This window comes from Saccopteryx bilineata, chromosome 4, assembly GCF_036850765.1.
Source record: "Saccopteryx bilineata isolate mSacBil1 chromosome 4, mSacBil1_pri_phased_curated, whole genome shotgun sequence".
Taxonomy (NCBI): domain Eukaryota; kingdom Metazoa; phylum Chordata; class Mammalia; order Chiroptera; family Emballonuridae; genus Saccopteryx; species Saccopteryx bilineata.
This window is the reverse complement of record NC_089493.1, coordinates 61,723,978-61,796,066: the sequence shown is the minus strand read 5'-3', so window position 1 is coordinate 61,796,066 and position 72,089 is coordinate 61,723,978. Positions and strand designations below refer to the sequence as shown.

The 72,089-nt window shown below is 40.8% G+C and overlaps 1 pseudogene; it reads left to right on the top strand.

Moving 5' to 3' along the window:
• Positions 1–49,100: 49,100 nt before the first annotated feature.
• On the top strand, positions 49,101–50,860 carry LOC136334527 (coiled-coil domain-containing protein 82 pseudogene; annotated as a pseudogene).
• Positions 50,861–72,089: the final 21,229 nt, after the last annotated feature.

Genomic DNA, 72,089 nt, shown 5'->3' with positions numbered 1-72,089 from the left:
GTCAATGGTGCTGAGATGGAGAAACCCTGGTCTATGGTGAACTCATTCCAGGAATCCATCATCCTTTAGGGAAGCTCACATCTGAGAGGCTCAGGTTATAGAGCCCTGGTTTAACTCTGCCCGGTTTAAGCAGCACACATTGGGGTCTCACTCGGAGGCAGCCAGGCTTGGAACTGCCCCACTGTGTCAGTATATGCCGGCCACTATGTATCATAGCAAATTTTATTAAAAGAAACATAGACAGTAACACATTTTGCCAGAAGCGAATGATAGGTATTGAAGCCGGTTGACTTTGTACCCTGTGACGCCCCCGTTGTGCACCCTTCCTGCCATCTCTCACTGCCCCACAGTGAAGGTTCTATGTGTCACAAGTTGTGGAACAAGCGAGCACCTTTGCGTGGCCGGCCGCTGGGATTCCGCTCACTCGGTTCCCAGCAGGCAAATAAATCTGATGTCTCTTGCAAACCAGGTGCCCCGAAGTGAGGGGAGAAAAGTGGGTCATTGCTTCTCCTCTCAGAAAAGCCAATTTACTTTCTTTCTGAGCTAGTCAGTTTGCAAATGGGCAACTGTAGCCCCACCCTGATCCGGCATATCTCTTACCTCTCAAAAGGTATGGGCAGCTATGTTGCCAAGACACTGCTCCAAGTTGTCCAGACTGCAAGACCCTACTTCCTCCCAACTATTTCATTTATTCAGTTCACGGGGGCACTCAAAACCACTCCCCCACACACAATGTCAGGGGACACGGGTCCTCCGAACTCCTCCAAGTGTACAGCCAACTCTGTTAAAAGGCACAGCGGGAGCAGGAGGGTGGAAGCTCAGAATTCTCGCTCTGTCTAAGCAGGGCGCTGCCAGATTTCTTTCCGCGCTGGAAGCAAACCTACTTGTTATTTTGAGTTGTGACTGTGATGACACTTTTGACATATAGCAAAATGGTAATTATCTTTAGAAGCAAAAAGGCAAAGACACACTGTGGGTCTGATAAGATAAAAGCAGCAGCAGATAAAAACATTTATAAAGGGAGATGATGGCTATCTGCCAAGCAGGAGCAAGGGAACTCACCCACCCAACGCAAAGAAATGAGACGAAACTATATAGAAGAGTCTGGCGGCGGATACGAGCAGCCTTTCCTGCAGGAAGGTTCAGCGACAGGAAAGAAAAGGGGAAGGATGTTGCGTGTTGGGGCTTGGGGACCCTGTGTGACCTTGGACAGCAGTTTCCTGTGTCTGAAAATAAGAAGGGGGGCCACCCACCCAGTTTCCCTCTCAGAGTCAAGGTGACGTTTTAGTGAGCGGGTGCACGTTAAAATGCTGTGTGAGCTGGGAGGCATCACATATTTAAGGCAGCAGTTCTCAAACAGTAACATACAAAAATGTCACATGGGAGAGATATTAAAATACAGATTCAAGGCCCCAACCCCAGTGACACCAATTCAGTGAATTTGAGCTGGGGCCCAGAAATTCGGATTTTGAGCCAGTGTTTCCAATAATTCTGAAGCAGCAAGTCTAAACTGTATGAGGTGGATGCTATTATTATCCCCATTTCAGGAAACAGAGGCACAATAGGTCCAATAACTTACTGAAGGTCACCCAGCTAGTTAGTGGTAGAGCTAGCTAGCTCCCAAGAGATCTTGGACTGAACCAATGAGAAGCAAGGTTGTCAGGATCTGTGCAGGGACAGAAGTCATCTCCTCTGAAACAACAAGCAGGGTGGCACCCCGTTCTCTAAGCATCCAGCAACCTCAGAAGGCTGCATCTCTGAAGCCCTTGAGCTTTGCAAACAAATATGCCTGAAGCAGAAACAGACTCACTCATGAAAGACAGAGACAGAGGAAGAGGGAGGAAGGGAAAAAGCCTCATTAAAAATGTTCATCTACAAATCAAATTTGTGCTTCTCTATATCACTCTGAAGATTCACTGAAAAATGTTCTAAAATATGTCAATGTCCAGATGATTAATATGCCATTCTGTACCATCAGTGTACAGACAGCAGAGGGAACTGCAACCAGTTTGTCAAGTTTTCAGAAAATAGAAAATGAGAAAGTAGGGTTACGAACCCCAGAGTGTTCCAATGTGAGAGCTAGATGCACCTCTGGGAGTGATCTTGATAAATCCCTTTATTTTACAGATGAGAAAAATGGATGGAGACGTCTCTGGTGCTCATTTTGCTTCACACCCTGCCTTCGTGAAACTTGAAAGGAAAGTTAGTCCTTCATGTAGCATTCCTTCCAAACTCCTTCTGTAATGAACACAGCCTTGTTTGGTACAGTGGCTGGAGAAAGAATACAAGAGAGGAGAGGAGATGAGTCAGCAGTTGATTGAGTAAATGGGGAGCGAGTCTCAAACATAATTAAAGTGTTGAGAGGTCCCAAGTCTCCAGCTCACCCACAGAATTAGAAATCGAGAGGACAAGTGACTGAGGGATAGAGACCCAAAGAAAGACTCTCCAGGAAGAGTCAGAATAGGTGAACACATTAACTCACCTTTCCTCACCTTCCTCCCTCGAGGAACCAGGGGTGTTATTAGAAAATCAATGTCTTTGAGACAGAAGCTGCCGCAGCTGGAAGTGATTTCAAGCTGGAATTCCCTTCTAGGACAAAACCCTCACAGGTGCCCTTGGCCAAGCATCCAGATCCACCACAGTCTGGCTGCACCTTGCCCATCCATCTTTACGTCCTACCTCTGCCCTGATGGCACCACCTCCCAAACCTTGGACCATTCTGACCAACCAATGCCATGGGGAAAATATGGGTGTCAGCCCAAGAAGCCATCCCATGGACTGTCCTTGGCAATGGAAGAGGAAGAATTTCTAAGGGACCAAGGAGTTGGGTGTGAGGCTATAGGGAATGATTCTGAGACTGAAGGGGAAGAAACACAGACTTCTGGACATATGCCTGGGCAAGAAGGGACATCCCAGGGCTCCTGCACCCTCTCACCCTCTTCCATTTGCCTGCTCCTCCCACACATGACACCGCCGTGGTGTCAACATCAGCAATATAGGGGGAATGGCCCAGACCCCAGCTTTCGAGTTTCCAACCCTCTTGCCACCAGATGAGTCAAGGCCATCTCTATAGCAACCACTGGGCTGGGCTGAGACAAGAGTGGCATGTGGCAGAAGAGAATAAGACAGAAGGATCCAAATTTGGAGTTTTCTCTCCACAAAGAGATGGTATGTAATTAGGATTACTATCATCGAATGAGTGAGCCCTGAGACTATCACCAGAATGGGGGATCCTGGGAGCAAAAAAGACACTATCTTAATAGTGAGAGATAAAAGAAATGGAAGCTTATTTTCCACTGAAATTGGTAAATGCAGACGTGACCCTGGTGCTGAGGTGATAACCACTCATTGGCTTTGGCTCTAACTGTGCTTAAACCAACTTGCAGTAAAGTGAAGGGAAGATGCTTAAGGTGTTTGCCATGAAAATAATTTACTGGGTGACCTATTACCCATCAGTCTTATCACATTGTCTTCATTTTCTGAACAGAACAGGATGTGTGGTGACGCCAGAAAGAATGATGGCCCTGCAAACTCTAATAAGTCCTGAAAAGCCTCTCGAAATTCCCTTTTTTTCTATTTAGCTCAGTAATGAATTCTCTGAGCCTTTGACCGGCCAGTTTGGTTATCTCTCTCTATCCCTTACAAAAGCTTAGCTGTGGGGAAAGATAATATTTTCTTAATCAAATGAGTATCAGTGAGATCTATGGAGCAGCTTCTAACATTTTTCGGTGATTTGACTTCAGCAGCTTCTATGAGGAGAAAGCCTTCGGCTATGATATGAATAAGAAGGAAGAATCTAGATTTATTCAACTCATCTTTTTTTTTTTTTTTTAACTTTAAGAGTTGGCTATACCATATGATCTTGCTTATATATGGAATCAAACCAAACACACAATAAACCAAACTGGGGGTGGGGGGAGGCAATAAGAGGTGGGTGGAATGGGTGTGAGTGGTCAAAAGGTACAAACTTCCACTTATAAAATAAGTCCTATGGTTGTAATGGACAACATAGTAACTATAGTTAACAATACTATATTGCCTACTTGAAAGGTGCTAAGAGAGTAGATCTTAAAAGTCCATCACAATAAAAAAAGTGTTTAACTATGTGAAGTGATGGATGTTAACTAGACTTATCATGGTGATCAATTCATAATATATAATAATATATTATATATATAATATATAAATATATGGAATCATTACGTTATCTCCAAAAAATAATGCAGGCCTGACCTGTGGTGGCGCAGTGGATAAAGTGTCGACCTGGAAATGCTGAGGTCGCCAGTTTGAAACCCTGGGCTTGCCTGGTCAAGGCACATATGGGAGTTGATGCTTCCTGCTCCTCCCCCCTTCTCTCTCTCTGTCTCTCTCTATCTCCTTTCTAAAATGAATAAATTAAAAAAAAATAATGCAATGCTATGCCAATTACACCCCAATTATATGATTATATGTATTACAATTATATATTATATTTATATATACATATAATATATATACACACACATATATATGTATATTGAATGAAGGAAACCTTGAGCTTTATAGCTTTTTCTATTGACAATGGCAAGGAGAAATTTGAACAATTACTTAGATTTGATAAGTTTTAGCTTCTAATCAGGATCTTCAGGCCTAAATACTTAGAAAGACCTAGGTTAGGCTCTTTTCTCTGTTGCTTAACCTCTCTTTGCTACAGTTTTCAAGCCTATAAAGAAACTATCATAGTGCCTCACTCTTAAGGATATTGTAAGGGTTATGTAAAATAATAACTGTATAACATTTAATACAGAGTCTGGTTCAATAAATGTTTTCTTTCCTAAATAAACCAAAGGAGAATCTCAAACTTCTATTGTCTTTGGCCTTCATAGACGTGACCTCTCAGTGCTCTGACTGTCAGAGGAGCAACTCTAACAGTGAACAAATAGCCTCCCTCAGTAAAATGATGATAATAGACCTGTGTGTTTATTGCTTGGAAGGTAGGATTACTGTATTTGTGTCCCAGGGCTGCCACAAAACTTTCCCACAAAATGGGTGACTTTACCAAATTTATTCTCTCACACTTGTGGAGGCCAAAATCAAGGTGCTGGCAGGGTTGGTTCCTCTGACGGCCCTGGGGAGATAATACAGCCCCCCCAAACTCCAATTTTTCTCCCCACACTAGACATCTACATATATGTAATTGATATATGGCCTGATACAAGTATATATACTTGTAAAATAAGGATTGTTGTTTTGAGTATATTATGTGTTTTTGATTAATATTATTCATGGTATACTCTAGTTCTTACTCAGCGCTATACATTTCAGGTCTTTCCACATTCTTCTGTATACATACCCGGTTTGATGTGTTCACCTGTTGCAGAAAATTCTGTAATGTGTCTCCACCAAATATCCCTTTTCCACCCTTATAGAGGTGGACTCCCAGCAATCAATTTACCACTTGAATAGAATTTAAAACTTTGCTTCATCAAGAGGCAGATAACTGCTGATAGAATCTTACAAGACCAGGTGAAAAGAACAGATATACAGTGTGTCCGTAAAGTCATGGTGCACTTTTGACCGGTCACAGGAAAGCTTAAAAGATGATAGAAATGTGAAATCTGCACCAAATAAAAGGAAAACCCTCCTAGTTTCTGTAGGATGGTGTGGCAACATGTGCACATGTGCAGATAATGATGTAACACCATGTATACAGCGGAGCAGCCCACAGCCATGCCATTCGGGATGTGGATGGTATAGAGGAAAGTTCAGTGTGTTCTGTGGCTCGCTAAATTTGAATTCGTGACCAAAGTGCAACGTGAATATCAGCGTAATTATAACGAAGCACCACCACATAGGAATAATATTACTCGGTGGAATAAGCAGTTGAAGGAAACCGGCAGTTTGGTGGAGAAACCCCGTTCTGGTAGGCCATCAGTCAGTGATGAGTCTGTAGAGGCTATACGGGACAGCTACCTAAGGAGCCTTAAAAAGTCTGTGTGTGAGCTCACATCGAACTGCACTGAATAGGTATGAAACTGGGAGAGTTTTCCTTTTATTTGGTGCAGATTTCATATTTCTATCATCTTTTTTTTTTTTTTTTGTATTTTTCTAAAGTTCTAAACAGGGAAACAGTCAGACAGACTCCTGCATGCGCCCAACCGGGATCCACCCGGCATGCCCACCAGGGGGGCGATGCTCTGCCCATCTGGGGCATCGTTCTGCTGCAACCAGAGCCACTCTAGCATCTGAGGTAGAGGCCACAGAGCCATCCTCAGCACCCGGGCCAACTTTGCTCCAATGGAGCCTTGGCTGCAGGAGGGGAAGAGAGAGACAGAGAGGAAGGAGAGGGGGAAGGGTAGAGAAGCAAATGGGCGCGTCTCCTGTGTGCCCTGGCCAGGAATCAAACCCAGGACTCCTGCATGCCAGGCCGATGCTCTACCACTGAGCCAACCGGCCAGGGCTTCTATCATCTTTTGTTGCTTTCCTGTGACCGGTCAAAAGTGCACCATGACTTTACAGACACACTGTAGTTGGACCAAAACTACAAGAAAATAAAATTGTCAGCTCTGTGTTTGAATGACAAGTATAATTCTTGGGTTCCTTTGGCCCATCCTTTCCTCACAAGTCTCTCTGCCCTGACCTTTCCTCTCCCCAGGAAATCTCAAGAATTTGAAAGGTCTAATAAGTCCAGATGCCTTACCTGACAAATTGGAATGGAAGCCAGTGGCTGTTTTCCCTCCAACATCCTCTGGGAAATCCACCCAACTATATGCTCCCAAGCCTGTCCTTGCTTTCAAAGCTGTTATGTTCAATACCAAGTAGCAAATACCCTGCACAGGATATCAGTGTTGGGAAGTAGTGCAAGGGTTGGGAGGAACATACGTAACCCTAGGAAGAAAAGATGCCAAAGCCATTATCTAGAAGAATTGTGGATATAGGGTGGGCTCAGCTAGCTCCAAGTGTGTACTCAATGATGCTAAGCAATTTCGCTTCTGCTGAGTCAAGGAACAAACACAGTAGACTTGAGCTGATTATAAAACAAACAAACAAACACCTAGCTCAGACATTCAGAAGGACTTTTTAACAAATGAGGCAACAATCACACAGCCTCAGAGCTAGACAATATTGCTCCATCAGAGTAAACACTTTGTCTGGAAGAGACAAAGACAACCTATCTTAGCTCTATTACTAATTTGTTTCAGAACCTGAATTAAATCCCCTTGCTTCACTTCCTCATCTGTCAAAAGGAGGGTCCAAAATGAAAAATTAATTCAAAATATAACAGAACTGGCCCTGGCCGGTTGGCTCAGTGGTAGAGCATTGGCCTGGCGTGCGGGGGGACCCGGGTTCGATTCCCGACCAGGGCACATAGGAGAAGCACCCATTTGCTTCTCCACCCCCCCCCCTCTTTCCTCTCTGTCTCTCTCTTCCCCTCCCGCAGCCAAGGCTCCATTGGAGCAAAGATGGCCTGGGCGCTGGGTATGGCTCCTTGGCCTCTGCCCCAGCGACGCCCCGGAGGGGCAGAGCATCGCCCCCTGGTGGGCAGAGCGTCGCCCTGGTGGGCGTGCCAGGTGGATCCAGGTCGGGTGCATGCAGGAGTCTGTCTGACTGTCTCTCCCCGTTTCCAGCTTCAGAAAAGTGCAAAAAAATATATATATATATATATATATATATACATATATATATATATATATATATGTATATATATATATATATATATATATAAAACAGAACTAAATGCAAGGGCTAAAGTTATAAAACTTCAAGTAAACATAAGTGAAAATCCTTGTGGTGTCTTAAAAATGACACCAAAAACATGATCCCTAAAATAAAAATTGATAAATTGGACTTCTTCAAAGTAAAAGAATACATTTTGCTTTTCTATTTTTAAATTTTATTTAGAAAATTAAATTTAACAGGGTGACATTGATCAATAAGAGTACATAGGTTTCAGGTGAATGTTTCTATAAGCATTTGAACTGTTGATTATGTTGTATACCCATCACCCAAAGTCAAATCATTTTCTGTCACCATATATTTGTCCCTCTTTACACCCTTCTTCCCACATCCCCCTTCTCTTGGTAACCACTTCTCTTTTATCTACATCCATGAGTCTCAGTATTATATCCCAACTGTATGTGAAATCATACAGTTCTTAGCTTTTTCTGATATACTTATTTCACTCAGTATAATGTTCTCAAGGTCTGTCCATGTTGTTGTAAATGGCAATATGTCATCATTTCTTATGGCTGAGTAGTATTCCATTGTATATATGTAGCACATCTTCTTTGTCCAATCCTCTATCAAGGGACACTTTGGTTTTTTCCATGTCTTGGCCACTGTCAATAATGCTACGATGAACATGGGGGTGCGTGCATCTTTATGTACTAATGTTTTTGAGTTTTGGGGATAGATACCCAGTAGAGGGATTACTGGGTCGTATGGTAATTCTAGTCTTAATTTTTTGAAGAACTACCATACTTTCATCTATCGATATAATGGCTATACTAATTTTCATTCCTACCAACAGTGAATGAGGGTTCCTTTTTCTCAACAGCCTCTCCAACACCTGTTATTACCTGTCTTGTTGATAATAGCCAGTCTAACAGGTGTGAGGTGGTATCTCGTTGTAGTTTTGATTTGCATTTCACAAACAGCTAGTGAAGATGAGCATTTTTTCATACATTTGTTGGCCATTTGTATGTCCTCTTGGGAAAAGTGTCTGTTCAGCTTCTCTTCCAAATTTTTAATTAGATTGTTTGCTTGTTTGTTGTTGAGCTTTGTGAGTTCTTTATATTTTTTGGATATTAACCCTTTATTTGAGCTGTTGTTTGCAAATAACATCTCCTAATTAATTGGCTGCTTATTCGTTTTGCTGTCAGTTTTTTGTTTGTTTGTTTGTTTTTTTGCTGTGCGGAAGTTTGATATAGTCCTATTTGTTTATTTTTGCCTCTATTTCCCTTGCCTTTGGGTCAAATTCATAAATTGTTCTCTACAGCCAAGGTCCATGAGCTTTAGTACCTATGTTTTCTTCTATGTAATTTGTTTCAGATCTTATATTTAGGTCTTTGATTCATTTTGAATCAATTTTTGTGCAAGGAGACAAACTATAGTCAAGTTTCATTTTTTTGCATGTGGCTTTCCAATTTTCCCAGCACCATTTATTAAAGTGGCTTTCTTTTCTCCATTGTGTGTTTTTGGCTTCTTTGTCAAAGATGATTTGTCCATATATATGTGGTTTTATTTCTGGGCTCTCAATTCTGTTCCATTGGTTTGTATGTCTTTTTTTCCTGCTAATACCATTCTGTTTTGACTATAGTGGCTCTGTAGTATAATTTGAAGTCAAGTAGTGTGATACTTCCGGCTTCATTCTTTTTCCTCAGGATTGCTTTGGCTACTCAGGGGTTTTTATGGTTCCATACGAACCTGATAACTTTCTGTTCTGTTTTTTTGCTTTTCAAAAGACACTATTACAAAATTAAAATAGGAGCTAAAGATTGAGAGAAAATATTTTAACATATAACTGATAAATGATTGTATCCAAAATGTGTAAAGAACTTTTAAAACTCAATAATGAGATAATATTTGAGTAAATATTTTACCAAAGAAGATACATGAATGGCTAATAAGCACATAAGATATTCAACATTATACATTAAGGAATACAAATTAAAGCCACAATAAGATATTATCACACATCCACTAGAATGGTTATAAACAAGAAGTCTGACAACACCAAGTGTTTGCAAAGACATGGAAAAATTGGGACATTCATACACTGTTGGTGGGAGTGTATGAACAGCCACTTTGGAAAAAAGTTTAGCAGTTTCTTAAAAAGCTAAACATACACTTACTGCACAATACAGTAATTCCACCCTAGGTATATATACTCAAAAGAAATAAAAACATATGTCAACACAAAGCCTTGTATGTGAATGTTCATAGCAGCATTCACAATATCCCCAAACTGGAAACAGTCCAAACGTCAATCAACATGTGAATGGATAAACAAAAGTGGTATGTCCATAAGTGGAATAAGAATTCAGCAATGTAAAAAAATAATACTGACATAAGCAATAATGTGATTGAATCTGAAACACATTCATAAATACAGACAGTAGATGACCTGGAGCTGGGTATGGAAAAGGGTAATGTATGACAGGGAAGTTTTGGGATAATGAAAGTGAAAATAGCTTCAAAGTTATAGAAACTTACTAACAACCATTAACTCTACTCTTACAACAGTTGGATTTAATAGGTTGTAAATTATACATTGATAAAACTGAATATATATATATGTATACATATATTTATATATATATGTATGTATGTGTGTGTGCATATATATACACATACATATGTATGTATATATGTGTGTGTATATATGTATATAAGTGTGTGTATATATATGCATACATATGTATGTATATATGTGTGTATGTATGTATGTATATATGTATGTGTATATATATGCATACATATGTGTATATATATGTGTGTGTATGTGTGTGTGTGTGTATATATATATATATTTATATATATATAAATGTAGACACACCTGCTCCTGAAGGTCTGTACAGATTTTGGGGTTTATTAAATACACACCCACTTGTTCAACAATCTGGTTAGAAAATGCCTAAGAACAATGATTCAGGATGTCTTGGGGTTTATGAAATTTTATGTAAAATCAAGGGTGGCCTGGTTACAAAGTAAGTGGCTTTGTCTCTTTTCTGTTATCCATCCTCTTTTCCAGGTTAGCACTTCTGACCATCACATTTTACTCTTTCTCTTACCCCTGTCCTCCAGTGGGTAAGAGTTAGACAGATTTGTGGTCAAGTGGACAAGTGCTTAAACAGTGTTTCACAACCACCAGTCCAAGGACCATTTCACAGACTGGTTTGCCAAAATTTTCCTGTCAGTCTATGAAAGAGTTAACCATCCTGCTGTCATATAAAAATTATAGACCCAATGATCTTAGTCAAATTAGCTTATGCTCTGGGTGATCTCTGCCTTAGCAGTCCCTGAAATAATTCTCCTATTTTCACCGGTCCAAGTGTAAAAAGATTGAAAACCACTGAGTTAGACTCTGAGAGATAGTTCCTTCTTCTGTAAAGTGGGGTTAATCAAACTAACATCATAATGTTGATGGGTGGCCTGAACCCACTTCTAAGAGCTGTTAGCTATTAGTTTCTCTCCCTATTCTCTTCCAGAAAAAGAGAGTGCTACTAGTCTTTGATACCTTACTGACAATGCATTTTATTAAATTCCTTCTCTGCAATTGAAACCATTCTTTAGTGAAAATCTTTATCTGCACCGAAGGAAAAGATGGTCCCAGTCAGCCTTGCAGCCTTTCCTAAAAAACCTCGAAATTTCACACCCTGGTCTCCTTATTTGATTACCCCACAAAAACTCTGAAGCTGGTTTGAGGCAACCTGAAACCCCTTTACTGTCCCATCTTAAAGTGCTGTGCTCTCTGTCATATGGTCCCAATAAGTATACTGCTATTTCAGATTGGATCAGTAGACACACCCAAAATGCCAAGGACACAGCCACAGTCACCAGAATTCTATGTGCTTGTATGTTATTGTTGCTGAGACTGGTGGTGTAGAGCACAGCTGGGACTAGGGTGAGGCCAGCGATGTGCTTCGTTTAGAGTGCAGTATTTAAGGAAGCATTCAATACCATGTGTCAACCCTCCACTTACATGATCCTGAGATAGAGTACTTCCTTAAGAGTAAACCCCTCTAGTGCAAGCTTTAGGGAAGCACTCACTTTCAGGGTGACAAGTATAGGGTAATGTAGGGGAGAAAACTTTGCCACCCCACAATGTGTCTCTTTGGCAGGAGTTTTAAGCTGATTATTTTTAAGAAACAAAAGACTCAGGGAGTTTTTCTTTTACGTCCCCCTTAACTGCCTAAAAGAAGCTAGATAGGCCTAATCCAGGAAGAGAGCTGTCACCAGAGATAACTACAAAGAATATGAAGGAGGAGTACTGGCCTGGGGGAATTTACAAAGCCTGCTCTGTTCACATTCCTCTCTGAGTCCCTCTGCCTCTGCATGACATGACAAACATTCGTTCTCATCTTCCTCCTTTGAAGCTCCAGACCTTTTCCTCTTCTCCTTGGCACGGGATAGCATATAAGTTTCAATTGTCTGGCTGTGGGTCTCATTTTCTTATGAAGCCTTGTAGGTATAAAATTAAATTTGATTTTTTTCCCCTTGTTAATCTGTCTCATGTCAATTTAATTCTTAGACCAGCCAGGAGAACCAAAAAGGGCAGAGAAGAAATTTTTCTTCCCCAACAGTAGGCTTAGAGAATGTGCTTCTTCAACATGCACCCTAGACAGCTCACTTGCTTCATCTTAGTCTTAGCCCTACTGTAGAAGCCTGGACCCAAGTCCATGTGGTGTAGTCATCTCACCAGCCTTAACACCATTTAAACGTGTGATCTTGGGCAGGTCTACATCTCATTTTTTTTGCCTGTACTGGACCTATGATTCTAGGACTACTTTGCTCCCCTCAGCAATAAAGCAAACAATTATGGAAATATGCATTACCTTCATCTATTAGATCACAGCTTAGATTTCATATCTTTTCAGAAGCATTCTCTGACCATTAGACTACTCTCTGTCATGTTCTATTAACAACTTGTTTGTCTTACTCACAGAAATTATCATAATTTATAATATTTTATTTTATAGTTTTTCTATCAGTCAGGATAGTCTAGAAGATTATGAGAGTCTGGGAGCAAAGTGGCAGTTTAAAATGAAATATCTTTGGCCCTGGCTGGGTAGTTCAGTTGGTTAGAGACTGGTTCCGATACACCAAGGTTATGGCTTTGATTCCCGGTCAGGGCACATACAAGAATCAACCAATGAATGCAGAAATAAAAAGAACAACAAAACAATGTTTCTCTCCATTTCTCTCTCTCTCTCTCTAAAATCACTACATTAAAAAAATATTTTTTGGCCCTGGCCGGTTGGCTCAGCGGTAGAGCGTCGGCCTGGCGTGCGGGGTTCCCGGGTTCGATTCCCGGCCAGGGCACACAGGAGAAGCGCCCATCTGCTTCTCCACCTCTCCCTCTCTCCTTCCTCTCTGTCTCTCTCTTCCCCTCCCGCAGCCAAGGCTCCATTGGAGCAAAGATGGCCCGGGCGCTGGGGATGGCTCCTTGGCCTCTGCCCCAGGCGCTAGAGCGGCTCTGGTCGAGGCAGAGCCATGCCCGGAGGAGCAGAGCATCGCCCCCTGGTGGGCAGAGCCTCGCCCCTGGTGGACGTGCCGGGTGAATCCCGGTCAGGCGCATGCGGGAGTCTGTCCGACTGTCTCTCCCAGTTTCCAGCTTCAGAAAAATACAAAAATACAAAATATATATATATTTTTTAATAAAATAAAATCTTTTTGTAATTTTATTCTCTATCTTAAAAGCTAACGTGAATTTTATATTTTGTTCCATATTATATCCGTGGTCATTAAAAAAGTTTTAAAATAGCCTGACCAGGCAGTGGCACAGTGGATAGAGCGTTGACCTGGTACACTGAGGACCTAAAGTTCCAAACCTGAGGTTGCCAGCTTGAGTGCAGGATCATAGACATGACCCATGGTTGCTGATGTAAGCCCAAGGCTGCTGGCTTGATCAAGAGGTCATTGGCTCAGCTGGAGCCCCTCAGTTGATGCAGGTAGGAGAAGCAATCAATGGACAACTGAAAGTACCACAACTATGACTTGATGCTTCTCATCTCTCTCCCTTCTTGTCTGTCTCTCTGTCTCTGTCTCTTTCTCTCTTAAAAAAAGTTTTAAAATATTTAACTGAACTTAAATTAATTAATGCTTCACAAACATGTCTCGTACTTATCGCATGGTTTCAAGGCTCCCCAACAGCTGGCCCACCCCCACCCTTTGAGGGTGGTATGCCCCAAGTTAGGAAACAGCCCACCCCTCACACAGCTGCAGAGTGGTATGCCCCACACCAGGAAACACTGCTCTAAGTCTCCTAAGAGGGCTCCTTAGATGGGCCTTAAGGTTTAAGTTCAAAGCATTAAGAACATCCTCTGCATTTCTTTTGTGGTGACTTTTCTTCTTTGGTGCGGATAAAATTCCTATATCGTATGAGGGAATTTGCCTTTGTCTAATGAAATGAAGAAAAACTGATGATAAGGCCTTCTTTTCTTTCCTACAGTTTTTTTTTTTTTCACCATTACGCACACTAAGTGCATTCTGTGTCACTTCCTGTAACTGACCTGCTGGTAACCCCGGCAGGTGCGCCCATCCTCCAGCTGCTGAGTGTTGGCTGCTGCCTGTCGCAGCTGCCCCTCCTCTAGAGATTTCCCTTGGCTGAGCAGGAGTTGCCTTTCCAGAAAGCTATGCACCCCTCTTCCTCAGAGCAGCCCACGGCCAATGATGTTGTTGACATGGGGTGGGAGGAGGTCAAAAGGTGCCCCTTTGTCTCAGCACCATCTGTGGAACAATTCAAGCTTCAGACGTCCCATGGATCAGGCTTGAGAGCACTCCCTCCCCAGCTCAGCTCCTCCCCTTCCCCTTCCAGTTCCCCTCACTCCTTTTTTTTGCTGAGAGCACTCCCTAGTAGGGGTCCCCAAACTTTTTACACAGGGGGTCAGTTCACTGTCCCTCAGACCATTGAATGGCCGCCACATACAGTGCTCCTCTCACTGACCACCAATGAAAGAGGTGCCCCTTCTGGAAGTGTGTGTGTGTGGGGGGGGCGAGATAAATGGCCTCAGGGGGCCGTAGTTTGGGAACGCCTGCAAAAGAGATCACATCTACCAAATTCTCTCCTTGAGCTCTGCATCTGGGGAACCTGACTTAAATTAATAGTCATTGCACACACCACACACACATCCCTCATGTAAAATTTCAAAAACAATATTTATACTTACTTTGCACTTTGTGTGCTGCACACTACTACTTATATTACTATATTTCCCCATGTATAAGATGCTCCCATGTATGAGGAGCACCTTAATTTTGGAGGCTGAAATTTGAAAAAAAAAAAAAGTATTACATAAAGTTATTGAACTCAAGTTTTAGTCATCACAAAAGTCATACAACTCCTCATCACTGTCAAACTCCCATCCATCAGCTTGTCCTCATCTGTGTCTGATGACAAATCACTGTCTTCATATATCATCTCGTCCTCAGTTCCATCTATGGCATTTGAAATGCCACATTTCTGCAACCACTATATAAGACACACCCAGTTTTTAGATCCCAAGTTTTTCAGGAAAAAAAAAATGCGTCTTTACATGGGGAAATATGGTACTCTGTTTAATATTCATTTGTGACCCTCTAATTTGATTTCATAATCCACTAATAGGTCACAGCCCCACAGTTTGTAAAGCACAGTACTAGCCCTTTCCACACTAGCCTTCCGGAGGCTGGTGGTCAGCACCTGGGCAGGTTAGGGAGAGGCAGAGTGGAAGGGCTGTGTCTCAGTAAGCACAGCATCAAGAGTTTAGAGTCACATGAAAGCGATTCTAACAGGGCCGAGTCTTTTAAGGGACCATCAAGTGTCCACTGCTTTCCTGCAGTGTGGGCTGCCGCCAGCCTCCTCCACGCTCCCCAGCTGTTCTTCCTTCCTGGCAGCAATTCAGAAGGAAATGGGGTTCCAAGGAGATAAAGTGGGTTTTCACTTCTCACAAATGCACAAAGATGGGTGTGTGAAAACGTTTATTTCAGCATTGTCTGTGATGTCCAAAACAGAAACATCCCAAATGGCCATCACTCGTGCAACCAAACAAAGAGAAACCATGTGCCCATTCAAAGTAATGAAGTAGAGATCCAAGCACAATTTCCCACGATACACTAAGTATAAAAATTATTTGGTCTCCTACTAACCACTAATATAATTCCATTTTTATTTTTTTTTAATTAAAAGGTACAAATTGCCAGTTATAAAAATAGTCATGGAATATAAAGCACAGTACAGGGAATATAGTCAATAATATTGCAATAACTGTGTGTGGTGTCAGATGGGTGCTAGATTTACTGGGGCGATCACTTTATAAGGCATAGAAATGTCTAAGTATTAGGTTGTACACCTGAAACTAATATTGTATGTCAACTGTAATTGAAAAACAAACTTACAAATTAGAAAATAAAATAAGAATTATATGTGTATAGTACAAATAAGGAAAAACACACTCAAAACTCTTTGCAACAACCTGCAAGGGAGTGATGAGGGCAGACTTTTACTTCCTACAGCACGGCTTTCCACAACATTTGGACTCTTTATCACCAGCATGACTTACTTTTGAAATGAGAAAAAGCAATAGTTTCTGCTTTAAGAAAGTAAAACAGAAAAAGAGTCTCCAAGCGGCAGCACATGTGTCCTTGAAGTCACAAGCAGCTCCTCAACAGGTAAAGCGTGCTTTCAAATGTCTGAGATAGATACAGGTTCTCGGAGTTCGGGCTAGGAGGCAACATCTTTGCTCCAACATGCTGACACGTTAGATAAAACACAAATCAAGGAAATTTGTAAACCCAGCAAGGTTCAGAAACTAGATAAACGTCTCTGTGCACCAGAAACAGAAAAGAAATCTCATCAGGGAGTGGGGCTCAGGCCAGGGCCTTCAGGCCCAGGTTCTGGAAACTGTCAAAGGGACCACGTGGGCGCCGGCACTGTAGACAGAGACTAAAGGGGTGGGAGAGGACCGAGTATTGCTCAGGGCTGGGAAACGGGGCCTGGGAACTGGAGGCAGCACCCCGGCTGGTGAAAGGAACTGCAGAAAGCTCTCTGGAGTTTGTTTTGTTGTCGTTGTTTAAATTGAGAGTTATTTACCCTGGTTGTATCTGAAAATCACCTGGGGACTCCTTTTAAAAATTATCATTGCCCAGAAATTCGGACTTAATTTTAAAATTTTCTCTCTGTCTCCCTCTCCCTTCTAAAAGTCTCTCTCGGAGAGTCTAAAGCACCCAAGATTGAGCTCTCACAGGAGCTCTGAGCTTAGGTAAGAGTAGGAAGACACAGACGCAGTCCAGGCATGCCAACCAAGCCACTGGCTTGGGGATGAGACCTGGGATTCCCCCGTTATAATCTCAGAGTGGGCGTTTCCAGCCTCTGTAAGGCCTGCTTTGGCCCTGGAGGCCCTGGGGTTAGTGATTTCATTTATGACGTGTGTGGAAAGACAAAACTATAGTGATGACAACAACTTACTGGTTACCAGGGGTCAGGTGATTAAACCTTCTGAATCCGAATTATGGTGACAGTAGTATCAATCGACCATGTATTAACATTCATTCGCAGGACTGAAATTCACAAGGATAGTAGGTTGGTGGTTACCAGGGACTAGGGAGAGAGAAAAATGAGAATTTCAGTTTGGGAAGATGAAAAATGTTCTGGAGCTAGATGGTGGTGATGGTTGCAGAATGATGTAAAAGTTTTTAATGCTACCGACTATGTACTTAAAAATGGTTAGCACAGTAAATTTTGTTATGTATCTTTTATGGCAATAAAAAAAAACTGAAAAGGAATTGCAGAACTGTATACCAAAAAGAAGGAAAAAAATCAATTTTGTATTTTATTGCATGGTAATTAAAATAAAATTAAAAGAAAAAACCTGAAGCAAATACTGCAAAATGCTAAGCTATATTAAATCTACATGACAGATATACATTTACGTCTGTTACTTAGTTTTGTTCATTTTTCTGCATGTTTAAAATGTCCTAGTAAGTTTATAACTGTTTTTAGATAGAATGAAAATTTTAGGGCTACAGGAAGCTTTTGAGACTACTCGCTTCATATTCCTCACTTGAACAGAGAGAAACTGAGTCTTCTCAGCTAAAACTCCTGATACCCAAGCAACTGTTTTGTGCACGCTAACATTTTGGAACTGAAATTTCTAATTGATAATAAAATTAAGTTCTTCAATTTAAGAGAACTTTTGGAAAACACACACACACACACACACATACACACACACACAGAGCATGCTCAATTCCCCTAGTACTAGTCCATAGGACACAATTTCTGCATAATCAGAACACCCAACTAAGTATTCTCAAGAACAGAATTAAAAATTAATTAGCAGCTGTCTTCAAAAGATCTGTTAAAACCATTTTAAAAGAAAAAAGTCACAAAGAGTGTCAATTTTACTCTGAGATATTCAAATTGGTCTCATAAAGCGTTTTTGTTCGTTTCATCTCATCTTTGCATCTGCCTGTCTTTGCTCTTCCCTGCTCTCCTCCTTTCTAGATACAACTTCACAACGAATAGCTTCTGTGACCTCTTCTCACCCAGTGTCTAGATTGAGGGTTGCTCCAATTAGAACAAACTTTCTTTAGAAAGCAGTACTTTGTACAAGTCTCAGGTGAAAAAAAAAATCTTCTGCTAATGCACTGTCAGGGTTCTTGGTTGTAAGCAACAGAGCTGATTTCCAAGGCCAAGAAAACTAGGCCTGCACAGGACAAAAGGTGAGGAAAGGGGTCCAGCCAAGGACCCTTCCCCCGCAAACACAATCTTGTTATTAGTCTGTTTAAGATACTGTGTCTGCTCGCATTACCACCAGCAGGATTCTCACCTTGCTGCAGCCATCATGAAGAATTTCTCAGCTGATGAAACGTCTTCTATGTGTTATTCCACCGAGATTGAAGGTTCTGGGTGTGGGCATCCAGTTAGCAGAGATTAGGTCCCCAGTCCATTGTCTAGCTAGCTGTCTGGGGCTTCTTTTTTTTTTTTTTTTTTTTTGTATTTTTCTGAAGCTGGAAACAGGGAGAGACAGTCAGACAGACTCCCGCATGCGCCCGATCGGGATCCACCCGGCACACCCACCAGGGGCGACGCTCTGCCCACCAGGGGGTGATGCTCTGCCCCTCCGGGGCATCGCTCTGCCGCGACCAGAGCCACTCTAGCGCCTGAGGCAGAGGCCAAGGAGCCATCCTCAGCGCCCGGGCCATCTTTGCTCCAATGGAACCTTGGCTGCGGGAGGGGAAGAGAGAGACAGAGAGGAAGGAAGGGGGTGGGGGGTGGAGAAGCAAATGGGCGCTTCTCCTATGTGCCCTGGCCGGGAATCGAACCCGGGTCCCCCGCATGCCAGGCCGACGCTCTACCGCTGAGCCAACCTGCCAGGGCCTGGGGCTTCTTTAAAGAGAGTCTGAGCCCTACATTTCAACAATACATATGCAGTGAAGGACTGTCCTCTCCCACCAGGGAGAGAATTCAACACTGGGTAGCAAAACAAGCAAGAATTATCTACCCTAATGGATTTCCATAAGCTTCTTGATACCCACCCGGGCCCTTCTTTGCCTTCACCTCCCCTCATCAATCCACCCCCACCCCCTGTGCTTCCACCTTAAGTCATGCAACTCTCCTTTGTGCAACCAAAAATATACTCATCCTCCCCCCCCCCCCCCCACAAGAGGACAGCACAATTCTGGCACCTTTGAAAGTCCTGCTTCTACTCTCGCCTCAGTCACTTCCCCACCAGTAACCAGGATGATCCTTTTAAAACCTATACTGGATCTTGTCACTCTACTTCCCAGGCCCTCCAATAGCTTCCATGTCATGCAGAGAAAAAGCCAGATCTTCATAGTGACTGTCCAGACCCTACACTATCACTCCCTTCCCACCTGCTCCATCTGTCTCTCACCACTCTCCCTCTCCTTCTGCTCCAGCACCTGCCCCTCCCTGCTCCCACACACACCTGCTTGTTTTCTGCTCCTTGCCTTGGATTAACACAGAACTGTTCCCTGTCCAATCGTCTTCCCTGACTCCCCCTAAATAAAATAGCGCCCCATCACGTTTCTCTTACCCCATATCTCACTTAGTTTTTTCTATACATATCACAGTCAGTGGATGTGGTCATTTGCTTATTGTCTATCTTCTTCTACTAGAACACAAACCCTATGTGTCCATCACGGTATCCCCAGAGCCTGGGCCAGGGGCAGGTGGAGAGTAGATACTCGGTGAGCAGTAGTTGTTGCTGAAGTAGGAGGTGAAGGCTGTGCTAAGAATAAAGGGCAGGGAAACAGGTGTCTTTGATTGAGGAGGAGTGTGAATGGGGTTTGTGAAATGGGAGAGAGCTGTCCAAGAAAGGAGAGGTTTGTCCTAACCATGATGAAGACATGGATGAGGCTGGAGATCATGTAACAGGGACAAGGGTCAGTAGGAGAGTTGTTGTTTTTCTTTCAGCCCCACTCAGACACCTACAGGTAGGTGCCGATGAAGTAATGTTGCATTGATCCAGCAATAGGGGTTGACTGTCTGCATAGGGCACAGGGGGAAAAGGCAAGGAGGCTGAGGTTTACCAGCAAGAAAGTATTGAGGGAAGGGGCTTTGGGTCGTATCTGCATTAATAAAGGAGTAAAAAAGAAGTAGGTGAGCGATGGTGTGCTGCCCAAAGGAGGCTAATGGGTAAAACCATCAGCAGGATTGCTCCCAAGGAGTGGAGAACCAGGACAGTGGGCTGTGAAGAATGGACTAGACAGAGAGCACATCGAGTCTGAGATCTTTGAGCGAATTGATATAGGGTGATGTGTATGGTAAGGCTAACAAGAGGCAGATGGACAGTAGGATGTGATTTTTGTGAATTTTTAGGAATTATAAGCCCTTCAATTGCAAGAATAGCTTTTTATTTTTTATTATTATTACATATAATATAAGCTAAAATGATTAAATTTCCAATGATACTTAAATTTCTTTTTTATTATTGAATTACTCAGGTATATGAGAGGATCAAATGTAAAGTGTGACTATAGTCAATAACACTGTATTGTATAATTGAAATTTGCTAAGAGAGTAGAACTTAAATGTTCCCACAAAAAAAGAAGTTATACATGAGTTTCCAAGATGGCAATGGAGTAGGCAGACATTCTAACCGCCACCTCCCAGGACCAAATTGGGTTACAAATTTATTTAAAAACAATTATCTTGAAAAACAAACTTTGGACTATATGAAGAGGACTCTATAACCAATGATCACAGAAGAAGCCACACCAAGACTGGTAGGAAGGGTGGAGATGCAGAAAGGGCTGCCCACTCCCAGGAGTGAGGGCATTCCTTCCGGGCCCTCACGGTGGCAAGGTCTCCCTAAGAGATGTGGGTGCTCAACCCCAGGCCCAGAGCCCCATCCTAGAGCCCCAAAGCCTAGAAGAGGAGCCCAGACAGAATTTGGCAGTGAAAAGAGCTGGGTTTATATCTGTGAGAAAGAGACAGCTTTCTGAGACTCAGACTCCATCTTAAAGGGCCTGCACAGAAAATCTTATTCACAGCCACTTACCCGGGGCTCCAGGGGAGGGAGAGCTGAAAAGACTGGAATTACATGAGGAGAGTGTAAAGTTGGAGGCCCAGGAAGAGACAGGGTGGGGGACGGCCACCCTAAACCCTGTGCTGAGTGACTCTCCAGAATGGCAGATGCCATCTTTCTTGGGCAGAGCATCCCCTCAGAGTGGCATCAGCCTGGGGAAAAGCAACTAATCTGCCCTCAGGAGTCTCTCCTGCTTTAGTCAGGGAGAAGGGTCATTCTGAGAGGCCAGGAAGAAGGGGACACGTCAGTGATTCAGTTGTCTGGTGCTGAGGCCGGAGCTACACCTCCACACTATCCTGAGTCTATGACTGGAGACTCAGTTGAAACTGTGAGTGGGCAGACCACACCTCTGGGTCACAGAGCCCACACCCACCAGACTCCTGGGGCCAGACCCTACAGAGGTCTGTGAAAAAACTCTAGACAGACCGAAACCTGGAGCCCAGGGGCAGAGCCACACCCACCATCATTACTAATCCCTGAATTGCTGCAGGCTCTAGACTCTTGAGACCAACAAGCAGCCAGCACACAGAGGTTGCAGAAGGAAGAACTCAGGGAACCTTGGACTTTTAAGCAGACTTTCCAGCCCCAGTGTGGGTAAAAGACAGCCCCAATGTGGGTAAAAGACAGCCTAAGTGTGTGACTGGTATTTCTATGTGCACCTGGGCTCAGCAGAAGCAGCCACAAACTCTGGATTTGTAGCTCCAAGAAGGTTGCTGAGGGCCAGTCACAGGTAGTATCTCCCACTGATTTTTGCCAGTTTTCTGCCAGGGAGGTACAGGGCTGGCACATCCAGTGGCCAGCTGCAGAGAGCATTGGTTCAGGACCTAACAACCCTTGCTAGAGTGATATCCTAATGAAGGGCTGCTCACACCTGTCCCAGCTGAGGTGAGTTCCGCTCTCTGATCAACACCTACCCAGCGGCTCAGGTGCATTGAATAGGGTGGAGCTACACAGTCAGCTGGCCTGGGTGCTGGATATCCTACCCTGCTGGGACAGACTCCAAAGGGAGAAAGAAGAGAGGCTTGGAACATGGACATTCAAAGTGTGGGTCCCTGTGAGCCAATTGTTGGGTCTGGTCGAGGTACGTAGCCACTTTCTGGGGGGCACAGTCAGACCCAAGGGAGGACTCTCTCAGTCTTCCTCCCTGAGACCAGGGTCTCATCAGCTGTAAGAATTTCTGCAGAGGGGGCTGTCGGCCCCACTTGATCTAAACCTGCAGTTCACCTTGGGAAGAAATAAAATTTGAGTATCCAGCTTTGGCTGAGGGAATAGGCTCTGGAGTAAGGGCCACAATCCCTGTACTGAGCTACTGCCCAAGAGACCTCTGAAGTAGGGGGTCCCACTAACGTTGTATTCCCATTCTCAGCTGTTCTAACCCAACAAGCTTGGAACCTGTAGAGGGATTGGTTGGGTGAAGCCAGTCTGGGCCCACACTACCGTCATTCTACAGAAGACTCTGCAAAGAGCTGCAAGAGAAAGTGGAGCAGCTGAAAAGTGAAGGCAAAGCTTACAGAGATTGAAGCTTTCACAGAGCTGCTGTCAGCTCTAAGCAGGAGTAAGCTGATCCTTATAGACAGTTTGGCCCCTCCCACACTACCCAGAAATAGAAAACGCAGACACAAACAACAAAAAGAGCAGTAGCTGCAGACAAGTAGCCCACAGCAGGTTACAAACAACAGCTGATGCCAACTCAAGAAGATCTAGAACCAACACAACTGCTGGCTGATGGCAGACAGCACCAACCCTAAACTGAGCTAGCTACATAAGGTGCATGCCCAGAGAAGGAGCCTATACTCAGACAAAATGGGTAGACAAAGAAATGCAACCCAACTGAATCAACAAGAGAAATCCCCAGAAAAAGACCCAAATGAGATAGAAGTAACCAAACTACAAGATGCAGAGTTTAAACAATGATTTTTAGGATGCTCAAGGATCTTAGAGCAACAATAGATGGACACAATGAACACCTAAATAAAGAGATAGCAGGCATCAAAAAGGACATTGAAATTATAAAACAGAACCAGTCAGAAATGACCAATACAATATCAGAAATGAAGACTGCACTAGAAAGAATTAACAGCAGGCTGGATAAAGCAGAGGATCAAATCAGCAGTTTAGAGGACAAGATAAATGAAAGCACAGAAGCAGAGCAGGATGAAGCAGAGGATCAAATCAGTGATTTAGAGGACAAGACAAATAAAAGCATAGAAGCAGAGCAGCAAAAAGAAAAGAATCTCAAAAAGTCTGAAAAACTCTAAGAGAGCTCTGTGACATGAAGAGAAACAACATACGCATCATAGGGGTTCCTGAAGGAGAAGAGAACAAACAAGGGATAGAGAACCTGTTTGAAGAAATCAGTGCTGAAAACTTCACTAAATTGATGAAGGAAAAAGTCACACAAGTTCAAGAAACACAGAATCCCATTAAAGAGGAACCCAAGGAGGCCTACACCAAGACACATCATAATTAAAGTGCCAAAGATAAGAGACAAAGAAAGAATACTAAAAGCTGCAAGGGAAAAGTAGTTAATTATCTACAGAGGAGCCCCTATAAGGATGACATTTGACTTTTCAACAGAAACACTGGAGGCCAGAAGGGATTGGCAAGGAATATTCAAAGTGATGCTAAACAAGAACCTACAACCAAGACTTCTTTATCCAGCAAGGCTATCATTTAAAATTGAAGGAGAAATAAAAAGCTCTCCAGACAAAAAAACCTCAAGGAATTCATTACAACCAAACCAGTACTTCAAGAAATGCTAAGGGGCCTGCTGTAGAAAGAGGAAAGAAATGAAAAATCTAGAAAAAGAGGATTGTAAATTTAAATAATAAAATGGCAATAAACAACTACATATCAATAATAACCTTAAATGTAAATAGATTAAATGCTCCAATCAAAAGACATAGGGTAGCTGCATGGATAAGACAACAGGACCCATTCATGTGCTGTCTACAAGAGACCTATCTCAGAACAAAAGATACACATAGACTGAAAGTGAAGGGATGGAAAAAAGTATTTCACACAAATGGAAATAAAAAAAAGCTGGCATAGCAATACTTATATCTGACAAAATAGACTTTAAAATAAAGGCTAAAGGGATAAAGAAGGTCACTACATAATGATAAAGGGAGCAATGCAACAGGAGGATATAACCATTGAAAATATCTAATCACCTAGTATAGGAGCACCTAAATATATAAAGCAGATTTTGATGGACATAAAAGGCAAGATCAACAGCAATACTATAATAGTAGGAGATTTTAATATCCCATTAACATCAATGGATAGATCCTCCAGACAAAAAATTAACAAAGAAACAGCTACTTTAAGTAATACACTAGATCAACTGGATTTAATAGGTATCTTCAGAACCTTTCACCCCAAAGCAACAGAATACACATTCTTCTCAAGTATTCATGGTACATTCTCTAGGATAGACCATATGTTAGGACAAAAAACAAGTCTCAATATAAATTTAAGAAGACTGAAATCATATCAACCATCTTCTCTGATCACAATGGCATGAAACTAGAAATCAACTACAATGGAAAAACTGAAAAACACTCAAACACTTGTAGGCTAAATAGCATGTTATTAAATAATGAATGGGTTAACAACAGATCAAGGATAAAATAAAAAATTTCCTTAAAACAAATAAAAATGAACATACAACAACTCAAAATTTATGGGACACAGCAAAAGCAGTCGTGAGAAGGAAGTTCATAGCACTACAGGCATACCTTAAGAGTAAGAAAAAGCTCAAATAAAGAACTTAACCCTACATCAAAAAGAACTAGAAAAAGAACAACAAATAAAGTTCAGAAGAAGTAGAAGGAAAGAAATAATAAAAATCAGAGTGAAAATAAATGACATAGGGGCCAAAAAAACAATATAGATGATCAATGAAACCAAGAGCTGGTTTTTTTAAAAGGTAAACAAGATTGATGAAATTTTAACCAGACTCATCAATAAAAAAAAGAGAGAGAACTCAAGTAAATAAAATTAGAAACAGAAGTGGAGAAGTAACAACTGACACCTTAGAAATACAAAGGATTGAAAGAAAATATGATGAAGATCTGTATATCAAAAAATTGGTCAACCTAGATAAAATGGATAAATTCCTAGAAACATATAATCTTCCAAAGCTCAATCTGGAAGAATCAGAAAACCTAAACAGACCAATTACAACAAATCAAATTGAAACAATTATCAAAAAAGTCCCAGCAAACAAAAGCCCTTGGCCGGATGGTTTCACAGGCAAATTTTACCAAACATTCAAAGAAGAATTAACACCTATTCTTCTCAAGCTACTTCAAAAAATTCAAGAGAAAGGAAGACTTCCAAGCTCTTTTTATGAGGAAAGCATAATCCTCATTCCAAAACCAGGTAAAAACACTAAAAGAAAGAAAACTATTTGCCAATATCCCTGATTAAACTTATATGCTATAATTCTCAATAAAATATTAGCAAGCCGGATTTAGCAATACATGAAAAAATCATACATCATGATCAAGTGGGATTTATTCTGTGGAGGCAAGGCTGGTATAATATTCACAAATCAATCAATGTGATTCATCACATAAACAAAAGGAAGGATAAGAATCACATGATAATATCAATAGATGTAGAAAAAGCATTTGATAAAATCTAGCATCCATTTATGATCAAAACTCTCAGCAAAGTGGAAATACAGGAAACATACCTCAACATGATAAAGGCCATCTATGACAAACCCACAGCCAACATCATACTCAATGGCAAAATTTAAAAGCAATCCCCTTAAGATCAGAAACTGGGCAGGGGTGCCTCCTTTTACCACTCTTATTCAACATAGTTCTGGAAGTCCTAGCCACAGCAATTAGACAAGAAGAAGAAATAAAAGGCATCCAAATTGGAAAAGAAGAAGTAAAACTATCATTATTTGCAGATGACATGATATTGTATATAGAAAATCCTAAAGACTCAGTCAAAAAACTACTAGACCTGATAAATGAATTTGGCAAGGTGGCAAGATATAAAATTAATATTCAGAAATCAGTGGCATTTTTATACACCAACAATAAACTGTCTGAGAGAGAAATTAAGAAAACAATCCTCTTCACTATTGCAACAAAAATAAATAAATAAATTACGTGGGAGTAAATTTAACCAAGAAACTAAAACACTTGTACTCAGAAAATTATAAAACATTGATAAAAGAAATCAAGAAAGATACAAACAAGTGGAAGCTTATACTGTGTTCATGGATAGGAAGAATAAACATCATTAAAATGTCTATATTACCCAAAGCAATCTATAAATTCAATGCAATTCCTATTAAAATTCCAATGGTATACTTCAAAGACATAAAACACATATTCCAAAAATTTATATGGAACCAAAAACGAACACGAATAGCCTCAACAATCTTGAAAATAAAGAATAAAGTGGGAGGTAGCACACTTCCTGATATCAAGTTATACTACAAGGCCATTGTACTCAAAACAGTTTGGTACTGGCATAAGAACAGGCACATATATCAATGGAACAGAACAGATAACCCAGAAATAAACCCACACCTTTATGGACAATTGATATTTGGCAAAGGAGGTAAGGGCATACAATGGAGTAAAGACAGTCTAATAAATGGTGTTGGGAAAACTGGACAGGTACCTTCAAAAAAATGAAACTAAACCACCAACTTAACACCATTCTCAAAAATAAACTCAAAATGGATAAAAGACTTAAATGTAAGTCATGAAACATCTTGAAAGAAAACATAGGCAGTATACGCTCTGATATCTCTTGTAGCAATATTTTTGATGATTTATCTCCATGGGCAACTGAAATAAATAACAGGATGAGCAAATGGCACTATATCAAACTAAAAAGATTTTGCACAGCAAAAGACACCATTAACAAAATAAAAAGAGAATCGACAAAATGGGAGAATATATTCGCCAATACATCTGATAAGGGGGTTAATAACCAAAATTTACAGAGAACTTAGAAAACTCAACACCAAGAAGATAAACAATACAATAAAAAAACGAGCAAAAGAAATAACACTTCCCCAAAGAGGACATACAGATGGCCAATAGCTATATGAAAAAATATTCAACATTACTAATCATCAGCAAAATGCAAATTAAAACCACAATGAGATACCACCTCACACCTGTCAGAATGGCACTCATTAACAAATCAACACACAATAAGTGCTGGTGAGGATGTGGAGAAAAGGGAATCCTCCTGCACTGCTGGTGGGAATGCAGACTTACGCAGCTGCTGTGGAAGACAGTGTAGTGTTTCCTCAAAAATTTAAAAATGGAACTGCCGTTTGACCCAGCTCTCCCATTATTAGGAATATATCCTAAGAATACCAAATCCCTGATTCAAAAGAAGATATGCACCCCCATGTTTATTGCAGCATTGTTTACAATAGCCAAGATCTGGAAACAGCCCAAGTGTCCATCAGTGGACGAGTGGATTAAAAAGCAGTACATTGGCCCTGGCCGGTTGGCTCAGTGGTAGAGCATCGGCCTGGCGTGCGGAAATCCCGGGTTTGATTCCTGGCCAGGGCACACAGGAGAAGCGCCCATCTGCTTCTCCACTCCTCCTGCTCTCCTTCCTCTCTGTCTCTCTCTTCCCCTCCCACAGCTGAGGCTCCATTGGAGCAAAGTTGGCCCGGGCGCTAAGGATGGCTCTGTGGCCTCTGCCTCAGGCACTAGAGTGGCTCTGGATGGGCAGAGCATCGCCCCTTGGTGGGCGAGCCAGATGGATCTCAGTCAGGCTTATGCGGAGTCTGTCTGACTGCCTCCCCATTTCTGGCTTCGAAAAAATACAAAAAAAAAAAAAAAAGCAGTGGTACATATACACAATGGAATACTACATGGCTGTGAAAAAGATGGAAATCTTACCTTTTACGATGGCATGGATGGACCTGGAGATTATTATGCTAAGTGAAATAAGCGGGCAAAGAAAGACAAATATCATATGATCTCACTTATATGTGGAATCTAAGGAACAAAGTGAACCAAGGAACAAAATAGAGGCAGAGGCTGGATCACAGGGACCAGAGGGACAGCTGTCAAAGGGAAAGGGAATGAGGGGACGGGATCAGAGAAAGTGAAGGTATTAGTGAAACTATATATACATAACACAGAAATACAGATAGCAGGACAGCAGGTCCCAAAGTTAAGGGGGATGGGAGTTGGGGGGAGGGGGGCAAAGAGGGTATAGATAGGGATACGGAGGAGAGGAGGAGGGTGTTATATTCAGTAGAACACTTGAATTCATGTTGACATAATAAATAAAAATTAATTTAAAAAAAAGTTATACATGTATAGGTGAGGAATGTGTTTATAAACTAGACAGGAGAACCCTTTCACACTGCATACATATATCAAATCACCACGATGTACATTTAACTTATAGTTTATACTTTTGTTAAATATACCTCAATAAAGTTAAAGTTTTAAATATATATAGATATTTTGACCAAAAAAATAAAAAGTTAAAATAATTTTTATTCTAATGATGCCCTTACTCTCAAAACAGAAACCCGACCTGACTCCTTCGAGTAGGACTCCTGGCGGATGTTGGGTAGCTCTGGATTGATAGAAGAACTGAAAAGACAAACTCAGAAACCAGAGAGGCAGGCAGCAGGGAGCACAGCCAGCAAGCCAAACAGTGTCCGCTCTGGTCAGGTTAGCGGCTGCTAACAGGGTAGCAAAGATAACCAAGTGGAGAGCTCTCTCCACCATGGCTACAATAATCTTGTACTACCCCACTAAATTTCTGTTGCCTACAAATTCAGTGTCAATAGCATGAACGTAAAAGGCCATGTCCTCCACCATCTACTGGCAGCCTACTCTCTGTTCTCATCTCCCATGGCTCTGTGCTCTCTCCTTCATACATCTTGTCCTGCTGCAGTTCTCACAAATCCCCACATGTACCAGGGCCTCATGTCTCTGAGCCTTGGCACTGGGGTGGTTCCTCTATCCCAAATGCCCTTCCCTCCCCAAGGACCTTAGTCAAGCTAATGAGCTCCCCCACACACTTCAAGGCCCTCCTAAATGTCACCTCCAGTGTGAAGTCTTTCCCTATTCTCCAGGTGTACTGGGTCCCCACAGCACCCAGAAAGTATCTCCAGGATAGCCCTGGTTGTGTTTTCTTTTACTTATCTGTTTTTTATGTCTATCTGCTTAACTGGACTGTTTCCTGGCAGAGGGCAAGTCAGTGTCTAATTCATCTTAATTAGTGACTTAGTTGGGTTACTCAAATTAAACTAAAGAGTAGGGTCTGGTTACTTGCCCCAGTGGGAAGTACAGTGCCTGGGATATTTGCATGCTCAATAAATGCTGAACAAATAACGTAAGTAATTAGTGAAGACCCAGAAGGCTGGAAAGTATCTCCTGGTGCCCCTTAATGGATTCCACAACTCTTAGGCAGGATCTACTGAAATACAATTGATCTTTTCCTTAAATATGAGAAGCCTTTGGGCAGACATGATAAAACTTCATCTTGTACACTTGAGGAAATGTTTTTATGCCTCATATGAATTCTTCCTAATGCGTTCTACCGATTCTCTTCAATTCTCCAATTGTGGACAGAGCAGAGCTCTTCACCACCACTCATCTGACAGCCTTAACACCTACAAAAGTGGGCAGGGCCAGCCACACCGGGCCGGCCACACTGGGCCAGCACACCCAGCCAGCCTGTGCAGACTTCTCTATCAGTCTGCGTGGGCTGCCATAGCAAATACCACAGACAGGCTGGCTTAACCAACAGAAATTTATTTTCTCACCATTCTAGGTGCTGAAAATTTAAGGTCTCACTGGAGTTGGTTTCCTCTGAGGCCTCCCTGCTGGGCTTGCATATGGCTGTCTTCTTGCTGCCCTCCCCGTCAGTGTCCAGGTGGGCACACGGACCCTGGATGTCTCTCTGTGTGTCCTGGGCTCCTCTTTGTATAAGGATGTCAATCAGATTGGATTAGAGCCTACACTAATGTCCTTATTTTAACTTAATTACATTCTTAAAGACCCTGCTCCTTTAAAGGCGGTCCCATTCTGAGGGCCTGAGCATTAGGTCTTCATTATATGAATTTTGGAAGGGGGAAAAAAGATGCAATTCGACCCATAACACCTTCTAAGCAAGATTGTATCTCCGACAGTAAAACCAAAGAAAGCTGGCTTGAAGAAAGCCATGGGGTCATTCCCTAATTCAGGCTTTTGTGCATTCTCATACCATCAATATTTGTATAATACCATAGTCTATATAAAACCAATCGTGATACTTCCAAAATGCATGTCTGGTTATGTCTCCCTTCAGACAGAAACTATGGAATGTTTCCCCATGCTTTTAAGAAGATTTTCAATCCTTGCAGGGTTTACCAGATGTTCCAACATCTGAGTCTGCTTTCTGCACAGCTACAACTCCCTCACATATTTTGTGCTTCTGCTAAACTACTTGAGTATAACAGTTCTCCAAATAAGTTATGCTGAATTACTCCTAACTATATGATCCCAGAGGGGGTGTGTTTTTTTTTTCAACAAGTATTTAATTATCACCTTCTTTCTGAAGCTGTGCTAAGCTCTGGACAGAGAACAAAATCCTATGCTCACAGATCTCCTAACATGGAGGAAATGTCAGGCAAGTAAACAAAAATGTCAATTTCTACATAAAAATACAATTGGTAGATGATGGAGTCTAGATGTATGCAAAAACATGTCAGGATATCAGAGGAGGATCTCCTTAAATTTACAGAAGGTTAGTTTTTCCACTAAAGTAAGATATCAACCTCCAAAATTAGACTAAGGAGAAGGGCAATTTACTACACAGCTTATGTGTTGTGTAAATACACTGCTGAAATAAACAAAAATGTGGTTCTGGTTATTGAGAATGAGATAAGTGACATCTTATATAACTAATAAAATGGAAATTGATCACACACCCTCCAAAATATGCAGAGGTCTCAGGTAGAAATGAAAATCTCTTCTTGCTAGCATGAGACCATCTCTGGATTGTTTTCATAATGCACACACAAAAATCACATGGCACAACCACTGTCCAAACCCCTCCACTGAGCCTGAGGCATTCTAGTTCATTAATTGCCTGAAGTTAGCAGCCAGAGTTGCCGATACACTAAAACAGAAACATGCGATAGGTAGTGAGGCTTGACTATTCACATTTAAAACCTTCTGGATCTGGTAACTGGCTCTCAAGTAGTTACCAGATCCAGAAAGTTGTAAAAGAAAACTGAAGAGAGAATAAGAACAGGCATTGCTAAACTGCCACAGGGATAGAGACGGAAACCTTCCCTCTAAGACCATTTAGTGACGCCGGGTATCACCTATGCCTCTTTGTTTTAGTGTACAACTGAGTTCACTGTCAGAAAGGGAAATTCCAAGTGATAATAACAAAGAGGAAACATAAAACAAAAGAAGTGATGAGCTGACTGAGCAGTTATTCAACTGGATGAGGTGATATTGATATTAGTTCCCAGAGTTTGGGTTTTAATACCATGCAGAAACAGGGAAGGAGTCCTTTAGTGCACCTGAGGTGGGGAATGGGAAGGACCCCTGTATAAAGCCAGGGCTCTCAAAGGGCAGCAGAGAAAGGTAGACTAACAATAATGTACCCAAGGGCACACAGATCAAGGAAGTGTGTCTTCACCCACACTCTGGGTAAGGAAAAAGGTCAATCCCGATGGGGCATTAATCAACGTATTGCTTCTCAGTTATAAATTGACCTTTTAATACTTGGTCTGTGATAATAGATTGGTCACTTAAAGCAGTGGTCCCCAACCCCCGGGCTGTGGACCGGTACTGGTCTGTGGGCCATTTGGTGCCAGTCTGCAGAGAAAGAATAAATAACTTACATTATTTCCGTTTTATTTATATTTAAGTCTGAACGATGTTTTATTTTTTTTTAATGACCAGATTCCCTCTGTTACATCCATCTAAGACTCACTCTTGACGCTTGTCTCAGTCACGTGATACATTTATCCGTCCCACCCTAAAGACCGGTCCGTGAAAATATTTTCTGACATTAAACCGGTCCGTGGCCCAAAAAAGGTTGGGGACCACTGACTTAAAGCATTTACTCTTTAAAATATCTGTGATACTACACTTTGTCAGCAGAGGGCGCTGAACGGACACTGCAGTGGGAAGAGGGCTTCTCTTCCAGATTCCTGTGTGCTGGGTTTCACTTTTTCTTGCTCTTGCTGTATGATTGGTTAGTAATGTGAGTGTATAAGAACTTCCAGTTCTTCATAGTCCCACAGTGACCTGGTGACTACCTTCCCGTGGCCCTCCTGTCACAGATACCATATGCTCCAGGCTTAGTGCCCTCAATGGCAATCCAAGTCCCTGTGTGCACCCACATAACAACCTTGGCATGACTGCACCCCAGAAGTTGTCTTCTGCCTGCCAAAGAGCTATGGACCCGCCCAAGTCTGGGCTTCCCAGTACCTAGAGAAACTTCCTTATGAGTTTCTTCTATGAGCTTGACCACATCTTCCCCAGTGAGGTCTGAACCCCAGCCTTGAGAAAAGCCCCTATTCTAAGTTTGTCCCTCCTTTTAGCATTCTCTTTATATCTCGTTAGTTTCTCTCTTATCATAGCTTAATAATTCCTTAAACTAACCTATTTAAATTATTGTGTGGTTTCTGTCCCCTGATTAGACCCAGCCTAATATAACTGAGCAGGTAGAAACACAAAAACATTAGTTTACATGGAGAAAAAGCATGCTAAATACAAGTTCACTATCCAAAACTTTGAAACTTACAAAGAAGCAATCCTTTTTGAAAAAGTGTTGTCAAACATAATTATGGGGCTTAGAACTTCAGTAACTTCTTAATAAAATAATTTAAAAGAAAAGGTTATAGGCCCTGGCCGGTTGGCTCAGTGGTAGAGTGTCGGCCTGGCGTGTAAGGGGTCCCGGGTTCGATTCCCGGCCAGGGCACACAGGAGAAGTGCCCATCTGCTTCTCCACCTCTCCCCCTCTCCTTCCTCTCTGTCTCTCTCTTCCCCTCCCGCAGCCAAGGCTCCATTGGAGCAAAGATGGCCCGGGTGCTGGGGATGGCTCCTTGGCCTCTACCCCAGGCGCTAGAGTGGCTCTGGTCGCAACAGAGCAACGCCTGGGAGGGGCAGAGCGTCGCCCCCTGGTGGGCGTGCCAGGTAGATCCCTGTCGGGCGCATGTGGGATTCTGTCTGACTGTCTCTCCTCATTTCCAGCTTCGGAAAAATACAAAAAAAGAAAAAAAAAAAAAGAAAAGGTTATAAATATGCTTTAAAAAAATTGTTAGCTTAGAAGAAATGACCTTATTTTAAGGGTCTAGACAATTCAATTAAAAGACAAAGATGATGTCTGTCTTATCTCCTGATTTGGATGGTGTTTACATGAATATGTTCATTCCGTGAACAGTTACACAGCTATCCTTTTATGATTGTGCATTCTTATGAATGTATCATATATTACATATACATATATGTTTATAAAATATACGTATGTACATTTATACATAATTTTTAGGTAAAAGAAACTGGAAATGTTTTAGAAAGAAATCACTGGCCCTGGCCGGTTGGCTCAGTGGATAGAGCGTCAGCCCGGCATGCAGACATTCCGTATTTGATTCCCAGTCAGGGCACACATGAGAAGCAACCATCAGCTTTTCTTCCCCTCCCTCTCCCTCTTCTCTCTATCTTCCCCTCTCACAGCCAGTGACTTAAATTGTTCAAGCTTCGACCCCAGGCACTGAGGATAGCTCAGTCAGTCCAAGCATCAGCCTCAGATGCTGAGGATAGCCCGGTTGGTCCAAGTGTCTACCCCAAACAGGGGTTGCTGGGTGGATCCTGGTCAGGGTACATGCTGGAATCTGTCTATCTATCTCCCCTCTTCTCACTTAAAAAGAAAAGAAATCACAATAAAACATTATCAATCAAAACTTTGGGGATATAGATAATACAGTACTTAGAGAAAGTTCATTACTTTAAATAACTATATCAATAAAGAAAAATCAATAAGCTAAGAAATTAGACAAAGAAAACAGCAAATTTAAAAAAAAAATAGAAGGAAGGGAATCATGAGATTAGGAAAAACATGCTTGAGAAATTGTGACTATTAATAGCTTCCAGTGTTAATTTGTTATTGCCTTCATGGCTGGTCCTGTGCAGGTAGGACACCTACTCTGGCCCTGAATGCTCTTTGTAATCTAGGCAAACTTGGACTTCAGTTTTGGTAGCCTCACTGAGTGAAGGGGAAAAAAAAGTAATGGCCCAGGGCTCACCCTGAGACTGGGAATCGAATAGGAAACCCTCTTCCATTCTTGCTGGTCCCAAAAGACCACACCTTTGAGGCAAGGTTAGCCTGACCCCAGGGCACTGTCAAGGTTGGCTGGGTGCTGAGGGTTGCTGGGGTCAAACTTACCTCCCTAGTCCTCTTTTCCCTTAAATTCTGGCCTGATAGTTCTTCATGATCTTGTCATTTCTGTAACACTTTTACTAGATAGCTTAGAAAATATTATATATAGTTTAGATAGCATTTGCATGTATTTATCACAAGAGTTTGAATTACCTAGCCCAGTATTATCAGAAACCAAGCCTCTATATTTGGGAAGATTATTAAAGTCTTTATACACCCCAACTTAAGGATAATGGTTACCTCTGGGGTGGAAGAGAGGAAAAAGAGATGGAGATTGGCCTGTAGCTTTATTGGTAATGTTTTATATCTTAAGGAAAAAAAACCCAGAAAGATCTGAAGCAAATTTGCAAAATAGTAACATCTGTTAAATCCTGGGTGTAGGTGGTAGCAGACATGGGTGAATTGCTTACCCAATATCCATTTGCTCTTTCTTTCTTATTAATGGGACCCCAATCTTGATGAGGTTGGTAATATCACTTTTCCAAAATTCCTTGTGATTTGGAATGGCATTATGACCTAGTTTTGGCCAAAGAGAGGTAGGCAAAAGTCTACCAAGGGCTTCCTGATGCAATAAAATGAAAACAACGAAGTTCTATGTATGAAGAGGGCCCTTTTCTGTCTTTTTTCTGCCTCGAATAAAAACAGTGACCGAGGCAGCCACCATTCAGATCATGAGGATGGAAGTGCCCTAAGAGAGTGCTAGGGAGGAATGGGGAAGAAGCCAGGGTTCCTTGTGGGCATCTCTAAGACACCATATTAGTGTGAACTGTCTACCTCCAAACTCATTATGGCAGGAATAAAAACTGTCTAAAGCCACTGTTATTTCATTTGACTGTGTTACTACTAGCTCCTGAGCCTAGTCCTATGTTGTGCATTGGCACATGGGTTTTAGTATATAATTTTATTTATGTTGAAATGTCTCATAATTAAAATCATTTTAAAACTTAAAGAAATAACAGAAAATATAGAAAAGTAGAAACTATTTTTCCAGATGAGTGCGGCCTCTCTACTCTGTAGACACTGGCTGAAGAGAATTAATAGCTGTATCAAGATGTTCCCTCTTTTCCCGAAAAGCTATTTATGCAGAATCCGATTCCTTTCCATGTTTGAAAAAAATTCACAGTGGCATCATGTTCAGTTCTGCTGTGTCAGGTCATTTATTCTGTGGTCCTGAACACTAGTGGGGAGGAAGAGCGTCTTCTTGTCTGCGGGATACCACATTGCCGGCTGGGGCAGCTAAGCAGGTTTGACCCCTGTTGCATCACTTCTATAGCGCTTGTCCGCATTGTGTCAGAAGGTGAATCACACACTAGGGTGGGTTTTTGCAACCAACCAAAAATAACTAGGCAGTTGAGGCAGAAACAGAATGTATGAGACGGAAGCTCACATCACTGAAGAGGAGGCTGAGGAAATCAAGTGGGGTAGAAGCAGAAATAGAAGTCTTCAAAGACCTTAGAGGCAGAACCAGCTCAAGGCTTTGGCAGATCACTGATTGATTAAATGATTCTACTTATTATTTTTCCTGTGCTGCTTGAGTCCAAATCCAAAGGTGTGTGTGTGAAAGAAAGGGGAGGTCGACCTGGAAATGCTGAGGTTGCCGGTTCGAAACCCTGGGCTTGCCTGGTCAAGGCACATATGGGAGTTGATGCTTCCAGCTCCTCCCCCCCTTCTTTCTCTCTGTCTCTCCTCTCTCTCTCTCTCTCTCTCTCTCTCTCTCCCTCTCCTCTCTAAAATGAATAAATAAAATTTTTAAATGAATAAAAAGAATTAAAAAAAAAAAAAAAAAGAAAGGGGAAGGGAGGGAGAAATAGAAATATTTATACATATTAGCTAAGCATCAGCCTTAGGCCTTTTTGTCTGCTACCAGGATTTGGATGTGAAGAATATAATGAACACAACCTTCAGGTTCTGAAAGGAAGAGATGTCACTGATTTGTCACAGGACTGCACACATTTAGGAATGTTATTGCTCTGAAAATAATTTGGGCCATAGTAATAAAGGGGTCTGGATACAGGGCGGCTAAGACAATGACAACTATCTATTGCTGAAATGTATGAGCAGAAAGAAAATCACTTTGTTATGTTGTTATTTTTTTTATCCTAGAGATTGCCTTAGCCATTATTTTTCTACACTATTGAATTATACAAATACTGCTAATGTAGAATACTACTTCTGCAGTTTGAAGGTGTATTTCTAAATTTCTTGTCAAATGAATACACAGGTGTTATTAACAAAATAATACTGTTCAAAACAAGGACATGACAGACATTAACTCAGACATTAAAATCAGAGACAAGAAACCTTTAAACCTTTTTTTTTTTTTTCATTTTTCCAGAGCTGGAAACAGGGAGGCAGTCAGACAGACTCCTGCATGCGCCTGACCAGGATCCACCCGGCTGCCCACCAGGTAACAATGCTCTGCCCCTCTGGGGCGTCACTCTGTTGCATCCAGAGCCATCCTAGTGCCTGAGGCAGAGGCCACAGAGCCATCCTCAATGCCCGGGCCATCTTTGCTCCAATGGAGCCTTGGCTGCGGGAGGGAAGAGAGAGACAGAGAGGAAGGAGAGGGGTAGGGGTGGAGAAGCAGATGGGCGTTTCTCCTGTGTACCCTGGCCAGGAATCGAACCCGGGACTCCTGCACGCCAGGCCGATGCTCTACCACTGAGCCAACCGGCCAGGGCTAAACTTTTTTTAAGAGGGCTTTTTAACTATGTCCTAGGCTGTAGCCCATAGCCTCAGTGATAAGAGTTAATATTACAAAAATTCAAAGATTATCCTAAAGTAAAATGTTACCTTATACTATCATTTCTTTAAACAAATACACTATCTTAAATCAATAAATATGTAGACCATGACATCCTACATACAATAAGTTAGACTTACTTTTAAATTAAAAAAATTTTTTTCCATTGATCTAAGAGAGAAAGGAAGGAAGAGAGAGAAGCATCCACTCATTGTTTCACTTAGTTGTTTCCATTTAGTTGTGTACTCATTGATTGCTCCTCCTAGGTGCCTTGATTGGGGATTGAACCCATGACCTTTGGCACACCAGGTCAATGTTTTATCCACTGAGAAGCCCTACTAGTGCACAGTTAGATTTACTTTTGAAAAAATGCTTTGGAAATTACTTTCTGAAAGTGTTCAATATTTTTTCATCATTTTGAACTTTATTAACTACAAGGAAATTTTGTTTCTCTTAAAACTTAGGTTGACATTTCTATTTATTTTTTAATCTGTCTTTTTGATGTGCAACCAAAACTGCTGAATAACAAAGCAGAGCATATTTAAATCTTAAATGTATGAGAAAACAGTTCTGGTTTGTGGTTCAGAACAATGCACGAGCACTCACACATTTGTCGCTTCTTTCTCCAGAGACTGCATTAAGATGAAACTAAGGAATAAAAAAGGACAAAGTCAACACTAAGGAAGGGGATGAGAAGGGACCAGAAATAGATTAGAGATTTCAATGCATTTATGCAGATGAAAAGTGGATCAAGACTTTCACTTCTGGGAACATAGTAGGTTAAATGCTCTCAAGGGTTCTGCTGCTAAAAACCAAGTCTTTCATAAATTACAGCAAACATGATTTTAAATATAGTGCTGAGACGTCACAGAAATGGCGCCATGAGAAGCGCGTCCGACAGCTCTCCCCTAAATCACAACAAATTTATCAACTAGAAACAGAAAAATTTATCCTCGGAGCATTCCGGAGTTCCACACAAACTGAAAGCAAAAGGACTGTTATCACTTGAATCTGAGAGACGAGGGTGTGGAGGAAGCTACCACAGCGACGCTCATTCAAGCCGCCAGGGAGTGCGCCTGTGGTGAGTCAGCCCATATGGGAACCATATAGGCTGACTTGGAACTTGCGAACCGCAAGTTGCGGAACTTGGGAACCGCAAGCTGCCGCGAGCGGCCGACATCGAGCTGCCGCGAACCCCCGCGAACCGCCACCGCGAGCGGCCGCCACGAGCCGCCGCGCGCGCGCCCGGTCCGGTTGAGCACTGCTGACGTTCCCAGCGGCCCGCACACTGCGAGTGGGGGTCGCCGGCCACCGGTGCCCGGAGCGCCACATTCGCGCGCGTGCCTTGGGCATTCCACGCGCCCAGGGCGCCCTACTGGCCCGCACACCCAGGGGGCTCCATTATCCTGCGCTTGGTGCGGTCCAGCCGCCAGCGGCGGGGCGAGCGGGAGAGGCTTGGGAGATTCTCTCCATGGGCGGGGCACCTCACTCAGCCATTCAAGCTAACAATCAAGCGTTGGGGGAGGGGCGTGCGCAGGCAGCCTAAAACACCTTCAGAAACACAGCTGCGACCCAATCACTGAAATTAGCTTAACCCATAAAATCTGCGCACCCTCGGTTCTAATTGATAAGATCTCTCTCAGTTCAGCGATCCAAGACAAGAGGCGTGATATTTTTTAGTGCCTCTCGCTAAAGGGGCGGGGGCAACTTCTGATTGATAGAGCCTCCATATTCAGGGATAAACGCTAACAAGAAGGACTTGGCAGATAATAATGTCTATACTACACTAGTCATAAGCAGAGACTAGTGCCTCTTCTTCCCTGCAAAAACAGGCTACAAAGTGTGGAAAGCCTGGGTTGAGAGGTCCAACTAAATGATAGGCGCTGAACAGTCACCTTGACAACAATTGACTCCCACCCCCGCCTGATTACACTGGAGGCCCTGACTCTCAGAGCCTTTCCCAAAGCCTTGCACTGAGTGGGGATAGAGTGGGGATTTCCCAGCTCTTTGAGCCTCTTACTCCCCAGGCAGGAGCAGTTGCAGCCTTATAGCTGGATCACCAGGCTGCTAATTCAGAAAGGGGGGACTAGGAGAGAGAATCCAGGAAAGCAAACTCTCTCATCGTTGGACCCTGCAAACGCCAACAGGCCTTTACTTCCAGCAAGACTAAAGCCAATTATATGACATTGCCATAGAATCCCATCAACTGCAAATCCCTACCTAAGAGTGACACAGGGGCAGAGCCTGGGGTAAAGAGTCACCGACTAGGAAGAGGGAGAGAAAAGAAAAAGGAAGAAGTTAACCTCTCAAAATCAAGAAAAACCCACAGACTTTACAACTTGATCCACTAATTTTTTTTTTGTTGTTGTTGTTGTTGTTTGTTTCTTCTATCTTTTTGCCTTTATTTCCTCCACCTCGGTCCTTCTATTCTCTTCCCATCTTATGCTTCCCCTTTCTTGAACTACACTACCCATGAGTGTTGCATTTTATTTTTCTTCTTCATCCTCACCCTCCTTTAAGGTTATACTCCAAAACACTTAACTCTCACTCTCTCTTCTTTTGTTTTTTTTTTGTCTTGCTTTATTTTGTTTTTTTCTCCTCCTATTTTATTTCTTCCTTCGTTTTTCTCTTTTTCTTATTTTTTCCTTTCTATTCGTTTTTTCTTTTCTCATTTTACTTTCCTCCCATATAATCCTCAATCACGAACAAATTAGTTAATTTGGGACTCAAGGCTTTTTTTTTTGGCTTTATTTCTCTTTTTTGCTTTTGTTTTTATTTTTTTTCTCTTGTTTGTTTACTTTTGTGGCATTTTGGGTCCTCCCAACCCAAGGTCTCCATTGTATTTAGTCTTCGCTCCACTTAATACAACAGATTTTTACTTATTATTTTTATTTTTCTTCTTTATTATTCTTTTTTGGTCCTTTTTTCTGATTCCCTCTTATCCCTCTCATTATATCTCTTAGTTGACCATCACTTACAAGCAAATCATCTTATGCTTGTCTAAGATTTTCTTCCTTTTTTTTTTTTTTTTTTTTTTTTTTGCATTTAGTAGGTCCCTACTCCCTTTTTTTGCCCTTTGAACTCTTCACCCCAAATCAGGCCCTCCATTATAGGCACGATATTTCCCTGAGGAGGGGAGAGGAGGGAAAGAGAAGAGAGAAAAAAAGGGGGAAATAATAAATTATTACTGTTTTTTTTTGTGGGGTGTTTTACCCTTTTTTTTTTTTTCTTTCTACTCTTTATTAATTCTAATTAGTGCTATCAATAAGACTACCCTCAGATGCCGATAAGAAAGAGGAAATCGAATATTATGGATACAAAAGAAAGAGAGGTAACACAAATAGATGTGGAAAAATCTATGGAGAAAAGACTTAACATATTGGAAGCCTTGGAGCTAAATGACAGAGAATTTAAAATAGAAATGTTAAAAATACTCAGAGATATACAAGAAAACACAGAAAGGCAATATAGGGAGATCAGAAAACAACTCAATGAACACAAAGAATATATTACCAATGAAATTGAAACTATAAAAACAAATCAAACAGAAATGAAAAACTCAGTTCACGAGCTGAAAAACGAGGTAACAAGCTTAGCTAACAGAACAGCCCAGATTGAAGATAGGATTAGTGAAATAGAAGACAAACAACTTGAGGCACAACAGAGAGAAGAAGAAAGAGACTCAAAAATAATAAAAAATGAGAAAGCCCTACAGGAATTGTCTGACTCCATCAGAAAGAATAACATAAGAATAATAGGTATATCAGAGGGAGAAGAGAAAGAAAATGGAATGGAGAATATACTCAAACAAATAATAGACGAGAACTTCCCAAGCCTGTGGAAGGAACTAAAGCCTCAAATTCAAGAAGCAAACAGAACACCAAGTTTTCTTAACCCCAACAAACCCACTCCAAGGCACATCATAATAAAGATGACACAAACCAATGACAAAGAAAAAATTCTCAAGGCAGCCAGGGAAAAGAAGAGTACAACATATAAAGGAAGGCCTATTAGATTATCATCAGATTTCTCAGCAGAAACTCTACAAGCTAGAAGAGAGTGGACCCCAATATTTAAAGCCCTGAAAGAGAGGAACTTTCAGCCAAGAATACTATACCCATCAAAGCTATCCTTCAAGTATGAAGGAGATATAAAAACATTCACAAATACAGAAAAGATGAGAGAATTTATCAACAGAAAGCCCCCACTCCAGGAAATACTAAGGGGGGTTTTCCAACCAGATTTAAAGAACAAAAGAAAACAACACCACAAGTAACAGCTCCACCAAGAACACAATAAAACCAAACTTAAACTGTGACAACAAAGGAAAAAAAGGGGGGAGAGGATGGAGATTAACAGTAGCAAAGGATGATGAAGTGCAGAAATACTTATAAGATAGGGTACTACAATGAATATGGTAGGTACCCTTTTCATTACTTAATGGTAACCACCCTTAAAAAAACCACCACAAAAACACTTGACTTAAAAAAGGTAGCAACAGAGGAAAGAAGTATGGAACACAAACAAACAAAAACAAATGATAGAAAAACAAAAGAGAAGAATCAAACTAGATACAAAACTAACAGAAAGCAATTTATAAAATGGCAGTAGGGAACCCACAAGTATCAATAATTACACTAAATGTAAATGGATTAAACTTACCAATAAAAAGACACAGAGTAGCAGAATGGATTAAAAAAGAAAATCCAACTATATGCTGCCTACAAGAAACACATCTAAGCAACAAGGATAAAAACAAATTCAAAGTGAAAGGCTGGAAAACAATACTCCAAGCAAACAACACCCAAAAAAAAGCAGGTGTAGCAATACTCATATCTAATAATGCTGACTACAAGACAGAAAAAGTACTCAGAGACAAAAATGGTCATTTCATAATGATTAAGGGGAAGTTGAATCAAGAAGACATAACAATCCTTAATATATATGCACCAAACCAAGGAGCACCAAAATATATAAGACAGCTACTTATTGACCTTAAAACAAAAACTAACAAAAATACAATCATACTTGGAGACCTCAATACACCGCTGACGGCTCTAGATCGGTCATCCAAACAGAGAATCAATAAAGATATAGTGGCCTTAAACGAAATACTAGAACACCTGGATATGATAGACATCTACAAGACACTTCATCCCAAAGTGACAGAGTATACATTTTTCTCTAGTGTACATGGAACATTCTCAAGAATTGACCATATGTTGGGCCACAAAGACAATATCAGCAAATTTAGAAAAATTGAAATTGTACCAAGCATATTTTCTGATCATAAAGCCTTGAAACTAGAATTCAACTGCAAAAAAGAGGGGGGAAAACCCACAAAAATGTGGAAACTAAACAACATACTTCTAAAAAATGAATGGGTCAAAGAAGAAATAAGTGCAGAAATCAAAAGATATATACAGACAAATGAAAATGAAAATACGACATATCAGAATCTCTGGGATGCAGCAAAAGCAGTAATAAGAGGAAAGTTCATATCACTTCAGGCCTATATGAACAAACAAGAGAGAGCCGAAGTAAACCACTTAACTTCACACCTTAAGGAACTAGAAAAAGAAGAACAAAGACAACCCAAAACCAGCCGAAGAAAGGAGATAATAAAAATCAGAGCAGAAATAAATGAAATAGAGAACAGAAAAACTATAGAAAAAATCAATAAAACAAGGAGCTGGTTCTTTGAAAAGATCAACAAAATTGACAAACCCTTAGCAAGACTCACCAAGGAAAAAAGACACAGGACTCAAATAAATAAAATCCAAAATGAAAGAGGAGAGATCACCACAGACATCATAGAAATACAAAGAATTATTGTAGAATACTATGAAAAATTATATGCCACCAAATACAACAATCTAGAAGAAATGGATAAATTCCTAGAACAATACAACCTTCCTAGACTGAGTCATGAAGAAGCAGAAAGCCTAAACAGACCAATCAGTAGGGAGGAAATAGAAAAAACTATTAAAAACCTCCCCAAAAATAAAAGTCCAGGCCCAGACGGTTATACTAGTGAATTCTATCAAACATTCAAAGAAGACTTGGTTCCTATTCTACTCAAAGTCTTCCAAAAAATTGAAGAAGAAGCAATACTTCCAAACACATTTTATGAGGCCAACATAACCCTCATACCAAAACCTGGCAAGGATGGCACAAAGAAAGAAAACTACAGACCAATATCTCTAATGAATACAGATGCTAAAATACTAAACAAAATACTGGCAAACCGAATACAACAACATATTAAAAAAATAATACATCATGATCAAGTGGGATTCATCCCAGAATCTCAAGGATGGTTCAACATACGCAAAACGGTTAATGTAATACACCATATCAACAAAACAAAGAACAAAAACCACATGATCTTATCAATAGATGCAGAAAAGGCTTTTGATAAAATACAACACAATTTTATGTTTAAGACTCTCAACAAAATGGGTATAGAAGGAAAATATCTCAACATGATAAAGGCCATATATGATAAACCATCAGCCAACATCCTATTAAACGGCATAAAACTGAGGACTTTCTACCTTAAATCAGGAACAAGACAGGGTTGTCTACTCTCTCCACTCTTATTCAACGTGGTGCTAGAAGTTCTGGCCAGAGCAATCAGACAAGACAAAGAAATAAAAGGCATCCATATCGGAAAAGAAGAAGTAAAGCTATCACTTTTTGCTGATGATATGATCCTATACATCGAAAACCCGAAGGACTCCACAAAAAGATTATTAGAAACAATAAACCAATACAGTAAGGTCGCAGGATACAAAATTAGCATACAAAAGTCCATAGCCTTTCTATATGCCAACAATGAAATATTAGAAAACGAACTCAAAAAAATAATCCCCTTCACGATTGCAACAAAAAAAATAAAATACCTAGGAATAAACATAACAAAGAACGTAAAGGACCTATATAATGAAAATTACAAAGCATTGTTAAGGGAAATCGAAAAAGATACAATGAGATGGAAAAATATTCCTTGTTCCTGGATAGGAAGAATAAATATAATCAAAATGGCCATATTACCCAAAGCAATATACAAATTTAATACAATTCCCATCAAAATCCCTATGAGATTTTTTAAAGAAATGGAACAAAAAATCATCAGATTTATATGGAACTATAAAAAACCCCGAATAGCCAAAACAATCCTAAGGAAAAAGAATGAAGCTGGGGGCATTACAATACCTGACTTTAAACTATATTATAGGGCCACGATAATCAAAACAGCATGGTATTGGCAAAAAAATAGACACTCAGACCAATGGAACAGAATAGAAAGCCCAGAAATAAAACCACATATATATGGTCAAATAATCTTTGATAAAGGGGCCAACAACACACAATGGAGAAAAGAAAGCCTCTTCAACAAATGGTGTTGGGAAAACTGGAAAGCCACATGCAAAAGAATGAAACTCGACTACAGCCTGTCCCCGTGTACTAAAATTAATTCAAAATGGATCAAAGACCTAAATATAAGACCTGAAACAATAAAGTACATAGAAGAAGACATAGGTACTAAAATCATGGACCTGGGTTTTAAAGAACATTTTATGAACTTGACTCCAATGGCAAGAGAAGTGAAGGCAAAGATAAATGAATGGGACTACATCAGAATTAAAAGTTTTTGCTCAGCAAGAGAAACTGATATCAAAATAAACAGACAGCCAACTATATGGGAACTGATATTTTCAAACGACAGCTCAGATAAGGGCCTAATATCCAAAATTTACAAAGAACTCATAAAACTCAACAACAAACAAACAAACAATCCAATAAAAAAATGGGAAGAGGACATGAACAGACACTTCTCCCAGGAAGAGATACAAATGGCCAACAGATATATGAAAAGATGCTCAGCTTCATTAGTTATTAGAGAAATGCAAATCAAAACTACAATGAGATACCACCTCACTCCTGTTAGATTAGCTATTATCAACAAGACGGGTAATAGCAAATGTTGGAGAGGCTGTGGAGAAAAAGGAACCCTCATTCACTGTTGGTGGGACTGTAAAGTAGTACAACCATTATGGAGGAAAGTATGGTGGTTCCTCAAAAAACTGCAAATAGAACTACCTTATGACCCAGCAATCCCTCTACTGGGTATATACCCCAAAACCTCAGAAACATTGATACGTGAAGACACATGTAGCCCCATGTTCATTGCAGCACTGTTCACAGTGGCCAAGACATGGAAACAACCAAAAAGCCCTTCAATAGAAGACTGGATAAAGAAGATGTGGCACATATACACTATGGAATACTACTCAGCCATAAGAAATGATGACATCAGATCATTTACAGCAAAATGGTGGGATCTTGATAACATTATAAGGAGTGAAATAAGCAAATCAGAAAAAAACAAGAACTACATGATTCCATACATTGGTGGAACATAAAAATGAGACTAAGAGACATGGACAAGAGTGTGGTGGTTACCAAGGGTGGGGGGGGGAGGGAGGACATGGGAGGGAGGGAGGGAGAGAGTTAGGGGGAGGGGGAGGGGCACAGAGAACTAGATAGAGGGTGACGGAGGACAATCTGACTTTGGGCGAGGGGTTTGCAACATAATTTGATGACAAAATAACCTAGACATGTTTTCTTTGAATATATGTACCCTGATTTATTAATGTCATCCCATTACCATTAATAAAAATTTATTAAAAAAAATATATATATAGTGCTGAGATCACAATAAAAAGAAATCAATAAAAGCCAAACACCCAAAAAATAAATATAGAGGAGACAGTGAGGGATAGAAAAAAAGAGCAGAAGAGCCAGACAAAAAAAAAAAAAAAGGTGGCCCTGGCTGGTTGGCTCAGCGGTAGAACGTCGGCCTGGCGTGCAGGAGTCCCGGGTTCGATTCCCGGCCAGGGCACACAGGAGAAGCACCCATCTGCTTCTCTATCTCTCCCCCTCTCTTTCTTCTTTGTCTCTCTCTTCTCCTCCCACAGCCAAAGCTCCATTGGAGCAAAGTTGGCCCGGGCGCTGAGGATGGCTCCATGGCCTCTGCCTCAGGTGCTAGAATGGCTCTGATTGCGGTATAGCAACACCCCAGATGGGCAGAGCATTGCCCTCTGGTGAGCATGCCGGGTGGATCCTGGTCGGGCGCATGCGGGAGTCTGTCTGACTGCCTCCCTGTTTCCAACTTTGGAAAAATACAAAAAAAAAAAAGGTAAGTGTGCCTGATCAGAAGGAGGGAATAGTTACCACTTCATCCTTCAGGCCATGGAATTTTGCATAATAAAAAGAATAGGACATACAGGAAAGCGAGGACCGGGGAAACACTCCAAATCTGTAAGGTCTCATAAGTTTTTCTGAAATATGGCCCTGGCAGGTTGGCTTAGTAGTAAAATGTCAGCCTGGTGTGTGGGTCCTATTACCGGTCAGGGCACACAGGAGAAGTGACCATCTGCTTCTCTACCCCTTTCCTCCCCCTTCTCTCTCTTTCTCTTTCCCTCCCACAGCCATGACTAGATTGGTTTAGGCACATTGGCCCTGGGCACTAGGGATGGTTCTATGGAGCCTCTGCCTCAGGCAATAAAAATAGTTCAGTTGCAAGTATGACCCCAGATGGGCCGAACAACAGCCCTAGGGGTTGCTGGGTGGATTCTGGTTGTTGCTGGGTGGATTCTGATCGGGGTCCAGGCAGGAGTCTGACTATCTTCCCAACTCTCACTTGGAAAAAAAGAAAAAAATTTACTGAAATATATAATAATAAAATTAAATACATGTTTATGTATATAAGTGCTACCAACATTTTAGTTTTCTCATACAGATGATAGCAATCACAAACAGCACACATTTGCTTTCTGTGGTGAAGTGTTGGAGTTTCTGGGTCATAGAAAAGAGTTAGAAGGAAGGGCAACACGCTCAGGCTAAAACATTGTGACCCAGAGGTGGTTTCTGTTTTTCTTTGTTGGAAAGATTCATTGTCCATTTTTCTTTCTTTTGCTGTGACTTCAAATATAAGCTCTGCCTTTGTTGTTTCCTAGGTTCCTCTTTTCATAAGAAAGCTGCAGAGGTAACCTCAGATGGGGCCTGACACCGGATGCTATCCTGAGGGTCTGAGACCTGGCGTTGTCAGCTCTGATCCCTGACAAAGGCTCCCAATCCCAGTGAACACAGATGAGAACTGGGATGTACCCATCTCTCTTTCCTTTGGATTTTTTCACAGTGTTGTCTCTGATGGAATGAAATGTGAACTCCTTTGTTTCTTGGATATTACATGTTCACTCCTTTGTTTTAAATTAATAATTCTAAGCTTCTCCTCAATACATTAATACCTTGTTTTGTTTACTACTTGGATTCATAGAACCAGAGTGTTTATTTGTGTTTGGAATGCTGTTTTAAATATTTATATTAAGAAGAATATACAAGCTTTGAGAACAGCGCAATACATGCTCATAGGTTATATGAATAACTTAAAGAAAAATAGAAGTTGGCCTGACCAGGCAGTGGCGCAGTGGATAGAGCATCGGACTGGGATGTGGAGGACCCAGGTTCGAGACCCCAAGGTTGCCAGCTTGAGCACGGGCTCATCTGATTTGAGCAAGGCTCACCAGCTAGAGCTGGCTCGAGCAAGGGGTCCCTTGGTCTGGTGTAGCTCCTGGTCAAGGCACATATGAGAAATCAATCAATGAACAACTAAGGAGCCACAACAAAGAATTAATGTTTCTCATCTCTCTCCCTTTCTGTCTGTCTGTCCCTATCTGTCCCTCTCTCTGACTTTCTATCTCTGCCACAAAAAAAATAAAAAAAAATAAAATAAAAGTTGAAGGGCACATGAACGCACATGCACGTGTGTGTGTGTGTGTGTGTGTGTGTGTGTGTTGTGTAGCTTTTCATGACACACTGTGTTACTGTGTTCAACAGAGTGGCTTTTTTTTATCTGAGTTTTACCTCAAGCATAAAATATAGTCAAATTATGGGTAAGAATGTATACTTAAGTATACATTAAGAAATGTATACTTAAGTTCATTTTTAGTGTTGATGATTTTATTGTAAATATGTAAACTTGTCCATTATGAATAAAACAGAAAAGATTGTGATGATTGCAAAATGCAAGATTGCCTTAGAGGCAAATGTTGTTAACAGCTTTGCAACCTGGAGATGAACGGTTTGGCCCATGACAAATTAGTGAGCTAAATCTGAGATTCACACACTAAGCTAGGACCTTTAAAGGGGATTAAAGTATTAGTCTTGGTTGTAATTAACCAAATTCAGGCTCTCATGATTCCAACAAACTATCTTCTTCATGATCACAGAGACATAAATTTTAAACAATATATTAATAAATCAAATCTTGTGATATATAAAAGGATCATACATCACAAATAAGTAAAGATTATTCTAGTAATTCAAGGTTGGTTTAATATTTGTGAATCAGTTCATGTAATTCATCAGAATAACAACAAAAAAAAGGGGGTAAAACATAAGATCATCTTCATAGGTATAAGAAAGCATATAATAATTTCTCCTAGCAACTCGAGTGGTGGTTTCGCGGGTTTTTGGCCCTTCCCGCCCGACCCATGTTTGTTTTCTGCGTGTGGAGCTCCTCTAGGGTGTAGGGGTTTGTGTCATCCAGCGCACGTCATCGAGGAGGGTTGTTTAAGGTCCTCTTCCCTAGCTGCGGTGCTCCTCGCTCTCCAAGGCAGAGTAGCTGACTGGCGGCGTCAGCGCCGGGTACCTGTGCCCACCTGAGAGCCAGAAGCTTAAGTGAAAATGATACATGTTAGAAGACATGAAACAAGGAAAAATTCTAGAACTCAAGAGCGTGAGCAGAAATCGCGAGTTGATTGGAGATGGACTAAAAGAAATGGTATCTCACAGTTACTTGATAGTGATGAAGACACTGATAGTGATGAAGACCTCGATAGTGATGAAGAGCTTGATAGTGATCAAAGTGTTGACAGTGATGAAGAGCTTGCTCATAACAAGCCAGAAAATGAAAGAGAGCTCAAATTAGTTAAAGTTGAAAATGAAGGAAACAACTGTGAGCACCTCATTGACACTGACAACAGTTCCATATATGAAGAAGAAAAGAACAAAACCAGTCATAGTAGTGTTGACTTAACAGATCATGAAAAGCATTCAAGTCAAGAGGGTGATGACCTCAACAAACACACTGAACAAATGACAGAGGAGGATTTAGAAGAAGAACACATTAAGCGAGGGAAAAGAACAAGGAAGTCCTCTGTGATGTATGACAGCGATGAGAGTGATGAGAGTGATATCCTAGTTAGAAAAGTAGGCGTTAAACGTCCACGTACAGTGGTTGAAGATGAAGATTCTTCAGCGGAGATAGAGCAAAGACAACCTGAGAAAACTTTAGCTGCAAGAAGGCAAGAAAAACTCCAGAAACTGAAAGAACTCTCAAAACAAAGATCTCATCAGAGATGCAATAGTAGTAGAGATTTTGAGGACTCTGAAAAGAAATCCTGCCCAAGCAATGATGAAAATGAGGAGGAGAGGAGGAGAAAGAAGAGGAGGTAGAAGAAGAGGATTATGAATCTGATGAAGATGGAGATTATTATATTATTGATGATTTTGTAGTACAAGATGAGGAGGGTGATGAAGAGAATAAAAGCCAGCAAGGAGAAAAATTGACTACATCACAACTGAAATTAGTAAAACAGAATTTGCTTTATTCTTTTAGTGACCACTACACTCACTTTGAAAGAGTTGTGAAGGCTCTTCTGATCAATGCTTTAGATGAATCATTTCTGGGAACTCTGTATGATGGCACCAGGCAAAAATCATATGCACAAGACATGTTGACATCTCTTCATTATTTGGATAACCACTTCATTCAGCCTCGTCTGGAGAGCTTATCCTCTAGAAGTCGTTGGAAAGAGCAGTATAAGGAGCGGGTAGAAAATTATTCCAATGTGAGTATTGACATAAGGAATGCTGAGAATTGCTCCTGCCAGGCTTGTGGATTGCATCGCTCCTGCAAATTCTCAGTGCACCTGTCAGGAAAGCTGTACAACACCAGGACTATTGAGACGGATGACTTCCTGTCACATGACGAACAGGTATTTTTTGTCGGCAGAATTTTTGCTGGATGTACCAGAATTTATCATAGTATGAAACATTTTAAATTCAAGCTGTACCAAGAATGTTGCTCCATGGCAAAGACAGGAGAAGTTGAGGATGAACAAGTTAAAGAAACAGTGGAAAGAATTTTTAATCAGTCCAAAGAAAGTGGCTGGATTAAGAAGAAATATGATCAACTTCAAGACTATCTTAATCAGGCGGATTACTTTCAAGATGAGAAGTTTGACTTGTAACACATTTCCATCAGAGAAGATTTTATAAATTCCTGAAATTTGAAGAACATGAGTCTTATTTCTCTGTATCATGTGACATATTTTATATTATATGTATATCTTTGTGGCAGTACATCTTGTTTTAAAACATATGTTCATCTCAGTTTCCATGAAGTGGCACTCTACAGTCTAATAAAACTTTCATCTGCTGTATGAAATAAAAATAAATAAATAAATAAAATAAATAATTTCTCCTAGCAAATTAGGAATAGAGATAAACTACCTTAATCTGATGAAAATTATCAGTATAAAAATCTACAGCCAACGTGTTACTTCATGGTGAAATCATGAAAGCATTTCCCTGGAGGTGCAAAATAAAACAAGGATGCCCTCTTTCTTCACTTTCATTTCTCATTGCACTGGTTCTAGCCAATGCAATAAGGCAAGAAAAGAAATCACAAGGATTGAGAAGAAAAAAAATCATACTGTTCCATTCACAAATGATATAGATGTATACATAAAAATCTTAAAACATCAAAAGGTAATTTTTTAAAATATTAAGTAAATTTAGCCAGGTCCTTGGATCCAAAGTCAACATATAATAAAACACTTATCTTTTTATATGTCAGAATAAAAAAAGCAATATGAGATATTTTAAATGATGCCATTATAATATCTTCAAAAAATTCAAGCCATTAGGGAAATACAAGTAAAAAACACAATATTACATCATTACCCAGCTACCAGAATGGTTGTAATAAAAAAAAATCAGATGATACAAAGTGATGGCAAAGATGAGGGGCAAGAGTAACTCTCCTCCACTTCTGGCAAGAGTGCAAATTTGTACAACTGCTTGGGAAAATTGTTTGGCATTATCTAGGACAGCTGTATATATATCACATATATATATTATATATATCACATATATATATTATATATATATACACACATTTAGATATATACACTGTAGAAATGTATACTTAAGTGTATCTAAAAATATGTGTAATAATGCCTATTGCAATACTATTCCAATGTCCAAATATTGGACAGACCATAATTGTCCATTAACATTAAACTAGATAAATAAAGGGTAACATTTTCTTTCTTTTTTCTAAGGAAGAGTCACTTTTTTTTTTTAACTTTTCTATTGATTGAGAGAGAGAAGCATCAACGTGCTGTTTCACTTAGTTGTTTCATCTACTGTACACTCATTGACTGTTTCTCATATATGCCCTGACTGGGGATCGAACTCACAACCTCAGTACACCAGAACGATGCTTTACCTGCTAAACCACACAGCCAGGGCCAAGTGTGATATTTTCATACAATAAAATACTATGCAGAAACAAGAAGAAATGAAATATTAGCACATCATCAACACGGATAAATCTCACAAACATAATGTTAAACAAACAAATCTGAATCCAACAGAGGACCTACTGCTGAATAGTTACATTTATATAAAATTTAAAAGCAGGTTGAACTGATCTGTAGTGTTAGAAGTCAGGATAATGGGTACATTTAGTAGAAAGTAGTAAGTGAGAATGAGCACAAGGGGGCTTCTGGGTAGTAATAAAGTTAGTTCTATTTCTAGACATAGGTGCCGGTTACAGAGGTACATTCACTTGGTGAAAGATTATCGAACTTTACACTTATGATTTCTGTACTTTTGGGAGTATAATTATACTTCAATTAAAAGTTTATTTTTTTAATTGAATGTATTGGGGTGACACTGGTTAACAAAACTACCCGGGTTTCAGGTGTGCAATTCCATAGCACATCTTCTGTACTGGGTGTTGTGTGTTCACCACCCCAATTCAAGTCTCCATCCATCACCAGTTATCCCCCTCCTACCCACTTCCACTCCCCTTAAAAGTATTTTTTCTAAAGGAAAGAAAAGGTAGAGCCTGAAGCACCTGGGAGGTGAAAGAGAATGATTCAGGCAGGAAGAAGAAAGGGAGCAATAATGCTTTCATCTTAAAAAGTGAAGGAGTCAGTAGACGTTATTATTCATGGAACAAGTCATTTAGGCTTAAGAATTTTGAGGCTGCAAAGGTGATAAAAAGAAAAACCATGATTAGTAATAAAATCGCAGCATGAGGGTGTGTGGCAGAAGGGGGTGAAGTAATGAACTAAATCATCATCTGTCATAGCAGGAAATTAATGGATAATGCCAAAACTGGACAAGAAACTAAGTTTCTTAGAACAAAACCTGCTCGTTCTTTCTCATAATTGTGTGGATGTGCTGGACAGTTCCTCTGTTGATTTGCATGGGCTCACCTGTGGGCTGCATTCACCTGGAGAGATGGCTGAGCTGGACAGTCCACGGTAGTCGGGGTTACCTCACTTCTCCTCCATGCGACCTCACTTCTCCTCCATGCGACCTCACTTCTCCTCCATGCGACCTCACTTCTTCTCCCTGCGGCCTCTTACTCTTCTGTAGGCTGGACCAGCTTCTTAAGTGACAGTCTCAGAACAGCATTGCAAAAAGTCTAAAGCAGAAGCTGCAAGGCTTAATCTCAGAATTTACAAAAAGTCCCTTCTGCCTATGCTACTGGTCAAAGGAAGTTCTATGGGCCAACTCAGACTCAAGGCAGGAGTGGGGGAGTGAAAGGTTATCGAACTTTACACTTACGATTCTGCCTCTTGGTGGAAGAAGCTGCAAGGTCACATTGCAAAGGGGTAAACATAACAGGACAGAAGGAATTTGTGACCACATACACAATCTACTACCATCTTCCTTCTGTCCACAGTTATTTACATTTTTCTCATATGCAAAAAAAACAAAAACAAGCCTGACCTGTGGTGGCACAGTGGATTAAACATCGACCTGGAACGCTGAGGTCACTGGTTTGAAACCCTGGGCTTGCCTGGTCAAGGCACATATGGGAGGTGATGCTTCCTGCTCCTCCCCCCTTTTCTCTCTCTCCTCTTTCTCTAAAAATGAATAAATAAAATCTAAAAACAAAAACAAAGTTAAAATTGATTGTCTCTGAACAGTAGTGCATGGGATAAGGAAGAGTGGAACAGTATTTTGGGGTTTTTTTGTTTGTTTGCATTCTTAGTTCTTCCATATTGTTCCTTTTAAACACATGCATGTTCCATAAAGATGAACATTTCTAGTGTTATAGAAGAGTTCATATATAGAAATTCTTTGCCTTACACAGAAAAACTAAAAAATGCAGTTTCCCCATCCTCATTTAATAAATTCCGATCAATATTCACTGCATATGGATTTTAGGAACTGTAAGATCATCAAACTACTCAGGACCAACGTTCTTTGTTTTGCCTTGCCTAACTAATGGGACTGATGATTCAACTTTAAAATGTGATCGTGTATGTGAAAAAAATGCTTCTTAAATTGTAAATGTTTTATAACTCACTATTGATTATCCATTGCTCCTGTTTCTATGTTATGCTCTGCACTGTATTAGGCTGTGTAGAGGCCACAGAAGGGCTGGAGAATAAAGTTCCTGCAGGCGAGGAATTAACAGTCTAGGTGAGGATACAGGATGACACCGCAAACCAATTACAGTACATTATGCTTGACCGTAAGCACCCATACAGACAGAGACAATTACTCTTTGTTCATTGTAGCCTCATCAGGACCCCACAGATAATAAGATAATAAGACCTTGATAAATATGTGTTAATGAAGGGGTGGACCAATTACCTGGCAGCCCATAATTCAGGGCCCAGACACAGACCCACTGTGAGTGCTGGAGGCATCTAGGAAGCCATGATCAGAGGACCTGGTTGTACTCAGCCCTCTCATGCACCAAAGCTGGGCTTTATTTTCATTAGGATATGATGAAGTCACACTGCCACAATAGGGGAAGAGGACTCTTCCAGGCCAGGAGGGCCCAGGAAAGGAAAGATGCACCAAAGTGGGAAGGAGGTTAGACCAGCACTGGTGGAGGAAGAGAAGTGGAGGGAGGACTATAGGGTCTCCCAGGGCACCCACCTTCTGCTCCCGGGGTAGCAGGGCAATGGGGGCAGTGGGCAGGATGGTGTGGTGAGGGACACGATGCAGTCTGGGCACCTGAGAAGGAAGGAAGGATCAAATCCTACCATCCAGCAGGCCACGGGGGAGCCCCAGTCACAAGTGCTGCTGTCCCTTGGTGAGGAAGAACGTCCCCCCCGCCCCGCCCACACACACACTGCCATTTCCTTACACTTTTATCCAGCGCCCAGTCCATACTGGAATCATCCAGGGAAACAAATTGGACATTCTCCAGCTCACCAGGACATTCAGGCCATTTACAGTGGGAGACGCCCCACTGACATAAATATCTGGAACATCCCAGAGTGGTGGAAAGCCAGCTCTGACCTCAGGCACACTTGGTTACCATCCTGCTTCCAGGGCTCATAGCTTGGCCTCCTTAAGCAAGTTCATTAACCTTTTTCAGGGAGACCAGCTCCTGCCTCACAGGTTGTGAGGATACAATGAGGTCCCCATGTAAAGCTCTCAGAGGGTGCTTGACTCTCCACGAGCCTTCGCATGGTTAGGAGAGCTGCAGCTGTCAGGCCCAGGAGGCTGGGTGCAGGTGCTGACTTTTGATTAGGACTTGAAAATAAGGGAGAATTTTTATATGCAAAAATGGGTAAGCCATGGCATCCCAGGTGGCAGCAAGAACAAAGCCTCAAAGCAGAAACTGTGGAGGAAGCCACAAAGATTTCCATTTGACTGGCTGTGGAGGGCTCAAGAGCTACATCTGGAAGCACAGACAGTATATCCTGGGCAGCCAGAGCAAAAGCCCAGACCTTGTTCTGGAGTCAGCAGGGAACTGTGAAGACTTATAGTGGGGAAGTGACCGGGTCAGAGGTGGGAGAGGGAGAGAGGCTGGTGAGGATGGGCTAGAGATAGAGAGACGGTCAGAGGGGGTGTCTTTCAAATGGATCAACTCCACACATTCTGGGAAAGACCTAAGGTTTGGATGTAATTCTTAGGACTTTATCTCTTTCACAACTGGCTTCAAAGAGGAGAAGACTGGGTGACAAGAGAGAAGATAAAGGGCCATGTTAATGATTGGAGAGGCACATGGGTTCAGAAAAACATCAATACACCTTGTCTAATCATTCACCAAGAAACCATCTGAAAGTACAACTCTGCAACCCTGATGAACAAGCTGGAGTCCAGACATGGGCAAAATGGAAAGTGGTCTGTTCTCTAGATCTCCCTCAATCCTCTTTAGGGTCCCCTGGCCCTATTAGCACCAGCCCTCCCCTCAACTGCCCTGACCCATGGCCACACCCACTGTCTCCACACGTGGGCATGGTGTAGACTTTTGGATCCCTATAGGTGACTTAACTTGGTCATTTGAAATCTCTGTAGTCAATCGAGATAAAGGTGAGTCCTTCAGCCATGGACTTACTGCCTGTGGGCTTTAGTCTCTTCCTCCATCCTAGAGGGAAATCTATTGAAATCCTACAGGCACTGAGCCGAGAGTCCCTGAATGCCCCTGACTTCAAGAACTGCTGAGTGTCTGTTTAGAGAGCTTATGTGCTTCTATTTTAGGTTGATCCAAATGCAGAGACACTGTTTTGCTCATAATAATGAAGATATGTCACAATCTGTGAGGACATCTGAACTTATAATAAACTTAAAGACAGGTACTAGGTTAAATGTTCCAGAGACTTGCAAGTATTCCCAGACCAAAAATTTTTTTTTCTGAAGAAATTATGTGAGGCGTTAACACTGGTAAAGCAATTCCCAGATGTAATCTAATTCAGTACATCTTTCTGCTAGTTCTGAAGTAAAACAGATTTATATAATAAAATTTCCCTTTTGAATCTGGCAACAATCTAATAAGAGTGTTATTATTGTCAGTTGATATGTCTCCACTGAATATTAAGCCATCTCTATCACACGCGTATGAGTATAAAAATGGACCTTCTCCTGCTTTCTCATTGGGAACATGGGATGACAACTTTTATTTTTATGACATCTAATTTGATTAGGGTTTTGGAAAAGAATTTGATTTTTTTTTCTCTCCATTTTAAAGAAGTGTACCTATTCAGTACTGAACGCAAATGTTGTAAGACTATAGAACTCGTGTGCCCACATGAAACACTATAAAATGCTCAAGTGTGTAAGAAGCACCATTTAAATAGAACATATCTTATCTGTTCAATCTCCTGTGGCCTTTACCGTCAACCATTTTCTTAGCTCAAGTTAAGTTCCTCATAAAAATTGAAAATAATAAAACTGTATTTCGAAACTTCTCCGAGTAATGTACACTAGGCTTTCTTCTATCTAGTCTGAACATGTAAAGTGTTACATGCTGGTATTAAGAATAACTTCGAGAGCGGACTTGCAGGTACTTTCCAACCATTCAGGTCTTCCTCCTCGCCACAGTCACCTCATGAGATATCACATCCTGAGGCGGGATAAAGTGAGAGACTAATAACCAGAGTTCTTTCTTGGCCAAAACTAAAGCTGCCTCATGAACTCGAGCAGAAAGAGACTGTATTGGAAGCATATCAGAGAGCTCAAAGAGTCAATAGGAATCCCTTATAAGAAAACCATCAGCGTGAAAAACTGACATAAAACTGAAAGAAAACTTGATTGAGGAAATAGAGGTAATTTAAGGACTAGAAAGGATCAACTCACAAGCAAGCAAGAAAGCTAACAAGAACGTAAGACAAAACCATATAGTATCTAAAGGAAAATATGAAAATATGTATTATATATGAGTTTTATATATACCGGTAATATATATTAGTTACATGTATTATTTAATTATTATTTATATAAACTCTAGGTTTTTGTTTCTTTTTGTTTTTTTATAAATAAATTTTTATTAATTTTAATGGGGTGACATCAATAAATCAGGGTACATATATTCAAAGAAAACATGTCCAGGTTATCTTGTCATTCAATTATGTAGCATACCCATCACCCAAAGTCAGATTGTCCTCCATCACCTTCTATCTAGTTTTCTTTGTGCCCCTCCCCCTCCCCTACTAAACTCTGGGTTTTACCTTATGTTATTGTTTATAAATAAGCTATGTTATTCTTTAAGAAGAGTAGGCCCTGGCCGGTTGGCTCAGCGGTAGAGCATCGGCCTGGCGTGCGGGGGACCCGGTTCGATTCCCTGCCAGGGCACATAGGAGAAGCGCCCATTTGCTTCTCCACCCCCCCCCCCTTCCTCTATGTATCTCTCTTCCCCTCCCGCAGCCCAGGCTCCATTGGAGCAAAGATGGTCCAGGCGCTGGGGATGGCTCCTTGGCCTCTGCCCCAGGCGCTAGAGTGGCTCTGGTCCCGGCAGAGCGACGCTCCGGAGGGGCAGAGCATCGCCCCCTGGTGGGCAGAGCATCACCCCTGGTGGGCGTACCGGGTGGATCCCGGTCGGGCGCATGCAGGAGTCTGTCTGACTGTCTCTCCCTGTTTCCAGCTTCAGAAAAATACAAAAAAAAAAAGAAGAAGAGTAAAAAAGTAAGGATATTTGAAATTTTTAAAAGATGTGTTAAAATTTTAATAGCAAGGCTAAAGTATAAGGAAGTCTTTTATAATATAAAACTAAAACAGCTAAATAAGAAATATACCAGAGCCTGACCAGTTGATGCACAGTGGATAGAGCATTGAACTGAGATGTGGAGGACATCGATTTGAAGCCCCGTGGTCACAGGCTTGAGCGCGGGCTCACCAGCTTGAGCGCGGGGTCGCAGGCTTGAGCATGGGATCACAGATATGACCCCATGGTTGCTGACTTGAACCCAAAGGTCACTGACTTGAGCCCAAGCTGGCTTGAACAAGGGGTCACTTCCCCCCAGTGAAGGAACATATGAGAAAGCAATCAATGAACAACTAAAATGCTGCAACAAAGAATTAATGCTTCTCATCTCTCTCCCTTCCTGTACCTCTGTCCCAATCTGTCTTTTTCTCCGTCTCTGTCTGCCACAAAACAAAACAAAACAAAACAAAAAATATGCCAAAAAAGATGAGACGTAGTAAAAATGTATACATCAATCTAGGAAGTAATGATCCAATTAACAGGTATTACAGAAAAGTAAAGAAAATGGAGAGAAGGAACTTATTTAAAATAATGAAAATAATTTCTTTAAAATGAAAGTTATGTCATCAGAGAATGACTTCGCTCAGCACAATAAAATTTCTGAAAGATCCACAACTAAACACGTGATATCAAGAATAAAGAAATATTAAAAGCCTCCATTGTACTGGGTCAGGTTAGGGGCCCCCTATAAGAAATAGACGGGCTTTTCATAAGTGATACTAGATGTCAGAAGAAACTGGAAAAAAAATGTTTGAAAATAGAATCATATAGCCAGCCAAGCTATCAATCAAATGGGATCGATCCAAATAAAGACATTTTCAGATAAACAATGCTTCGGTACTCAAAAGTTCCCTAGGGATGTGCTCCATCAAAAATGAATGAGAACAACCCAGAAAAAGAAACACATAGAATTCAGGAATCAGTGGATCCAACCTAAGAAGATCGTATAGAAAAATCTCAGAAGAACAACTATCCAAAGAGAGCAACAGATCTAAACTTGGGGAGGGGCACATAAGACCAGGAGGAGGACAGAGGCTCCGCAAGAGCTGTGGTGTCTGAAAGGCTTGCTAAACTTGAGGCTGTAGTAAAGACATATTTTTTTTCAGGAAAGAAAGAAGGAAGGGAGAAATAAAAACAAAGAGTGAGAAGTATCAGGAAGGCCATAGACTGTACAAGAAGGTCGTAATCCAAATACAAAGCAAAGTAAAATGTGACATAATTTTCAGCAAATGATGGAGAAAAAGAAAAGAAAAAGCATGTGGCCTTGATAGTATTGTACCCCTCCCCTTTCAAGTAGCCCATAGCTGCTGATATTGGACCCTTAGAGAGGGACGTGTAATCCTGGTGTATTGCGCCTTCTCGTAGTGGGCAATCATTAACTGATGATAGCAACATCAGTGCCTTTCTGGGGTTATAACTTTTTAAATCACCCATCGTGCAGCAGAGAAGGCTTTACTACAATTGCAGGACTGAAGGCAAGTCTTTCGAATGTTGACAACATAAAAGCAAAGGTGCAGCTGAAAAGGGGGCTTTAGAGTGATTCTAAGGCTGGCTGCGTCGTCCACAGGAATGATATTGCTGGGGAAGACCCCAAAGCAATCACTTCACTCTATGAAACGCCCAAATCCTAAATGTGGTAAATTCAGCAAATTTGTTCTTTATCAAAATGTGTTTTAGAAAATTGGGCTTCTTACAGCAGGTAGGAGATGAAAGAGTGATAACCGTGAGGGAGATAAAATACTCTCTGAATGTGATAGAACAAAAAATGGAGGCTTAAGCATAGTATTTAAAGTTTAAAATGTCAGCAATTGAGCAATTTTTAGAAAACATCACTATCAAACATTAGGAAAAGAAGATATAGGGGGTCCTGGAAATTGGTGCAGTGGATACAGCATCGTCCTGGGGCACCAAGGTCATCAGCTTGATCCCGGGGGGTCATCAGCTCAAGCCTACAGTCACCAGTTCAAGTCCCAGTGAAGGCACATGTGAGAAGCAATCAATGGGTACACAACTAAGTGGAACAACGAGTTGATTCTCCTCTCTCTCTCTCTCTCTCATGCCCTCTCAAAAAAAAAAAAAAAAAAAAAAAAAAAAAAAAAAAAAAAAGGACAAGAAGATATAACGGAAGTACAGGGCTCTGTGACCTAAATTGTCACCTTGTTGTGATCATACAAGGAGTGAATAGAAGGTCCTAAAGCTGATGAAATTAGAAAACTGTGACACAGACTTACTATTTTAAATCATGGAATAAATCACAGAAGAATGAAAAAGAGAAACCACTAATACAGGCTGCCTAAGGTTGAGAGAGGTAGGCCAGGAGAGTGCTCCTTTTCCCTGTAAGCTCACTTTTGCTATTTCATTTTTTACCAAGTGCAATTACGTAAACAGTATTTTTAGGTGTGTGTGTGTTTGTGTGTGTGTGTGTGCATGCACATGCTTTCCTTACAGTCATGAACCATACCTTAGCCATCTTTGTTTCCCTCCATCTATCCTATAGTAAGTTTATCTTAGCAGTTGGCACAATAGCAATAAAATGACAACAATCATAGGAAAATCATTGATTTGTTAAGCACCTACTATGGCCCAGACTCTGTGCCAAGTGCTTTATATAAATATTGTTTACACAACCCTGCAAGGTAAACAGTCTATCTTTCCAATAGGAAATGGGTATAAAGGAGTTAAAAAAATTTTTTTTCCAAGAAATTGGTGCAGTGGATACAGCATCGGTAAGAACACATCACTGGTTCACGGAAGAATTTGAACCTAGGGTTTTTTGTTTCTTTGTTTGTTTTTGTCTTCTCTTTTCCAAATGAGAGAAGGGGAAAGAGAGAGACATACTCCCGCATGCTCTCTAACTGGGCTCCACTGGCAACCCCCATCTGAGCATGTCCCCCGATGCTCTGCCCATCTGGGACATGCTCACAGTGAAGCCATTTTTAGGCGCCTGAGGGTGAGGCTCCATAGTTCCATCCTCAGCGCCCGCCCAGGGCTGATGTGCTTGAAACTATTGAGCCAAGGCTGCGGGACAGTAATAGAGAGAGAGATAGAAGGGAGAAAGTGAGGGGTGAAGAAGCAGATGGTTGCTTCTCCTGTGTGCCCTGACTGGGAATCAAACCCAGGATAGCCACATGCCGGAAGACATTATTCCACTAAGCCAACTGGCCAGGGCCTGACTCTAGGTTTTGAAAACCAGCAGTGTTTGGATCTAAGTCTCTAAGACCTTGGGCTTTATTTTTTTTAAACTGAATCACCATTTGAGTGAATGGTGGTGACTGACTGTGAATAATAAGTGAAGGCATGCAAAACTAGACATGAATATCAGTTCTATTGTTCCATGCCTCAAAAAATACCAGTTTTTCTTGCTTCAAGTATCACCATCTAGATCCAGAAAGCTTTAGACTCATAAACTCATTATGGCTGAAATAACTTGAAAAGGCTATTGTGAAGAATAAATAAGGTCTGGTGGAAGCAAGAGGGAAAATTTAGATTCTGAACTGTAAGTGGAGAGGTTTTGTCCAGTAATAGAACAAATTGAAACAATCTAGGATAAAGGAACAATGGGTAGTAAATGTACATTGAATAACATAAACATTTTCAGCTTTCTGGACTAAAATTGTATTACCATGCAGATTTAAATGGCTTAGGCATTAGGGCTTCATGCAAAATTAGTTTGTCCAAGTGGCTGAGTCTTTGAGCCCTAAGAAGGTCACATGGATGCAAGAGCATGCCCTGCCTAAGGAGTACAGCACTGGTCCCCATGCCTTTTTAATCATTTAACTCTGTTGGTGAAAAAGGTGGCATGTACCTTTATATGTATGTATCTATAAATGATATTCTGATATAATGGCTTCAGATGTGCATTACAGCATACATGCAAAAATTGAAAACATGAAAGTATGAAATAAATACAAGTTCTACCTTTTCTACTTACCCTCCAATAGGGAGTCTTGCATAACCCAGGTTATGCCCCACTTAGGAGATTCCCACTCTGTGGGGTGGATTACCACATACTGAGCAAGTAACCATGGAGAACAAGTTGTGTATGAAGAAAACAAAAATATTATAATTAGAGCCAACATTTATTAAGCGCTTACCAGGTACTGTTCTAAGCATTTTGTGTGTATTATCTCATTTAATCCTTACAACAACCCTGTGGGCAGGTTGTATTATTAGCCCTATTTTACAAAAGACACGTTTGAGGCCTTAAAAGATTAAATAACTTTCCTGAGGTCACACAGCTGGTGTGACTGCATTTTCAAATTTTTTTATTTCAGAATGATGTTTAATTTACAGAAAAGTTGTAAAGATAGTACATAGAGTTCCGATATACATACACAGCCTTCCCATTGTTAATATTCTATCTAACCTTGGTATACTTGGCAAAACTAAGAAACGAACATTGGTACATTATTTTTTACTAAACTCCGGCCTTTATTTGGGTTGTACCAGTTTTCCCACTAATATCCTCTTTCTGTTTCAGAATCAAATCCAGAGGTCCATCCAGAAGCGGTACCTTTTCTGGTACTATGCTCGGTCAGGGTTCTACCAGAGAAACAATCACAGTAGGATGTGACGACAAATACATCCATGTTGTTCTTTCACTTGTAGGTGACTGTCTCTTCCCTGAGTTTACACGTAAACTTCTCTCTATGCCTATCTTTCTCTGTGTCCAAATATCCCCCTTGATAAGGACATAGGTTAGATTGCACTAGGGCCCACCATAATTGCCTCATCTTAACTTGATCATCTGTAAAGATCTTATTTCCAAAAAAGGCCACATGAACAATTCCTGGGGATGAGGACTCCAACATCTTTGTGTGAGGGGTCACAACTCAACCCATAACTAGGCACATCTGAAATCTATAGGGCAGGACACTGGGAAGGGCACATAGAACTCGGGCAGGGCTGAGCTGCTGTGCACAAGCAGAATCTCTTCTACTTCAGGCCAGCCTCAGCTCTATTCCCAGGTCTTTCAGCTGATTGAATCAGGCCCACCCAGATTGTGTAGAATAAACTTTCTTCTTGGAAGTAAACTGATTATGGACTTTGATCACCTCTCCAGAATACCTTCTCAACCATATCTAGATTAGTGTTTGATTGAATAACTAGAGACTATAGCCTAGCCAAACTAACACAAAGAACTGACCATCGCAGTTCCGGTCACAATGGTGGCATAGGTAAAAAGCAGTACTCAAACCCTCCCACAACCATATCAAAATTACAGCTAAACTACAGAACAGCCATCATTCAGAACCACTTTAAATCTAGCTGAACAGAAGCCCTACAACTAGGGATTTAAAGAAGAAACCACATCGAGACTAGTAGAAGGGAGGGATGAAGTCAGGAAAAGACTGGTCCCATTCCCACACATGGTAGATAAAAGTCAGGAGGGATACACTGGCTGCAGGATCACACCTGAGGAATGAGGGGTCCAAGCCCCACACCAGAAGCCCCCTGCCCAGGTTTCCAGAGTCAGGAAGAGAAGTCCCCATAACTTCTGGCTGTAAAAACCAGTGGGGTTTGCAGCTGAGTGAGACTGAGGGCTGCAGGAGTCCCAGGCAGCTCCTCTTAAAGGACCTGTGCATAGACTTATTTGAACTCACTCCCTCTGAGCTCCAGTGCTGGGGCTTGAAAGGCACCAGAGATACATGGGAAGGAGCTGGATTGTCCAGCATTAGGCTGAAAGCTGGGGGCAGCTTTCTCCCAGACAGTAGTGCTATCAGAGGACCCCCAAAGAGCTGGCTGGTGGGCACCATATCTGAGTCTTCATCATTATGGCTCACATACTTCACCCCACCCTGGTGATTCCCTAAGACCCCACCCCACCCAACTTCCAGGCCCACTCAAACTGTTTCTAGTGGGTTTTTCACTTCCTAAAATTCTCAAGCAGGTGATATCTGGGCTCTTTTTACCTCTTGCTAAGTGGCCCCAGGCCCAGCTCTAGTTGCAGTCAGTCTTGGTTTGCTGCTTGGCCTCTCCTGGGCACCTCTGAGCCCAACACAAGTAGCAGCCATCTGTGCATCACTCTGTAGTTCGTGCTGGGTTGCACCAGGCAGGGCACATGTCAGTGGCTGACCTTGCACCTCCTGGGAGGCCTCAGAGCCAGTGCACCAGATAGACAGCTTCAGACCATCCTGGATTACAATACTACCGCCTCCATAAGCAACATAGTTGGGGGGGCAGCTTCAGAGAGCACCAAAGCCCCAATGAAGCAAGTTCTGCTCCGTAGGCTTGGATCCTGCACAGCAGCTCCTCCGTTGTACTCACAGCTGGGCTTTGCAATCATCTGGCCTGAGATCACTCCCTTCCATTGATACCAATAACAATCAAGTCTCAATTACAACAGAACATTGCACACAGCCCACACAGAGGCATACCCCGCATGCCCAGCTCAGGTGACTGGAGAGGCTGTGTCACTGGGCCCTACAGGACACCTACTATATACATGGTCACTCTACCAAGTCTAGGAGACAAAACAGCTCTACCTAAAATATAAGGAAGCAGCCAAAATGCAGAGACAAATAAATATGTCCCAAACGAATAAACAGGAGAAATCTCCAGAAAAAGAACTAAATGAAAAAAAATAGAGGGAAGCAAACTACCAGATACAGAGTCAAACAATGGTTATAAGGATGCTCAAGGAATTTAGTGAGAACTTCAACAGCATGAAAAAGGACATAGAAAGCATAAAAATAACAAGTCAGAAGTAAATGATACACTAACTGAAATGAAGAATAATTTACAGGGAATCAACAGTGGAGCAACGGAGTAGACCAGTGTTTTTCAACTGTGGGTCTGCAAATCTATGCCAGTTCTCCAGAAATTTCATGCTGGTCTGCGAAAGAGTTTACCACCATGATGCTGAAAAACACTGGAGTAGATGACACTGAATATCAAATCAGTGATTTGAAATATAAGGAAGCAAAAGTCATCCAATCAGAACAGCAAAAAGAAAAAATAATCCAAAAAAAAATGAAGATAGCGTAAGCAGCCTCTGGGACAACTTCAAGCACACCAACATTCACATCATGGGCGCCAGAGGAAAAGAGGGAGAGCAGGAAATAGAAAACCTATTTGAAGTAATAATGACAGAAAAATTACCTAACCTGGTGAATAAAATAGACTTACAAGTCCAGGAAGCACAGAGAGTTCCAAATAAGATGAACCCAAAGAAGCCAACACCAAGACACATCAAAATTAAAATAAAAAAAGTTAAAGACACAGAGAATCTTAAAAGCATCAAGAGAAAAGCAGTTAGTTACCTGCAAGGGAGCTTCCATAAAACTGTCAAATTAATTTCTCAACAGAAACTTTGCAGGCCAGAAGAAAGTGGCAAGAAATATTCAAAATGATGAAAAGCTAGGACCTACAACCAAGATTACTCTACCCAGCAAAGCCTTCATTTAGAATTGAAAAACAGATACAGAGCTTCCCAGACAAGGAAAAGCTAAAGGAGTTCATCACTGGCAAACCAGTATTATATGGAATGTTAAAGGGTCTTCTTGAAGAAGAAGAGGAGGAGGAGGAGGAGAATGAGAAAGAGAAGAAGGAGAAGAAGAGAAGGAGGTCAAGAGGAAGATGAAAAAGAGGAGGAAGAATAAAAAGAAGAAAAATAAGGAGAGATAAAAATATGAATAATAAAATGGTAATAAACATATATCTATCAACAATTAAATCTAAAAAATAAATAAATAAATAAACAAATACAGAGAACATTTTGACAGTTGCCAGATGGGAGGGGGTTGCAGAGACGGGTGAAGGAATTAAGAAGTACAAACAGGTTGTAACAGAATAGGCATGGGGATATAAAGTACAGCATAGGGCATATAGGCAATAATATCCTAATTTTAAAAAATCTGACCATCACATACTGTAACAGATTCATTTACTACCGTCTGCATGCCACAGGATGTCTCTGAGGTCAGAGAATAACCAAACCAAACCCAGAAACTATGACGATCAACTAGCAGATCTTAAGCATGTCCTTACTAAAGCCAAACATGCTCCACACGCCTCTCTCATTTAACCCTCAGAAGAGCCCTGTGACTTACGGTCACCAGCCCCACCTGACAGAGAAAAGATAGGAAGAGGCCTTCGGGGACAGAGTCAGGATTAGAACACAGGCAGGTCTGACTTGCTCCAAACTGTTGGGACCCAAAATCTTCACTATGACACTACAGTGTCTCCCAACCCCCCAAAGGAGTCTTTTCAAACATATACAAGAAAAACTCCAGGGGAATGTTTAAGCATTTTCAAGTCATATGATTTTCATTTACGAAAAATAGTTTCATTTATTAATTCAATGTGTCAAGAGTTCCCTTTGCCATTGTTTTTTTTTCCCAACGTTTTGTGGTAAAATACACATCACATAAAATGTACTCCCTTAACTATTTTTTTTAGGTGTATGGTTTCCTTTGTCTTTTGAGATTAAACAGGCATAGATCCTCTACAAAGGCCATGTGCTGCTTTAAAATTGGTTAATTTATTATTAGGGCTGTGATAGCATTTTCCTTGGCTAATAGCAGAAAAGAAAGAGCTGGAATAAAAAATAGGGGCTTTGCAAGGCAATGCTGCTGGAGGTCCAGTCTCCCAGGGCTGTGCCTGCTCTGAGGGCCTGTCCCACAGTGTCCAGCAAGGTTGCTCTTAGCCAGGTGGCAGAGGTCAAGAATCCAACAGGGTCCGAGTAAACCTCTACAAGATGTTGTCAAAATACAATGTAGGTAAGATACAACTTTCTTGTCCTACCTGATCTTTGAATTCCTGTCAGGTTCTCAACTGAGGATCTTGATAACCAAAGGAGAGCAGAAACAACCTTTGGTTGATGTGAATATCCAGAATGGCAGTTAAGAAAAACCAGTCCCCACCACCCTTATTCCCCGTGGGCAACAAAAGATCAACAGTCCTGAAGCCTGTCAGGAGCAGCCTGGTGATCCCCAGCAAGGTCTGAGACCCAGGCAGGGTTACCTTTTATACCTCTCACTAATTGATGCATTTCAACAGAAAGGGACTATTTTTTTAGAAAGGATTACCAGATGGTTTCCTAAAATAGTTGCAGAGCCAGGTGGATAGAGTCTTGGGACAGTAGAAGGAGCCCCCAGGTGCACAGCTGCTCACCTGCAGCTCACCTGCAGCTCTGCTCTGCAGGTGAGAAGCAGACATCAAGAAACAGGCAAAATTGTCAGGATAGAATGAGCAATTTCACAAGCCAGAAATCTGCCCAGTCTGCTCCATTTGCCCACAGAGCTTATCCCCAGCGCAGATGAGACCTAATGCTTTGCTGTTCAAAGACTACTGGTGACAACAGTGACCTAAATGGACCCCAGACACCCTTGAATGTCTCTGTGAAATCTCCTCCTGCTTTCCAGGCAGAATCTAGACCTGTCTGAAAAGGGCAGAATTAAACTTCCCTTCTCTGCTTAAGGAGCAAGCCTGTAGTCAAGGGTGTTACAATGTGAGGCTAATTACTGTAGCCTTTTAGTATTCTCTTCTCTGACATCCTCCTGGGAACGATAAAATAAAATGCTGCATAGTAATAGGTGAAATGAATGGTGGACTGGGAACCTTCAGTAGTTGCTTGACCTTGGGGTTGACCCAGACTTGCAAACTCATTAACACAAAGAGAGACAGAGAGAGAAAAGGTCGCTTTCCTTGCCTTGCCAGGGTGAGGATGATCAGGCTGGAGGTGTGTCGTAGAGGACTAGCCTACTCAGGGAGTTGGCACGGCCTTGTTGGAGACACAATGCTGGCTGTTCAGTATGGGATTTTCCATTAGATTTCCCCACAATTTGTTTTTCAGCTGAGAGCCTCAGTTTGATTTGCCCAAGGGCGTTTGTTCTGTTTTTCTGTATCATACACATAGAAGGGTATAAAAAGCTTATATGTATGGTTTAGAAACTAATCACATCATGAACACGGGTGCATTCCCCACTCAAGATTAGAAATGAGATCTTACCATAACTTAAAATTCCCATGTGCCTCCTCCAAACCACTTCTCCTTCCCGCAGAGATAAGCTTACTAGCCTGATTTTTGAGTGAATGATTCTCTCTTGCTTTTTCTTATCACCTGTGAGTGAGTGTGCCTCTAAAAATATATGGATTAACTGTGTTTTTGACATTCATTTCAATGCAGTCACACTGTTAGGAGTTCATCTGTGACTTGCTCCTTCTGCTCAGTTTTACGTTTTTAAGATTTCTTCATGCTATTGAGAGCAGCTGTGTATAGTTCATTCATTTTTCACTGCTGTATCATATTTCTTCACACATGTACTGAATTGAATATACCACAATTTACATATTCATTCTATTGCAAATAGACGTTTGGGTTGCTTCCAGTTTGGAGCCATGCAGACATCGCAGCTATGAATGTTCTCACGTGTGTCTACTGACTTCTAAAGGTAGGAGTGGAATTGCAGGTCATAAAGTGCATGGATGTTCAGATTTAGTAGATAATACAGGTAATGGTACCCTGTTTTTCAAAGTGGCTGTGTACCAATTTATGTTCCCACTAGCAGTTAGTAAGGGTTCCTCATGTACCCTTACCAACACTATCAATTATTAACTTTATGGTTGTTGTTATTGCCAATTTGTTCATTTTTGTTAATTTGTAGTTTTAATTTTCAATTCCCTGGTTAATAATGAGATTGAGCATCTTTTCCTATGATTATGAGACATGAGTGTATTCCTCTTCTAGAAAATGCCTTTTTATGTTTTTGGCCCAATATTCTACTGAGTCATTGTTTTGTCCTTTTTGCTTCATAAAAATTGATATGTATTCTGGGAAATCTTGATATGTATTCTGGCGCAAATCTCTTCATTTGTATCACTCTCTTAAAAGTGTCTTCTGTTAAACAAAAAAAGTTCTTAAGTTGCACATTGTTGAATTCGTAGTGATTTACATATAAGAAGTTCTGGTCTGTATGTAGTAGGGGCACCTACCAGCCCTGCGGCCTCTGGATTGTTTTGACTGTTCTTGGCCTTTTGATTTTATGTATAAATTTAAGAATCTGCTTGTTATGTTCTACAAAAAAACAAACATAAACCTTCTACTGGGATTTCACTAAATTTAGTGAAAGGGAGGAATTTACATATTTATAATATGATCTTTTCATTCAAAAATGTATGGCATGTATCTGATTGGTTTTAGGACTAATTTAAAGTCTTTAAGTAAGGTTTTAGACCTTTATCTATAAAGACCTACATCTTTCATAGATTTACTAAAAACTTTACATTTTTTATTACTAATGTAAATGGTATCTTGTAAAATTACATTTTTTGGCTAATGCCTTCACCTTTCACCCAGTCTCTTGACACCCTCTCCCTCTGACAGCTGTCAGTCTGTTCTATGTGTCCATGCCTCACTTTCTATTTTGCTCAGCAGTTTATTTTGTTCAGTAGATTCCACATATAAGTGAAATCATATGGTATTTATCTTTCTCTGGCTAGCTTATTCACTTAGCATAACAATCTCCATGCTGTTGCAAAGGGTAAGACTTCCTTCTTTTTTATGGCCACATCATATTCCACTGTATAAATGTACCACAGCTTTTTTATCCACTCATCCACTGATGGGCATTTGGGCTGTTTCCAGATCTTGGCTATACATAACACAAAGTACAGACAATAGAGTGGCAATAGCCAGAGGGAAAGGGTGGGGTGGAGGTAGGGGGAGGAGGGCAAAGGGGGGAAATGGGAGGCAGAAAGAGACTTTGCTTGGGACAAAGGGTGCACACGATGTGGTATGTAGATGGTGTTGTACTGAGCTATATTTTCATACAGCTGTTAAGGTTTGGTGAACCATGTCATTGTGATAAATTAAAAATAAGTAAATAAATAAACTTATAAATTTGCACTTTTTAAACTAATTGCCTCTGGCATATAGAGATACAACTGATCTTTTATATTAACTGTATATGCAGGCATCCTGATAAACTCTTTTTTATTAACATTTTCTTTTTTGACTTTTAGAGAGGAGAGACAGAGTAAAAGAGAAGCATCAACTCATAGTTGCTTCACTTTAGTTGTTCATTGACTGTTTCTCATGTGTGCCTTGACCGGGCAAGCCCAGGACCTTGAACCGGTAACCTCAGTGTTCCAGGTTGTCACCCCATCCACTGCGCCACCACTGGTCAAGCTCTAAACCCTTATTAACACTAATAATTTATAGAAAGATTATTTTTGAATTTCTACATCGCAGTTAATGACAGTCTTGTTTCTTTCTTTCTAATTCATATACCTTTCATTTCTTTTTCTTGTTTTACTACCCTAGATAGGACTTCCATTACATTGTTGAGTAGGAATATTGGAAGTGGGCATCTCTATCTTGTTCCTTGAACTTAAAAATTTTGACTATTAATAATGATGTTTATTGTAGATTTGTAAGAGGTTCTTTTTCAGATTAATAAATATCTTTTCTATTCCTAGTTTGCTTCAGCTGCATTCCAGAGTTTTAAAATGTATATTTTCATCATATTAGTTTCTAAGTATTTTTAAATTTTCATGATATTTTCTTTGATGTATGAGTTGTTTAAAGTGTGTTTTTCATCTCTGAATGTAAGGGGTTTTTTTTCATTATATTTCTTATTGATTTCTAATGTAATTATATTTGAAATTTATTCATAGAAAATTCCATTTGTACTTTAAAAGAAGCAATAATCACCAACTGCACAGTGCAATGTTTTTTATATGCCCATCTTATCAAGTTTATTAATGTGTTCTTTAAATCATCTATAGTCTTACTGATTTTTATCTGCTTAATTTATGAATTACTGAGAAAATTCTGTTAAAAAATCTCTCAAAAGAACAATAATTTTGTCTGTCTTTCCTTGTAGAGCTGTTATTTGTTTCTATGTGTTTTGAGAATATATATTTTATAAATTGAGAATTATGATATATGGGGAAAATTAAGCATTGTACCATCGTGATGATCTCTTTATCATTCATAAAGCTGTTTGCCTTAAAGTCTGGTTTCTTTCTGATATTAATATATTTTCCACATTTCTTTTGATTAGTATTTGCCTGTTGTATCTTTTGTCATACTTTAACTTTCAGTATTTCCACAACCTTATGTTTGAAGTATGTCTATGCATATAGCATATGCTAGATTATATTTCTTTATTCATGATATTGATTTTTGTCTTTTACCCAGGGAGCTCTGTTATATTTATAGTAATTACTAATATTTTTCAATTATTCCTTCTATCCTACCATATGTTTTATATTTGACTCACTTTTTTCTGTTCTCCCACATGTCACTTCTTATAAATTAAGTGACGTTTTTCTTTTTGTATATATTTTATTATTTCTTCTCTCTGTTGCATTCTATTTGTTTGAAAGTTATATTCTCCGTGTTTTTTTTTTTCGTGTGGTTGTCTTAAACATTTTAAGATGCATTTTTTAATGATCTTAAAATTAACATCTTTAACCTCCTACTGAAAAATTTAAGGTCCTTAATTTTTTTAATTCCTATTTTCCACCCCACCTAATCCAATGCTGAAAATTTGACATTATTATTACATTAGAGAGTTAAAATTTATTTAGATTTCAGTTAAGGTATATTCAGATTTATCCAACATTTATAACACATTTGTTCTCTATTCCTTTTTGTATCTCAGATCTTTCCTGTTAGATAATTTTTCTCCCATCTGCAATATATCATGTAGAATTTTATTTAGTAGGGGCCATATGGTGATATATTTTCTATTTTATTTCTTTTATTTAAAATAGATTTTCTTTGCTCTCTCTTTTTTTTTTTTAAGGGAAGTGGGAAGCATTAACTCATAGCAGTTGCTTCTCGCATGTGCCTTGACTGGGGAAGCCCATGGTTTTGAACCGGTAACCTCAGCATTCGATTGTGGATACTTTATCCACTGCGCCACCACAGGTCAGGCTTTGC